The sequence below is a fragment of the Coptis chinensis genome, chromosome 9 (genome assembly GCF_015680905.1).
Source record: "Coptis chinensis isolate HL-2020 chromosome 9, ASM1568090v1, whole genome shotgun sequence".
NCBI lineage: Eukaryota > Viridiplantae > Streptophyta > Magnoliopsida > Ranunculales > Ranunculaceae > Coptis > Coptis chinensis.
The window spans coordinates 3,663,483-3,735,571 of NC_141464.1; the positions used below are offsets into that span (position 1 = coordinate 3,663,483).

General features: G+C 37.3%; 2 protein-coding genes and 2 pseudogenes across 9 annotated transcripts; 2 read left to right on the forward strand and 2 right to left on the reverse strand.

Moving 5' to 3' along the window:
* Positions 1–6,959: 6,959 nt before the first annotated feature.
* Positions 6,960–7,586, reverse strand: LOC147474434 (large ribosomal subunit protein eL6 pseudogene; annotated as a pseudogene).
* Positions 7,587–10,981: 3,395 nt separating this feature from the next.
* Positions 10,982–15,071, forward strand: LOC147474435 (putative amino acid permease 7; annotated as a pseudogene). The gene is made up of 7 exons (XR_015208454.1): positions 10,982–11,131; positions 11,282–11,518; positions 11,644–11,737; positions 13,403–13,617; positions 13,828–13,958; positions 14,039–14,266; positions 14,528–15,071. The product of XR_015208454.1 is annotated as a putative amino acid permease 7 (transcript).
* Positions 15,072–16,918: 1,847 nt separating this feature from the next.
* On the forward strand, positions 16,919–23,657 carry MYB80 (myb domain protein 103). 7 transcript variants are annotated; one of them, XM_086583788.1, is made up of 9 exons: positions 16,922–17,194; positions 17,496–17,650; positions 17,763–17,945; positions 18,033–18,182; positions 18,436–18,469; positions 19,492–19,595; positions 20,382–22,261; positions 22,345–22,474; positions 22,807–23,657. In XM_086583788.1, the coding sequence occupies exons 7-9, from the start codon at positions 22,129–22,131 to the stop codon at positions 23,567–23,569; spliced, it is 1,026 nt and encodes a 341-aa protein (XP_086439914.1). In that variant the 5' UTR covers positions 16,922–17,194; positions 17,496–17,650; positions 17,763–17,945; positions 18,033–18,182; positions 18,436–18,469; positions 19,492–19,595; positions 20,382–22,128; the 3' UTR covers positions 23,570–23,657. The 7 variants fall into 7 exon arrangements, with proteins under 7 accessions (XP_086439917.1, XP_086439916.1, XP_086439914.1 ...); XM_086583786.1 differs by having other exon boundaries at positions 16,923–17,194; positions 17,496–17,654; XM_086583791.1 differs by lacking the exon at positions 18,436–18,469 and having other exon boundaries at positions 16,919–17,194; positions 17,496–17,654.
* PA200 (proteasome activating protein 200) lies at positions 23,584–55,765 on the reverse strand. The gene is given in 37 exon segments (XM_086583792.1): positions 23,584–23,806; positions 23,884–24,037; positions 34,379–34,465; positions 34,728–34,852; positions 37,491–37,572; positions 37,873–38,051; positions 39,918–40,013; positions 40,103–40,381; positions 41,658–42,172; positions 42,175–42,546; positions 42,735–42,829; positions 43,088–43,221; positions 43,304–43,346; positions 43,437–43,480; positions 44,055–44,223; positions 45,429–45,599; positions 45,690–45,807; positions 45,905–45,984; positions 46,087–46,303; positions 46,563–46,714; positions 46,716–46,769; positions 46,847–46,923; positions 47,106–47,261; positions 47,337–47,554; positions 47,638–47,765; positions 47,901–48,028; positions 48,121–48,351; positions 48,580–48,796; positions 48,895–48,996; positions 49,123–49,190; positions 49,956–50,072; positions 52,392–52,557; positions 52,657–52,758; positions 54,637–54,759; positions 55,119–55,231; positions 55,327–55,429; positions 55,505–55,765. Coding segments are annotated over 37 exon segments (5,433 nt in total). The 5' UTR covers positions 55,681–55,765; the 3' UTR covers positions 23,584–23,764.
* Between the last annotated feature and the right edge of the window lie 16,324 nt (positions 55,766–72,089).

Here is a 72,089-nt window from a genome sequence, read left to right on the forward strand (position 1 = left end):
CCTTGAGCACATTTCTCCAACTCCATGAGCAATCATTAGGAATTTTTAGCTGCCAGAAGTTCCTTTCTTTGATTAAGTTCTTGTGAACCCAGACCACCCACAAGTTTTCAGCTTTTGTGACTAACCTCCATATATGCTTCATATTAGCCGCCTGGTTCACCTTGGCTAGATCTCTTATGCCTAATCCCCCTTCCTCATACAGATAACACAAATCCACCCATCCAATCAATGCATGTGATTGAGTACAGTCAGGCCCTATCCATAGAAAGTTTCTACACAGCCTGTTAATGTCATCAATGATCTTTTAAGGCATGACAAAAGAAGCTAACCAATACACGCTCAAGTTGTTGAGGACTGCTTTGATCAACTGTAGTCTCCCTGCGTAGGATAGAGACTTCCCCTTCCAGCTCTGTATCCTCCTTGTGACCTTCGATAGTAATGGGCTACAATCCGTTGATCTCAGCCTTGTGGTTATCAAGGCCAGGTCCAGATATTTCACTGGCAACTCTCCTTGAGGGAACTGTAGTATCCCCTCAATCTCTGCACAAATTCTTTCCTCGACCCCTGCGAAGAAAATCTGACTTTTTTGAGTATTTATTTCCAGTCCAGTACATTCTTTGAAGGTAGTGAGGTTTTTCTTTAGCTTGGTGGGTGTTTGGACATCTCCATGTAAGAAAGCCATCAAATCATCTGCAAAAGACAAATGAGTAATGACGGGATTTATACATTTGGGATGTAGCTTATACTGGATAGTTGTCACACTATGATGCATGATTTCTGAGAATAAATCCATCACCAGCACAAATAGGTAAGGAGACATGGGGTCGCCTTGCCTAATCTCTCTTTTTCCCTTGAAGTATCCATACGATGCTCCATTGATCATGATCGAGTAATGGGTTGTCTCTACACACACTTTCACCCATGTAATAAACCTTCTTGGCATGCCAATTCTTTCCATAGCAAACACAATTGCTTCCCATCTTACAGAGTCATAAGCCTTCCTAAGGTCCACTTTAGCCGCACATCTTGGCGGTTCTGGCGTTAGGTGGTAGTTATCGCGAAGTTCATGCGACAATAATATGTTGTCTTGGATGCTTCTCCCTGTAATGAAGGCTGATTGGTTCATATTAATCACCTTGGGCATGATCTGTTTCATCCTTCTTGTCATGACTTTAGTGATACTCTTATACACCACTCCACAGCATGCTATAGGTCTGTATTCCCCCAAACTAGTTGGGTTCTGAACCTTTGGTATAAGTGTTATACAAGTTGAGTTTACTTCTTGCGATGGCGGCTTGGCGTGAAAAAAATTTTTGTCTTTGCTTTTATATAGTCTTCTCCAATGATTCTCCACGTACACTTGAAGAAGAATGATGAGAAACCATCACTTCCCGGTGCCTTATCATTGCCAATATCTGCCAGTGCCTCTATTATTTCATCTCTTGATATCTGCCTTTGCAATTCCTCATAATCTATGTGATTTATACCTCCTCGGACCAATTTCTTGGAATATATTGAACCTTACATCTTGCATCAGTTCTGGACTATATAAATCCTTATAGAATCGCACACATTCATCCCCAATGTCATTGAAATCTTGCATACTATGACCATCTCTGTCCACAAGGCATGTTATCTTATTGACCACCCTCCGCGCTTGTACAGACTTGAAGAAATAGGTAGTGTTGCTATCTCCCACACTAATGTCTTGATCTCACAATTTCTGTTTAAAAAATCCCTCTTCAGCAATGGCTGCTTGCACATAACTCTTGATAGCTTCTTTTTCCTTTGTAATTATGTCTCTGTTCATGGGCTGTGTTTGCATAACTGTTTGTATAACATCCATTTCTTGCTTGCGTATTTTCACCCTGTTCACCACATTCCCAACTCTCTCTCGGTTCCATGCTATGAGTGCTGCCTTTCTAACCTTTAGCTTCTTCATGAATATAAACCTTGGATTACCCACCACTGAGCAATCCCATGCCTTCTCCACTGTTTTCATAAACCCCTCTTCTTTGTACCAGAAATTGAAGAATTTAAAGGACTTACGCTTTTGATTTCTCTGAATTATTGAAGTGACAATCATTCATGAGTGATCGATCTGACTCACGGGTTTGAAACTCCGGCTTCATAGTCTTCATACTTGTCTATCCACTTTCGGCATTAACCAATACTTTCGATCAAGTTTGCAACCTGACCCTCTCTAGTTGTTTGTTGCTCCAGGTTAAGAAATTCCCTTTAAATTTGATGTCCACTAAACCCGCCGAAGTTACGCAGTGCAAGAAATCTGAGAAATGGCTCGGCACAACTTCTAACCCTCCTACCTTTTCTTGGAGACTCAAAATAGAGTTAAGTCACCAAGAATTATCCATGGTTTCTGTATGATGCATGACAGATCAACTAGAGCCCTCCATAATTGCCTTCTTTCCACCATCTCGACGCTTGCGTACACAATAGTAACTACAAACTCTTCTCTTGATATCGTGGCCACCTCCATGGTTATGTGTTGTTCATCCTTCCTCAACAGTGATGTTGTACATACCCTCGGATCCCAGCAGAACCATATTCTTTCCAATTCATTTTGTGCATAGTTATCCTCCATAGCCCATTGATCGAAAGTTCTATTAAAAACTCGGTCTCTTTTTCCTTCTTTAACTCTTGTTTCCACCAGCCCCATTATACTCAAACTAAACTTCCATACCATATCATTTACCTCTACTTGCTTAAATTCTTTGTTGTACCCCCTCATGTTCTAGCAGCCTAGGTGTAGATTCATTTAACAGTGTTTTTGAGATTATAGTGGCTGTACTTTGCAGCCACTATAGTTTGTCTTCCTCCTTGTGTACTCTGCCCTCCTTCCTTATTCCCATCTTTCTTGGCTCCTTCATCATTCCTTATTCCCATCTGTTTGCTCCTGTTTTCCCCTTGCTTTGAGGGAATTTTCTTTTTTGGGTTCTCTCCAGCACTTGGTAAATCCCCAGCCACCACCTTGTTTAGTGATGTTCTCTTTTCAGTTTCCTTAATTCCCTCAACTTGTGCTGAGCTATGCTCAGTACTGCGATCCTTCATATTCTACTTTTGTGCTCTATCTCGGCCTGTTTTTCCCCCTGCCTCCTTAGTCTCTTCAGCTCTCAGTATCCCTTCTTGTAGCTTAGAGCTTCCTTCCCCTTGTAGAACCCTTGCTTTGCACCTATGTTTCTTGGTGATTCCCAACCATCACTATCCTCAATATTATTCACTTCTACCAGTTCATTATTTTCGCTCACCACAGCTTTGAGTTTCAGCTGCTCCTTCTCCTTTTGCTCGTCTTGTGTTGATTTGTCATTTTCTTTTTGCTCATCAGTTACCTTTTGCACCTTCTCTTCTTCCTTCTTTGAATTGCTTCCCTTCTGCAACCACACTTTCGTAGTACTCGCTGTTTCTACTTTCTCCTTCTTGGGACAGCTTTGCTCCGCGTGTCCAAAGACTTTGCAAGTCGGGCACCGCGGTGGTTTCCAATTGTATTCATATGTCACATTATAAGCTCTTCTTTGATCAAGTATAACTGGGATGCTCTCTGGATACGAACAATCAGTGTCTATCTCAACACAGACTCTTGCATAATTCGTTCTAGTCATATTCTCCGTTAGCCGATCTGTGAACATAGGTATACCCACTGCACTTCCCACTTGGCTAAAGCCATCTTTATTCCACATTTCCATTGGCATACCTTTTGCAATCACCCAAAATGGTATGGTTCGCAGTTCCCTCATCTCTGCTTCAACAAAAGTCTTCCAAGGCTTTACAACAAACAGTTGGCTGGCAATGTGAAAGCAAGCAACGTCCAAAACCGCCTTCCTCTCTTCATCTTTCTCAAACTTGAAAGTAAACATTGCATCCCCATAAGGTTTCATCACAAAGTTTTTTATCCCCCATGTTCTACTAACAACTTCCTTCGCATAAGTATAGTTCAACCTTCTTCCCACAAAGGATCCAACAATAAGATTTTCGAATTTCTTATTGTAGTCTGCGAACTGCCAACTTTTAACATGAATGACAGGTTTGCCATTCACTAAAGAAGGTGGCATATATGTTAGTGTGGCACTTCCCACAGCCTTCTTCCCGATAACCTCTGCCCACGAGCTTGTCTTGCTGACTTGCTCTCGCTGTGTGTGTTCATCCTTCTTCCCCTTTGTACCGCTCTTCTCTGTAGCGTTTCCTCGAGTGTCTACTCGATTCTGTTCTCTCTGTTCATTCAAAACCAGACCTTTAAAGGCCCATTACTGTTTGTCTGTCTGTCTTCTTGCGTATCTTGGGTATCCCATGGTTTCTTGCTGTGCTTCTCACTCGTTTCAGTTCCTCGCAGCTTTTGTTCCAATCCTCTGTTTTCGTTAGGGGCCTTTGGATTGTCCCCTCCACTATTTAGCACTTTCTCCAGTGCTTCTTTTTGATCTTTCGACCGGCCATGCCACTCCCTGTAGATTCATATTTTTCTTGAAGAGCTTGAGCCTTGAAAGCATCCCTCGCTTCCTTTTTCTGTAACTTCAGCGCTTCTTCAACTTTAGTTTCAAACTGGGCACATTCTTGTGGATCTTCTCCAAGCAATGGTCCATCTACATCTAACCTTCTCCGGAGTCTTTCTAAAGAATCGACTCCATATTTCTTTAGTAAGGCAGTCCCGAGTATTTCTATATCTCCCTCCTCATCAGATGAGTCAAGTTCTAGGTCAGAATCATCATTGTTGTCTCCTACCCTAGTTGGTGTGCTAGGGTTCGCGGCTGTTACAAACCTAAAATCTTGTGTTTTTTGCATGTTTTCCTAATTTTTTGGTAAAAAGATGAAAATACCCCTAATGTTTAAAATCACCCCTTACAGGCCACCATTAACAACTAAAGTGTTTTAACAATTGTTCCTTTCTCACGGATTAGGAATCAATACATTGAAATGTTGCTAAAGATTCTCTTGAAAGTAGCTTTTCACCCAAGCTTTCTTTGTCGTCAACACATATTACCATAACCACTTTCTGTTTGCCCTTTCTCTCATTCTTCTTGTTCACTTTTTGTGTAAGCCGGTTTTCTCGTCCTTTTTCCACATTATTTTTGTCACACTTAACCTTTTTGTATGTGATGTAGTACTATGACATTGTTTATCCATGTCTATGGAACAACTCTTAACCGAAAATATAAGAAAATATTTGAGAAGCTGGACATGATAGAGTTAGCTACCCCAGTAGGCTGTCAAGTTATAATCACTACAACACAAAAGGTCATAGATAGCTTCCAAAAAATGCTATGAAATAAGAGAAATAACGTTTTGTCAAACGCTATCTATTAGCATGCTATCCTTTAGATGATTGCGTTTTTCCAAAAAACGCAATTGTTCTATAGCGTTTGTGCGTTTTTGCTATCTTTATTAATAGCGTTGGAAGTGAACGCTAAGGATATTTAATAGCGGCTGTTCTTTAGCGCTATTGTGTTTAATAGCGTTGTTTAGTGAAATGCTATCAATTTTAATTGCATTTTAGTTCCCGCTATTCTTATTTCATTGCGTTAACATCCACCAATGCTATACTTTCAATTGCAATATTGTTATAAATGCCATCATTTAATTTTTTTTTTATTTGGTTTTATTAAAATTTATTTATAATGCACATTAATAGATATTAATCATTTTGTTTCCATACTTTGAATATGTAAAAACACCATGAAAACTTACAAAGTTGTTGATATTGTACTAATCAAACATCTAAGTAACACAAAATATTGACAACAGGATATATAAAACATTACTTGTTTAATTACCAAAAACAAGTTAACACCTTACTTCATTCATATATATAAATGTACATGTGTGCCAAAAGAGAAGCATGTCTTCCAAGACAACCGTGTATCTCCCAAACAAAATATACAAAAGTGCAGTAGTTAAGTTTGCTAAATAATTTCTTTGAACAAGACAATTAAAAGTTAGCTGCCTATAGCTAATGTCTCGGTTTCCTTCTAGCTCCTTATCGACATCAATCCAAAATAGGCTATATATGCATCCACGAGACCCACGCACACAAGCTAACTAGCTTGCTACCACCTGTAAAAAGATTGACCATAGTCAATATATATGATTTAGACATAATGCCATAACAATATCATTATTATCAACTAACTAATATGAAGATGGAGTTCCTGAACTATTTGGATGCAGACAATTGTGCATTCAACAATGGAATCAATAACATACTTAGTAGGTCATTCTATTTTATACAAATTGTTTTGACGATCACGAAAGAAGATAAGAATTAATCGACTACAAAAAAAATTTATAGAAAATTAATCAAACAATGGTTTACCTTAATTGCTTTCATCTGTAAATATGACATGCTTTGTTGGCCATGCAACTATAGACCCTCTAGCATCTCCGACGGTTTCAATTCAGAACTCTCTCTCCAAAGTAGCTTCTCGAGTTCTTAACCACATCTACCCAAACTTTGGAGGCATTGTCTCCAAGTGGCAAACAATGCACCTTTGTGTTAGGATCATTTGTCTCCCAGCCCTTCAAAGAACTAACTCATGTGGCACCAACCAATTCATTAACTTGCAACTCCTATCTATGGTACCTTTACTTCCAAGTGGCTACATTTGCAAGCATAAAAAAATTGAAACAAAAGAACTTGTATTCAAGAAACACTTTACATAAGCGAATAATAGTTTGTATGGACTTTACCTATACAAAAGTAATTGGATTAATTGTATTTGCAGCCTTAGTTGATTCTATCACTTCCACACTCCCTTTACATGGCACCTAAATATGACAAACAAAGTAAATTCCTAGATGGCATCTCACAAAATGTGTTAACCATTCACTATTTACCATGAAAAAGAAATCATGAAACCAAAACCCATATTCATTTTTTGTTTTTAATTTAAAATGAAATTATTACATAATGTAATAAAAATAACAAGTATCAAGGTCTTTAACAACAATGAAATGGCTACAGTACATATACCAATGCAGAATATTAGACAAACTCTAGGCACAAAACTCAGGTCTAACACCTCGACGATATCTATTCTAAAAGACCATCTCAAGTGGTTTCATGCCCGACTTGAGAGAGAATCTAGCGAGCAGCAAGGTATGCCTTTAGTTCAAGTACACTCGATAGATTTTATCAAAGATGAATCTACAACTTTTTTTTATCATCTTTCTTCCCTTGAGGGAGCACATTCTTCTCCTCTTTCTTTGCTTCATAAAACTCGCCCTCTCCTTTCTTCTACTTCCTTGCAACTTCCTTGGCAAAATACTTGTCATCAAATTTAGCAACATCTAAGCCGGTGATGTCGACCTTGGTGGAAGTCGCAATCACGTAGGATTGGTTCACACAACGTAAAGGGAACACCATTGATCTTAAATGGGCGCCAAGTAACAAGAAGCAAGCCGGATGCAAGTTGGTTGAGAAAAACAACTCTCTTCCCCTTAAACCTTCCAGCTAGAATAATCAAAACAGTTCCAGGGGTAATACTTGCCCTGAGCTTGGTGGGTTTGTGTTTGCATTTATTAACGAAAGGTTTCTTGACGTCATCAGCAGGGTAGAACTTGGGAGGTTTTTCAAGAGGTTTTATTGGCCAGGTTTGGCATCATGATGAGAGAAGATGTTGAGGAAAAGCTTGAAACCCTAATTTGTGTTAGAGTGGCGACTTGAGTGTCTTCCAAGTTTCACTTTGTCTAAATTTCTAGCGGTATATTTATGCGTGTTCAACCAAAACCACAAGGTTTAAGAAAACCAAATTAACGCTAAGCGTTAAAGTTTTATGACAAACCAAATCGAATTCAGCAGCAAACACCCTTAATTGATACCATTTTGTAACCAATTACAACTCTTCAAATATCAAATTATTACCAAAGAGAACATGTGACAATGTACATAACAAGTGTCAGTTAAGTGTGCAGAAGTTAATAAGAGCAGAATCGGTGTTCTTCATATGCAATTCTCACCCGTGGAAGTGAAGTAGTTGGAGTGGTAGTATGTATCACTTGCTCACTCGTCATGCATTGATCCTAAATACCCTACATCCCAAAAAAAAAACAAGAATTTTAGAATTCATAAATGCTGACATAAGAAAAAGAAAAGAAAAATTATTTAGTATATATATCGTTCATTTTTACGTGGAAGGCGAAGTAGTTGGAGTACTAGTTGGCTGCTGTACTTGCTCGGATTGACCCTAGAAAAAAATAACAATGCAACTTTAAATATGGACTGAAAAACAATCAAAATTAACTATTGTATAGTGTTGATCATTCACTTGCCTTTAAAGTAGACATTAATGTTCTTATAATTTCATTTTGACTATTCACCAAATTGCTCATCTGAGTCACATCCTTCTTGACCAAAGCAAGCTCCTCTTATAGTTGGGTCACAAATGCCTTGTCTTGTGATACAACTCCTAGTATGGAAGGAGTTACTCCAGATCCCACTCCTCTTAAACGGCCATGATGATCATAACCAAGTACTTGTGAAAGCACATCATCTCGCATAGAGTTGGTAAATGAATATGCTACCGCTGAATCTCTAAGTTCTTGCATCTTTTTCTGTAATTTCATTTGTTATACTACCAAGATTTAGCCTAGCTCGATTGTTGTCCGAATATCTAAGACTGAAACTTACAATAACGATTTATACTTACCATTTTTTTGGCGACATGAGCATTTGATGGTTCACCACTTTTCTTAGTGTGTCCTTTGAACCAAACATCAACTCTAGTTACAAACGAGGGATTAGAACTCTCCTTTCTCTACAAAAAGTTTAATTTCACAAAAAAAAAAAATAATTTAATTTAGTAAGATACTTGATGTAAAAAAGATTTAACAAATTTGATTGACAATGAATTGAATCACCATTTTGTCCTCCAAGCGTGCATAACCTTGTCGGCTGCATGTGTGTGGAAGATCTTGCCTTGCTCTCATTTCCTGAAACTTTCGACTCCTCATTTACAATACAAGAGCATAAACATTTTTATAATAATTATATATCATTCCTAAATCACGGTAATAGCAAAATCCTAAAAACCCTAGTTAATGTGATTATTGATTTCAATCGCAATTGAAAACCCTAGGTTTTCATTCTATCGCAATCTCTTCATATTCTACCCCTTTTCCGTTTTCTCATAATCTTGTCTCGATCGATGCTGTTGAAGTAAAGGAGGCAATATTGTTTGTGACAATCCATTTATCGAAAGGTACCTTCTTTTTTATTTATTTTTTCATTGCTAGATTCCACAATTGTAAATGCTTACTTGAAACTAGTGGTATGCACTTTTAGGATATGACTTTGAGTCGCATATGAAGTGCAGGTTCACTATTTGTCTCTCTTATTTTGAATCCATATCTATCGAATGTCCTTCATTTTTATAGTAACTATGGGTGCTTTGTGTCAGGATTTGACTGTGCTAAATAATTATCTTTATACCTTTTCTTCAGTTTCACTACTACTACTACTAGTCATTTCTACTTTTCTTCTCAACATTCTAAACTACCTCTTGGTGTTTCAGGCTTTCAGCTCTGCTGCTTCTTTGGTATGTATGTTTCATGCTTAAACCAAGTTACTGTTATATGGTGTTCTTTTGTTTTGGTTTTTTGTATGTTTTAAGTGTGCCCATGTTGTTAGTTTGTTGAAATAAGTAGAGAAATGATAAGGGAATGATAATGACAGTGATTTTTTGGGGTGGGTATTGTTTGTGATGTTTAGAATGAGTATGGGAGCACACATATCTAGATCCATACATAAAGATTGGGGTTTTTAGGTTTTGGTCCTCCTAATAATAGCGTAATTAGGCTTTAATTTGGTCCAACAATGATCGTTTATTAGGTTTTGGTCCTCCTAACCGTGATTTGACCGTGAGTTGACTTGGTTGACCAACCCTGGGCGTCCACCCATCTCACATATTTTGCTATTACCCACAATACCCTTCTCTTCCATGGTCTTCATTAAATCAAAGGCTTCTTTCACATGCTTACCTTTTGCTAATGCATAAATGACAGCATTGTAAACCTTTCTATCAATAGAAACACCCAAATGTTTCATTCGATTGAATAGCTTGAGAACTTCATGAAGGTTACTAGCATTTGAGTAGCAAGAAATCATGCATACTCGAGTACGAGACAGTATCACATACAATTCCTTTCTTACCCATTAACCTCCAAAACCTCTTCGCCTGACCCAAGTTAATGAGCATGTTACACCATCCATTGAGAATGATGTTGAAACTCTTGGTGTTGAGTGGGTAAGCCTTCTCATTACAGAAAAGCAAATGTTCAGATCTTGAGCGTTCTTATACCAACAAGAGAGCACTAAGGAGGTCTTGAAATTCCTCAATACCAATCTCAAAGTTAAACCGTTTGTGCACATAAAAGTATTTATCGCCTTCCCAACATCATGAACTACACAATATTTCCTTATCATAATCAAAAGTGTCGAGGATTCACCAAAGATGGTCCTACTTTCCCTCCTCTCATCTCATCAATCAAATTCCAAGTTATACCAAACTTCCTCATTTTCCCAAGTATAGACATCATCGAATGGTATTCGACTTAACGGAATGACTATACCCTTCTTGTTTTCCAGCCCATTAGAAAAGCGTAAATGCGCCATCCAATCATTCCTAACTTCGAGAAAGAACCTATAAAACCAATTCCCTTGATGAGGGTATGCCACATTTCTCAAGCTTACCTTTTGCTTCTGTAGCACTACTCTCAAACTTACTTAAAATACCCACAATTATCTCAACATTCTGAATAAGTTTCTCATCTTTAATACCGAACCCTTCTAACTCGATGAAATGATGTGAGTTTGAAACTCGATGAAATGATGTAAGTTTCTCATCCTGCGCACACTAGCTTTTCGGCAAATATTATTATCCGATTTTGTCGAAATTCGGGGTGGGGTGGGTGTGACAAAAGATTCCACAACAAAGGGTGGGTGAGTTGTTACCACCATCCAGTCAAAGCGCTGCATACATACACACTTTCCATTTGGCCGGTCACCACCATTCTATATTATTTCTTCTACTCTCTCTCTCTCTCTCTCTCTGCAAAGCAAACAAATAAAACATGCGAGAAGAATATCAACAGACTCCATTACTCACACATGCTCACTTGAAAAGAACTGGTAAGGTCCAATGATCCCACGTTTTCATCCTTCATACATGAACTCCTTTTTTTAGTTTACATGAACTCCTTTTTTAGTTTCATACTACACTGTACACGCTTGATATATACCTAATTTATTATGTTACATTTCATTACGTAAAATGTGAAGGTTCAGTGTGGAGTGCGGTTGCACATATAATTACAGCCGTCATAGGGTCTGGTGTTCTATCTCTACCATGGAGCATAGCCCAGCTTGGTTGGATAGTTGGGCCTCTCTCCATGCTGTTTTTCGCGGCAGTGACACTTGTTTCTGCCTTCCTTCTCTCTGACTGCTATATATCTCCTCATTCTGAACATGGACAGATCAGAAACCGCACATACATGGAAGCTGTTAAGCTGAATTTAGGTGAGATCCAACTGCCACCTTAACTCCTACCTATGGATTTCAAAATGTTACGGTTCTTTTATAACAACTTGCTAAATAGCAAGATTGTTTGGACATGATATCATGGCCCTTTTTTATTTTTAAAGGGAGGAAAAGCATATGGATTTGTGGAATGGTTCAACAGATAGGATTGTTTGGGATAGGGATTGCGTACGTCATTACAGCGTCTACCAGCATGAGGTAATTTGTTGATAAACTCCTCCTGGCCTCCTCTGTTTATCTTTCAATCAAACGCATTTTCAGTCGAGCAATAAATTCGTGTTTCGTATAGACATATGTAACATTACTAAGTTTACGACAAAATCAGAAACTTACATTTATTGATTGCTAGAGTGCTCCCCTGTTTGGTATGGACAGACAACTAACAATTTAACAACTAAGGCACTGTTTTTTTTTTTGAATAAGGTGACGGGGTTAAGCCAGACCCCTACCTGTGCATTAAACTTCAAAGAGTTACATACATAGCTCCCTCAGAGTATGATCATTAAGGGGGGTTCCGATCCTTACAACAATGATACTAGGCTATGAACCTTACAAATACGAAATGGATTAAACCACTTGACTACATGCGTCAAAGATAATGACACTGCCTAAACTTCTGTCATTTGCCGCCAAAGAGAAGTTTATCCCTTAAAATGGGATGGTCTTTCCTTAGGTGTTTCTCTGCTTTCTCAAAATCATAGAAAAAACACCCACATTCACAACAGCCATAGGCTAATCCAAGAGTATCATCTGATATCTCCTTAGTGTATCCAACAAGATTTTTACCTTTATATTTTGTCTTAGACAATTGCTTCATCATAGCTATGGTACGATTTGTTATTTCTCCAGGTAAATCGCTCACTTACCACACTTGGAGAAATCTCTTTAGGTTGTTTCTTTTCTCTCTTCTACTTCCTGGAAACTAAGGCACTGTTTATTGATAGCCTGGAAACTTAACATTCTGGTGGGAATCTTCACCAATGGTAATGCATTTATTTGGTATAATTTTCACACCATGACTGTTTGGTAGGTGGGCCTGTTGCAAAGTTTTTGTAGGAATTCTCTTGCAGGTGCTAACAAATCCACACAACTCAAGCCTATGAAACGAGATTGTGGGAAAGGTTGGGAACTTTTCTCTATATCTATTTTCCAGTGCTATCAAAAATAGCCTAAGCCTGCACTTACCCTACGTTTTATAGTCTTCTTTAACATAAGTTAGTATATTTTTTTTTTGGAAAAGATTAGAGGTTATGGGGGACCTCAACCTGTATCTTTGATCAAAAGGAAGGGCAAAATACATATTATACTCATCCTATGACTTACAATTATTTGTAAGGTAATCAGCAGTACCAGTGGGCTGTTCCACTCCTTTCAGCATCTGCACTGCCCAAAGAGAGTCCGACATAACCAAAATATCCTCTTCACTTCTTCAGCTCCAATTTACTGGCACCATTGAGACCAGTAGCTATGGCACTCCGTTCCTGGTATACAAATGATTTAGATGTACAATTTCCATGAAAGGCAATAGAAGCTTGACCAGTCCTACAATACCAATAAGGCTCCATTCACCCATCAGTATATAGAACCACATCATTAGCTTGAGGTATGGTCCATTGTCTACCAAAGATCTCATTTCTGGTGTATCATGTACTTCAGGCAAAGAGTTTTGGAGTTAGAATTTCGTAGATTTTAGACAGCATGTCTTCTTAGATATGAAACGCTGCTCAGCTGCTCAGGTTGCTGAAACTCGTGACCATGGAAGGATCCAAATGTGAAATTCCTTTTGTGTGTGAATTTACCAACTCCAATGTTGTCAGATTACCTTTCTAGCTACTGAGTACTGACACTTCCCTGGAAACGCAGCGCAATCCAAAGATCCAACTGTTTTCACAAAGAAGGCCATAAGGTTCCGTGTGCATATGGACATCTCTCTTTTATGATGTTATTTGGAGTTGTTCAAATTTTGTGTTCCCAAATTCCCAATTTCCATGACATGGAGTGGCTGTCACTAGTCGCAACAATCATGTCCTTCTCCTATTCTTCGATTGGCTTCACACTTGGCCTCGCCAAAGTAATAGGTAATGATTAGTTTTTTTTTTTTTTGTTGTTGTCGTAGTGACCATTACTACCATACCGTGAGAATGTTGGTAATTGTTTGAGAAAATAATTCTCAAGAGTATTTAATCATAGACTGAAATAAAAACATATTTTACGTACTTAATGTTAACCTTTTAAGTGAAAATAGAGATACTGTGAGTAGTTCACAGGACACAGTTGTTGAGTTGCAGAGAACGGATTGATTAAGGGGAGCCTAGGAGGAGTTCCCACAGCAACCATAGCTAAAAAGTGTGGATGGGTCATAAGCACTTGGGGACATAGCTTTTGCCTACCGTACTCCATAATTCTTCTCGAGATACAGGTGATGCATTATATCTGTTTTGATGAATGAGAGAGTTTTTGTCAACCACAGCTAAGAACCTCTGTTTTTTGTCAATGAAGGATACTCTCAAGTCACCACCACCTGAAAGCCAGACCATGAAGAAGGCATCGATGATTGCAGTATCCATTACAACTGTGTTCTATCTCTGCTGTGGATGCTCCGGGTATGCAGCATTTGGGAACCAGACACCAGGAAACCTTTTGACAGGATTTGGATTCTATGAGCCTTACTGGCTTATCGACTTTGCTAATGCTTGTGTTGTTCTTCATCTAGTGGGAGGGTATCAGGTAATCTGTATATGTCAAAACCATGATTTAATCCCACTAAGGGCAGTGAACCATCATAGATTGGGTCTTCCTGGGCTCCTGGCAATCACTGTACTTGGTACAAATTTGCTCATGTCAAAACATAATTCCTTAATCTATGGGAATTTATTTAAATGTCGTTAGTATTCTCTGTTCCTATTTAAAGATCTAGAAGCGTAACTAAACTTACTGTTTGCGTGCTTAAATGTTTGATATCACTTTATATCTTTTTATTTTATATAGGTCTACAGTCAGCCAGTTTTGCATTCCTTGAAGGATGGCTTGTAAAGAAGTACCCCAACAATTGCTTTGTCAGCAAGTCCTACACCATTCCAGTCCTTCCTTTTTTACCAGCTTGTAGTCTGAATCTTCAAAAGCTTTGCTTGAGAACTGCTTATGTTCTGTCCACAACAGGAATTGCAATGCTCTTTCCTTACTTCAACCAAGTCTTGGGGGTACTGGGTGGCTTGATCTTCTGGCCCTTGGCTATATATTTCCCAGTGGAGATGTACTTTGTGCAGAGGAATGTTGGTGCTTGGACAAGAAACTGGGTTATTCTTCAGATTTTTCGCATTATTTGCTTGTTAGTAGCATTGCTTGCGCTAATCGGCTCGATTGAAGGACTTATAAGTGTCAAGTTAAGTTAAGAAGCTATACTGTAATTCTCTTCATGCATGGTGAAACAGGAGGTAGCATATCTTACGCAAAAACCACGTACCAATGTACCATGGTTCATGCCTTAACAGTTATCAAAGATCATCAATATAGTCACATCAAGTTTCATGCATTCTCACTGAAGAAATGAAACTGGTTCCTAGGGTTGAACAGGCTTCTTTACAGCTGTGCATTAAACCCCCACTCACCCACCCTCTCTCTCTCTCTCTTTCCAGCTTGCTTGTTAATACAATAACACCAAAAACCAATTGTGCTGTGCTGCATAAAATTATAACATAAAGCGAAGTCACTTTATGTTTAGGGCCTTTTTCTGATATACAAAAATATACATATATAGAAGAAAGAAATCCGTTTGAATTCTGAAATATGAAGACCGGAAAACAACTCAAGTAATGTTGGACACTTTGATGCTTAAGCAACTTGACAGCGCTCGATGACACTGCACTGATTCCTCCAGTTTATTTCTTTTAACGCCACTAAAGAAGAAGGGAAACACACACTCATACGTGAATTGAATTGAAAATCACCAGGACAGTAAATATTAACATGTAGAAGGCAAGAACTCTGGGCAATGAAATCTCCACAAGACTGTTCTTGGGTCTGACTAAAAATTTTAGAGATGTTCTTGGGTCTTGTGGCTACATCTCCACAAGACTGTTCATGGGACACATCAAAGAAACTTACTACTTGCAACAATTCTAGTGGAATCAAAACCTTACTGTGGTATGATCCTTGGTGTACTCACAAGTTATTCAATAATAGTCCTGGGGCACAGCTGAACGTCCAACTTCAACTGGATCCCTAGGTCAGTACCAAGGTAACTCAATTACCTCAGTGTAAGTTAAAAGACTGTAGAAATTTAAATAAAGAGAATTATCCATTTTTTACATTGAGAAAGCAAATGCTTAAATAATAGATGTGGTTGAATACATCAATATAAAAAGATAGGACAAAGAATTATAAATAAATCTTAAAAATAAAATATTATCATATTAATTTAGATTAAGAAATATAATCTTACCAATACTAATCTAAATCTAGACTATTCCAATCCAATAGATATTATGCACATATTGCATAATATATTTTAATACTCCCCCTTAATCTCATGGTGCTTGAAAAACAGCATGAGATTAACACCATAATAGAATGTCACCAAACTTCAAGTTGAAAAATCTGTCTTAAAGTGTGACAAATGTTGTTTGTAGTAAAGCACCATTCATAAACGATAACACCCGATAAACAAGTTCTGGACACATGACTCGGTAGCATCAAACAAAAGGCTTCTCTTTTTAAGACAACACTAACAACCATGGACTCCTCTTCATAAGATAGTACCATCAACAAAATGACCTCTTCGTGAGGTAGCATAAACAACACTAAATCCACTAAAGAGATAACGACATCAAAGAAAATTCATACAAAAACATATTTTTGGTTCAAACATAATGATGGGGTTGAAGCTACATAGAAATCAATATTATTGCTACTAAACAATTGAACCAAAGAAAAATATCTTATAAAAGTGTGAAAAATAGTCCGGCGGGTAGTGGTAGTATTGTGACGGCCACCTGCCAGAAAAAAGAATTTGCCCTAGGATTGAACTTTAGCTCTTGATACTATGTAGAAATTTAAGTAGAGAGAATTATTTATTGATAGTTGGATCCTTTAAATTGAGACAAAAAAATGTTTAAATAGATGTAGCTGAATACATGACAAAGGATTATAAATAAATCATAGAGATAAAATCTTACCATATTAACTTAGATTAAGAAATATAATCTTACCATACTAATCTAAATCTAATCTAAATCTAGACTATTCCAATCTAATAGATATCATGCACATCTTACTATATTAGAAAAATCTGGGGTATGATGAATAGTGTTTTCACGTACGTCACAGGGGCAATTTAGTCTTTTCGCTCTCTATTAGGGGGTGCATTTTTGTCTTTTCATATATTATCTCTAAAACTCTCGAATATTCCTCTCTCTGCTCTCGGTCTCTCACTTCGTCACCTCCATTATCTCTCTCGTTCGGGTTCTGGGTTCATTGGAATTGTTTTATTGTTGTTCTGAGAAGTGAATTTGAAAAAAATGAAAATAGGATTTGTTGTTGTGAGAACTGGCTTTGACGAGATTCACGCCGAAACATTTTGAAGATGTTGTTTATTTGTTGGTTGAGAAAGAGGGTTGGCCTCCTCTATATGACGTTTCTTTATTGAATAGTGACAAGGTATGTTCCTCAGCTTAATCGTCATGGGTTTTAACAAATGAAACAAGTCCCTCCTATAGATAGCCGTGATTCTTTAATGGATTCATTTTCAGGACTTTTAAGGATTTTACTACAAAACAAGCTATGTTGATGCTTTCAATCGCCCCAATAGTATATTCTATGTAGCTTTAGATAATTACTACTTTGAATTTTTGTCTGAACTTTTATCAAAGATGAAGTGCTCCACTAGCACTGGATTACCACTTTGAAAGGTATAATAGTTAATTTTCAAATCTTTTGTTTATAAATTATGATTTTACAGGGAAAAGTGTCATATATATAACGAGTGGGCAAAGTTGGATTTGAAGACAAAACTGAAACATTTCTGCTAATATTATAAGTTGGATTCTGTCTGTGAAGAAGAAGCTGCAAAGATTAACTAAAGCAGTAGACATTTGAGAAATACATCTTAACTTTGTATGTGAGTATTAGCCTCCTGTTATATATTTGAGGGAATGGTATGATTTACGATTTTTGTTTTACTTATGATTTACGAGTTGTGTGTTCTTTTGACCACCATATAATTCAGTTGCACTCAAAATGGAGAACTCTGCCCGAGGGAGCTCATTAGTACTTAATGACAATGCAATTCATAATCCTCGAGAGCAGCGATAAATGAACGGACTTAAAACATGATTGTATAACAACTTTCCACGTATTGAGAATGTGAACGTCTGCGTCAAATAGTACTTCTTTCTGTCTTCTTTTTATTGTAAGTAGCTTCGAATCTTCTCAATCAAATAGTACTTTAGAAGTGTAAAGACCAATTTCACTAATTTCTCTTTATCACATTTTACAGAGGCTCTTGCATTTTAATGTGTATTGGTTCTATTGGTTTGTTGATGGCCTATTGGCCTGTTCTTTGATCTTGAAGTTTTGTGTTTGACGAAGGCACTTCCAAGTTTCATTCTTAACCTATGGAAAATATCCGAGCATATGATATACTCAGGTCAGTCTTAATTTTTCATGTTACAATAATTGCATTTAGATATTAGAACAAAGTCATATAAATTCTGGCCCGATGGATGACTAGGCGTTCTAACTCTCTTTGGAGTTCGAACGGCGGAATAAGTTATACCCTCCCGGGCTATACCAACATTACATCTCATGTTCTGCTTCTTAATTTGTCCATTTCTTTTTCCATGACATTGAATTGTCATTTTTGTCTCATTAAGTTTTATGTCTTGGGCAATTTGTTGCAGTTGATGTAGCTACACTCTGACCTCCAATTTTCAAGTGAGTGTGATAGGTTGCTACTTTCTTTGACACTATGTTGTTCTTTCCTATATTACGGTGTAATGCACACACGTTTTGCTTCTCCCTATATTCTAGCTTAGTGCTTTTGAATCAATTTTTTTTTTTTTTTTTTTTGAGGTCTGGTTAAACACATTGTCTTCTGTTTGATGCTACTTACTGTCGTGATAATATTAACCTTTTTTTTATGATGCGATAGCCCAATAGGTTTCTGTTGTTCTTATATATGGTCAACAACTGGTGCTTGCTATATAGTTCATTGTATGATATGCAAGTATATTATGTTTTGTGTATTATATACGATGGGGATTTAGCACATAAAAGTTTTACTTCTTATATTTGTCAGTGTTTCTGATTCAATATTTATAAATTTGGGCTTGGTTGAGGCATTTGGGTGCCCTTAACGTTTAAGGCACATTCACATATGCAACACTAATGACTATCGTGTGCCAGCTACTATGAAGTTCATGCTTTCCTCCTGTCAAATTTGCAGCTACCAATTTTAATGTGCACAGTAATCATATATATGTATATGTAAGATACTCTGCATGATCTTTTTTCTAACTTTTCATATATTAAGATCACTTAGGCTATATCTATGATAGTTACACATAACATATGGTAGGAGCAACTAATCTCTGTATATTATACATAGTTTTTTCTAGGTAATTGAGGTTTTCATCCAGCACATATTTATATTATTTGTGCTTGCAGTTGTTAATATTGTTCTATTTGTTGTGATGAAAATGTTGAGTTTTTTTTGTTTCTATCTGTGACCTCTTGAGAGCTCAACATGCTAAAGATCGGGTTCATAACCTACATCTTAATTTTGTGTTTATAAGATATTAAGATGAGATTTTTTAATTATAATGAAACAAATCATAGTACCTAATAATTTGAATTAAGCTCCTATTTCTATTTTTGTCGCTATTTGTTTCCAATAACGTTATGAAAAAGTTGTAATGCAAAGATACATTATATAATCTACTTCCTAATGCAACCAGGTACAATCTTACAAATTGGATGAGGACCTCATTTCTATTGGCTCTCTTCATAAGCTCATTTCTACTAGCTCTCTTTGGAAGATTCAATTTTCATAGGCTTGATGGTAATATCTTTTCTAAACTTCAAAAGCGTATATGAAACCATGTGTTTCGTTATTTCTATGTTTTTTTTTTATACGTTCTTTGAGTTGCCAAACATGCTTCAAATAGAATACAAGAAATTTGAGTGTTAAATTCACCTTTTTGCTCACATCAGTTTTCTCTTTACAGTTTGAGTGCATGAGATGTCAGGTTACTTCCACTAGCAGCTTAATGCTCATATCTATCACTCTTATACAGTCTAAAATCCATTTCCATTAAAATTCATTTCCATATTGTCCAAGTTGTTTATATTAGTTTTTACTTGATATTGCAATGTGAACCATTTAAAAGTGAGGTCTGAATTTTGAAGAAGCTACCTCCCAGTTTTATGTCACATCTCTATCCAGTATCTTATATGAAACCATGTCTTCTATTATTTTCATGCTCTTTTCTTCTGTGTACATTCCTGGACTTCATTCAAAAGAAAGGTGTTATGCTTTTGTATTTTTTCTATAATTTATATTTATCTCGATTTAGATTATTAAAACAAGGATTATCTATACATTTATTTAAAGGAACATATTTAGTTTGAATGTCAAAAAACAAGGGAATCTCTGCCGATTTTTTGAAAAAAAAATAGAATGCTATGTTTTTTGTACTATTTTAGTAGTTTATATTTATCTCAATCACAATATTCTTTTCGATGGGGAATAGTGCATAATAGATTGATTCATAACATGTACAATGACAGATGTGTAGTTTAGATTTTGAATAATTGAATTTTTTACACGCTTTGTTGCATGTGGTAGCAAAAGAGGGAATATGATGCTCTCAATGCCGTTACGTCTGGGCTAGGAACTGCTGCAGTTATTGTGGACGACAAGTCGACATACGCTGTGGATGCAATTGCAAGTCCTTATTTTTATAAACATGAGAGTTGTGGGCAGTGCACTCTTTGTATAGAGGGGACAATATTGCTATGGATGATCATTGAAAAATTGACTAAGCAAATAGTGGTGCACACCATCTGTGCATTAGGCAATACTGCTGATACAGTGTATTATCAGACATTTCAAACCTGATTTTAAGAGGAGGATCAAAGAGCACGCAAACAGATAATTATTACATGTTGATTTATGTTCGGGGGAAAGAGTTGTTTTCATGTTGACTTTCCATGTACTAAATATTCCTTTCAGAACCTGAATGAAAAATAAAATAAAAATCAGTGTTGGTTTTTTTGCGTGTGTTACTTCACTTCCCATTTGTAACTTTGTGATTTCACGATCGTATTGTTAAAACGTGCATAGCACGTGCATAATGCACATATTGCATAATATATTCTAATACAACTACTAGCTACTGAGATAAATGTGTACTGGAATGTATACATCGTAATTTGGACACCCAAAGCTAGTAAGGTATGCCATATACACCTCAAGTTCAGCTTTTTAATGCACTTAGAACTCTTATAAAAAAGATGATAAAAGAAAACATAAGGGACAAAAGTGAGGCAGGGAATCAATGAGAGTAACAAAATTATGTTGTTGCAGTAGCACAGAAGCAGCAGTACGTTTACAACGTCTTTGTTTGTGCTACAGTGAGCAGCTACATCTGAGATGTTGGGTATTGTGAACCTGAAATCTAATAGTCCCACATGGAAAAAGAAATTAGTTCATTGTGGGTTGATAAAGTGAGAAGATCACTAACTAGTACCAAAATCTTTTCGGATAAAATCCCACACCCATGGCCAACTATGACAACTTGTAAAGAACGGGATATTGAACAAGATGATACATGGATCTGTGTGATTATACTTTTTGTTCATTTACACTACGTGTAGCTACCACGTAAGCTGGTTTTTCAGGAATAAAGTAGTTCCATATAAATAATGTCAGCTAGCAGACACCTGGACAAATGGACACCTGTATGAAATGGACTGGTACCAACAACTACCATCACAAGTTCACAACTATATTACAGCCTTGAGCAATCAAAATGATTTGGAAGGGAGGGACAAAGACCCTCGTGTACACATGTTTGCAAGAAACGTGTATGAGCCACACGTGCATTCGAGGAGAGTAGAAAAGCTGCTTCAATTGTGTGAGTGACCGAGTGCAAAAGCCAAACCGGGCCAGTGCATTTGAACTCTCAAGAAGAGAAGTCAAAGCAGAGAGAAAGAGAGAGAGAGAGTTGACCGGGCATCTTGAGAATGAGCTACCGACCCGTCCCTCACGCTCTCAATGGCGTTGAATTCTTTAATCAAATCATGTACCTTCGATGGTTTCCCTCACTTCCTCTTCTCCCATGCAATTTGCAATGCCTCCACGTCAACTTTGTTTATTTAAAACACCACTTCTTCTTTTTACTCATCAATCAACACCTTTTTCTCTCCCTCCTTCCATTCCTTTTCAAACATTATAACAAAAACATAACATCTTCATAAACAACTTAGACAACTCTTTCTTTTTCTTTAACTCTTAAAAATCCTATCTTCATCTTCCTCTTCATTTGTTTGCCAAAGCAACTGAAAAATATTTAAAACAAAGAACACTCAGTATGGGTCGAATTCCATGTTGCGAGAAGGATAATGTAAAGAGAGGGCAGTGGACTCCCGAAGAAGACAATAAGCTCTCGTCCTATATTGCTCAACATGGCACGCGTAACTGGCGCCTCATTCCCAAGAATGCTGGTACTTTGTTTTACCATGCATGCGAAACTCCTTTCCGTTGATCCGTTAACTGTATCTCCTACAACTCCCTTCTCTTCTAACAGGTTTGCAGAGATGCGGGAAGAGCTGTCGCTTGCGTTGGACAAACTATCTCCGTCCAGATCTCAAGCATGGCGAATTTTCAGAATTAGAAGAGCATACAATTGTCAAGCTTCATTCCGTCGTAGGGAACCGGTAAACTATTTCTTTCCTTGCGGCTGCAAAATGCTAAGTTCCAGATAATTGTCATTACCATTTTCTTAACACAAAAAGTTTTAATCACATGAATGATGAATGTTATACCATTAACTCCCACACACCAGGTTTGTAGTTTGTACCCACATCACGTCCTGAATCGACTTTTACGTATTTTCCTCTCTTTTTTCTTTAAGTCAGATTTTAATATTTTATGCATATTTCACTATGTATTTTCCTCTCTTTTTTCTTTAAGTCAGATTTTAATATTTTATGCATATTTCACTATATTCTTACCATTTTCTCAAATGTCTCTACTGATGATGTAAAAGGTGGTCTCTTATCGCCGCTCAATTACCCGGCCGCACTGACAATGATGTCAAGAACCACTGGAACACGAAGCTCAAGAAGAAACTGTCAGGAATGGGAATTGATCCTGTAACACACAAGCCCTTTTCCCACCTCATGGCTGAGATTGCCACCACTCTAGCACCACCTCAGGTGGCCCACCTAACTGAAGCTGCACTTGGCTGCTTCAAAGATGAGATGCTACATCTGCTTACCAAGAAGCGTGTGGACTTCCAGATAGAAAACTCTAATGGGGGACCACTGCATGGTCTAAGCTCGATTCCTGGCAGGAACCTGTCAACAACCTACTCAACTAGGAGACAAAGTGACGAGGATGACACAGTACAAAAGATTAAGCTTAGCGTCTCGAGAGCCATGCAGGACCCTAATACTCTAGCACCTGAACCTAACACAGTACCACCTAACAAGTCCTGGGGCATGGTCTCATTCGGAGAGGCATCTAACACCTTCGCTGAAGCCTACAATACATTTCCGACATCAGTCTCTGGATTTCAGTACGACCCACCATCGTGTGGCAATGAAGGAGATGGCTCTCCATGGAACCAGAGTATCTGCACAGGGAGTACATGCACAGGAGCTGACCGAATGGGGCTGCATGGAAGAGGTGGAGAAGAGGACGGAGATGAAGCTGAAGGCGGGAAAGGCACAAGGAAACAATCCGATGTATTCAATTCGGATTGTGTTTTGTGGGACTTAACCGATGATCTAATGAACCCTGTTGCTTAAAATAGCACATGAAATTTAAAGCTATTATTATGACATTGAAAAATAAGCTAATAGAACATGAAGATAGGGGTTCTTTCTGTAAATAAAATCGTAATATTGACCATAACAAGGCCACTAAACAACCGTGAACCCTTCTCTTTCTCTTAGGTTCTTCTTTTTCTTTCTTCATTTTCTATTAAAAATGTTTAATACAAATCAAGCAAAATATGATGCCGATGAGGATGTATCTGTCAATACCTGCAAGAATAGGGATTCAATTAAGATTCATTAAATTGATGAATATCTAATAATGAGAGACAGCGAGAGAGACGTACTTCGAGTTGTTCTTCACTAAATGAATCTTTTTGGACGTTCCATGTGTCTGCATGAGTCCGTCGGAACTCAGCAACTGCTTTCATTACTGTAGATTTCACTGGTGATGGCTCCCCAACAAAATTGGCCAGTAAAGTTACATGATCCGGCAACCATCTAGACCAAAAGGATAAAAGTTGTGCAATAAGATCATGAAAATGATGTGGAATTAAACATATGATAAAAATCAATGTGAAAACATTTTTTATCAGGTAATGTTCATCGATTTTAAAAAACAGGGTCAGACTTCCACTGTTAAAAAAACAAATGCTTAGAGCACATAGAAAACAAGATCACAAATTACATGCAGTTTCCACTAGCAAAAATGATACTAGGGTCCATCTATATGTTGATCAAGCCAAGTTGCTTGAAATATTTGTACTTTAGATAATTTGTACAGGAGATAACTACAAATGAGTGTTGCTAAGTGGAACCATATATTGTTTCAAAAAAATAAAAAAGTTGCGTAATGTTGTTGTTGATGGGGGGTTTCCACCAAGAAACTTTTATCCACTGAGTTCATTGGAAAATTACAAATTAAGACGGAAACGCATCCAAAACCTTTTTCTATTCAATGTCTTATACGGATAGTATTGAGTGTTTGGTTGTTTCTTTTTTTTTTTTTTTTTTTTTATTGGTGGAGTATCTATATCGAAAAGAACTAGGATGAGATATCTACAGTACATGCACAATGGAGAACGAGAAGAAAACCCATAGAAAAACCATGCCATCAACTCATAATGGACTCCCATCTGCACAAGAAAGCCTCAGAGGGGAAGTCTCGAAACTCATTGTGCACTTTCAACCAAAAAAATAGCCCCACTTTGATGGCCAAAACCACTTTCCCCATAGACATCATAGTAGCTTCAAAATATCTATTATTCCTCTCCAACCATATATCCCATAGGATTGCAAAAAGAAACATGCTCTAAAGACAGCATCCCTTCCGAGAATGGACCTTCAAGTTCCATGAGACTAATACCTTCCTCACCGAACGAGGACACATCCAAGAGACATCGGACTCGAACAATTAAAGAACACCACATTCTCCAAGAGAAAGGACACAACAAAAGAATATGATTCAAAGACTCCCCATCTCTCATACAAGGGACAAAAATGGACAATCACTTCTTTGATGTCTTTTTCTGATGTTGTCCATAGTCAACATCTTACCTAACAACGCACACCAAATAAAAAAGGGAACTTTCAAGGGAACTTTGGATTCCCAAATAATCTAACTCAAAAAACTATGAAGGACTTTCAGACCCCGATGATGAACAAGGGAATGAAGTTTAAAGTAAAAAGATCTACAAGAAAATAATCCGTTCTTGTCAATGTACTGAAATCTTTTATCTTTTGTCGGTCTCACATAAGGGAATAAAGTCTAACTTCATTGTGAATGCAACCACACTTGCTATCAGAGAGAGCAACATGAATCTCAAGGTTCCAAGCAACAGAACTATTATCTTCCCTCGTGAACCAGCGAACCGACTTATTTTTAAAGTTAGACAAGACATATAATCTGGGGAACACCCATTACAGGGGTCTCTCCTCCAACCAAACATCCTTCCAAAACCGAATACTTTTGTTATTGCCCAAAACATATCTAACATTCTTATTCTTGTGAAAAACCTCTCCTACTTTTTGAATGCCTTTTCACACTACACCCATACCAAATAGGGTATGGTAACAGGGCCACTATCCCAACCCAAACCCCTCTTCCTAAACCTAGACACTATAACTTTCCTCCAAAGGCTCTCCTTTTCCGCCCCAAACCTCCATAGTCATTTATCAAACAATGCAAAGTTTAACTCATGCAAGCTCCTGGTACCCAACCCACCTTCCCGTCTTGACACACACACCCTCTCCCAACAAACCAAATGAAACATGTCTTTCTTTGCCATTGTCCCAAAGAAAATCTCTAATAATCGAGTCCAATCTTTTGGCAACACTAGTAGGCATGTAGAAAAGGGACATGTAGTAGTAAGGAAAATTAGAAAAAAATGTTTTTGATAAGGATAACTTAATCACCCGTGGACAAAAAACGACCCTTCCACCCAGCCAATCTACAACTAAAATGCTTGATAACAATATCTTAAATGGATATCGACCTATAAGACCCTCCCAAAGGTAGACCGATGTATCTAGATGGCAAATTGTCAACTGGACAACCAACAGAGAAAGCCATAGAGTCAAGATTCTCCTCAACATTCACACCAAAGATGGAACTCCTAGCCATCTTCACTTTGAGACCCCGAGACTGCCTCAAAATAAAATAGGATGCCTTTAAGATACCTCAATTGCTCTATATCGTGCCCCACAAAAACAACTGTATCATCAACAAATTAAAGGTGTGATATCAAAACCTCCTAATTCCTTCCGACCCGCTCTAAAATCTTCTAAAGCCCCTAATCAATTAGCTCTATCAACCATCTTACCGGAAACCTCATCCATGAGGAAAAGAAGAGGGGATAACGGATCCCCCTGTCTAATATTTCTAGAACTCTTAAAAAACCCTCGCCAGAGAGCCATTAATGAGAATGGAGAACAAAGCTGACCAAACACGTCTCCTAACCCAACCCCTCCACTTAATACTAAAACCCATTATCATAATGATAAAATCCAAGACATCCCAATTCACATTATCATAAACTTTAGCCAAATAAATATACACACCAAACCAGGATTACCACCCCTCCTATCATTTATAGCCTCATTAGCTATCAAAACCCCATCAAAGATTTGACGTCCAAAGACGAAGGCCCCTTGTTCTTGTTCTTGAGCGATCACCGATAGCACCTTTTTCACCTAATAGACAAAACCATTGGAATGATTTTGTAAGCACTGCCTAAAAGGCTAATGGAACGCAAGTCAGATATATCCTCCACACCCTGCTTTTTAGGAATAAGCTTGATGAACGTATTATTAAAACTATGGGTTAAGAAACTCGAATCATGAAAATCTCATACCATATCCATAAAGTCGCCTCTGATTCCCTCCCAAACAATCCTATAAAACTCAATGGGAAAGTCGTATGGTCTAGGATATCTATCATTTCTCATACCCTTCATAGCTCCCACACTTCCTCCTCATCCAAGCTCATCTCTTTCACCTTCCGAAATGCTATCCATGACAAGATTATCGACCTGAGGGCAAATATGATTCGGCTCTCTATACACAGCTCTGAGTAGTAACGAACTACCTAAATCTCTAAGATTATCCTCTCCCTTTACCTCCTCATCCTCTATTATCAATCCATCGAGATAATTCTCTTTGTTCCCAGCTTTTGCACATTGGTGAAAAAATTTAGTATTAGATTGCCCTCCTTGAGGCTACCCCCGATTAAGTTAATGTGGTGGTTCCACTTTTCCCTAGTGAGAGGACCATCCACCTTCAAATCTAAAATCCTTATGTCTCTCAAGAATTGCTCATTCCGAATACCGTCTTATTCCACTCCTTAATCTTACCCTTCACAAACTTTGGCATTTTAGCAAACTTGATGCTAGCTCAATCACCATCCTAATTAACCGCCCACCATTCTCTAAACTTGTACATAAAATTTGGATTTGAAAACCACATAAGCTCAAATTGAAAAGGAGTGGGTCTACCTTTGCCCGTGTCTTTCACTAAGCTAATAGGATGGTGATCCGAGGTCGTACTAGGAACCACACTGCTTGAACCATGCAGGCCAATTCTCCTCCCTCGATACAATAGGGTTCTCTGCTTGTTCGACCAAGTAAACTTGCCTCCGGTGAGTGGGGAGATCAATAAGCTCGCATCTCCTCACCCACTCATCAAAATCTCTCATGTGGAGAAATGCGATAGCTACCTTTCTTCTCATGCTTGAATCTTATCACATTGAAATCACCTCCCACACCAAGAGCCATCTGTACTAAACGCGTAAACATTATCCAGTTCTCTCCAAAAGGACGAGGAATTCTCCTTTTCTGAAGGCCCATAAACTGCAGTCACCAATTTTGAGTCAGTTTCCCAGCTCAACTTACACACTATGTAAACCGAAAACAAGCCGACGGTATTATTGGACACTTCGACCTTATTTTTGTCCCAAAAACGATACCCCTTTGTGTCAGTATCAACCGAATAGCTCAATCCAATATGTGTTACTGATATCTCATATATCACGAGCTTGCATAGCAGAAAAACATTTAAGTTTAGTCTCTTGTAAAAGAACCACACTAGGCTTCTTTCCTAATCACCTCCTTAATACTCCGGCATTTCTTATCATCGCCTAAACCCCTCACATTCCAATTTAGGATTTTGTGATTCATAAAGACACATCTCTTCTCGCCCTTGTACTACTACCTTTTGTAACCTCCTATCCATAATTTATAGAGGACGTGTGTCTAAGCAACTCTTTAGACATTCTCTTCCCATTCTGCGCCCCAGAAGGAGAGACCTCTATGCCCGACTTGGTTCCACTTCTATCTATAAGACTATTAGAACTCGCAGAATTCCCTAAGAATGTTTGAAGTTTGAACCGAAGATAGATTTTGGAAGGTTTATAGCTTCCCGCTCTCTGCCTTCACAAGACAGCCCTGATATCCTAATGAGGTCTTTAGTATGATTAGACAACCAATGGGAGGTAGTATCTTCTAAAAGTACTTGATTAGGATCTACCGTGGTTAAAGGAGGCGGCTCCACTATATCCGCTAACTGACCCTCGTTAACTTGTGACCTCGTTTGGTTGTTTCTATGGATATATGCCATATATTACTTGGTCGACCATGACAGCTTGATCGGGAAACTTCTCATGATGATTCTAGTAACATGCATTCGGTTATGAATGAGGGTTAAAAGGTTGTCCTCAAATCATTAAAGCCTCCAGTTCTGAAATCTACTACAACCCTTCTGGTTAAGTACACTTTCCATACATAAGCTGCAGACTAAGAAGATGTTAACCATTGTGATAAACACTTAGACCAAGATATGGTAGACGGGAAGAAAGTGAATGATTTTTTTTTTTTTTTTTTTCGTCTTTGGATATGAAATTGATGAACTCGCACATATTGGCTTACCCCCTTGTGCATCTCTTGATTAGGGATTAGATGCATCAACAATTTCTAGGTGGCGTCTAAAGAATATGTTGGAGATATTATTAGAGTGTACGAGGGCAATTTTGTATTTACACATCTATTATCTATTATGATAGTAATAATATAAGAGAGAACCGACCACGAGAGAAAGATCTCTCTCTCGACTCTTTCTATTCCTTTGTCTCTCCTCAACTCCTGTATTTTGGTACCTTAATTCTCAACTTGGTATCGGAGCAGGTGATTATCTTCTCTGTTCTTTTTTTTCTTTTTCATCTTCTGTCAGTTTGTGACATAAATCAGTTGGCTGTTTTGGTTAGGGTTTAGGCAAACCAGATTTTTTTTTATTTTTGTTGTTGCTGGTTTTGTGGTGCGTGATTAAACCCTTCATGGTTTAAGGATTTGATATCTAGGGTTTGCGCAGTTTGTTTTCGATCGGTGGCACGTTCTGTATTTGTGGTTGTGCTCACGAATATTTGTGGTTCTGTATTTTTTTTTCCGCAATGGGTGACCCTGCATTGCAAACAGCTGTGAAGTCACCTTTGTATTACGTCAATGATGATTTGGGTAAGCCTATTACTAATACCCGTTTGAATGGGAATAATTATCTGTCATGGAGTTATGCTGTTGAACATTTTATTCGTGCAAAGAAAAAATCTAAGATTCTCACTGGTGATCCTCCCGATTCCACTGATCCCACTTACGAAGATTGGATGGCATCTAATTCCATGGTTTTGACTTGGTTGTGGAATAGTATGGAACCGAAGGTACTTACTAATGTACAATTTTTGCCCACTGCAAAACGAGTTTGGTCCTCCTTAAAGGAGATGTATTCGCAGGAGAATGATATATCTCGTATTTATGATTTGTTTGAATCTTTGTTTAAAACAAAACAAGGCGACCAACCAATTGATGAGTATTATAGTACAATGAAGGGATTGTGGGAAGAACTTTTACTTTATCAGCCCTTTACCAATGACTTGGAAAAACAAAGACAACAACGTGAGCAATTTCAGGTTGCCTTGCTTCTGCATGGATTAAATTCCGAGTACAGTGTTTACAAAGACCAAATTTTAGCAAGTGAGACGGTTCCTTCTGCAGCTCAGGCTTTTTCTCGTCTTAAGCGAAAGCGCCAGGAGCATGGTGAGTCTCTTTCCGTTGCTAAGGAGTCATCAGCCTTACTTTCTACTCCTAGCAATCGTGGTGGACATGGTAATTATACTAGTGGTCGTGGTTCCTATGGTCGTGGAGGTCGTGGTAACTATGGTAATGGTAGAGGTAATCGTGGTCGTGGTCGTGGTCGTGGCGATAGGTATGACGGTTCTGATGAAAGGAAGTGTACTCACTGTGGTAAGGATGGGCATACTGAGCCTTTTTGCTGGAACAAATATGGACGACCTTCTGCTTATGCAAATCAAGTTTCTGATCACACTTTTGGTCCTTCCGCTGCTGCCACCCCATCTGCTCAGTCTGACCCTTCTACTGCTGACATTTTGGGTCAAATTCTTCACCGTTTGAACTCTATTTCAGATCCTTCTGCCACACCCACTGCTACTATGGCTAGTTCTGGTAAGTCTGCCAGTTTGGTGATACCCTCTACATCTTGGATCATTGATTCAGGAGCTAGTGCTCATATGACCGGTAATCCCTCTTTTCTTTCAAAGTTTGTGCCCACTAAGACTAGTATGACTTTAGCTGATGGTTCCTCGCGTCCTGTTCTTGGTACTGGTGTTCTTCATCCTACTAAGTCCTTAGATTTGCAGTTGGGTCTTTATGTTCCTAATCTTTCATTTAATCTTGTCTCCGTTAGTGCACTTACTAAATCTCTACATTGTTCTGTAACCTTCACTCCTACTGGCTGTGTTTTTCAGGACCTCAAGACGAAGATGATGATTGGTTCGGGGTATGAGCGTGATGGGTTATATGTCTTGAATGTTGAAAAGTCAAGTTCTGTTTCTGCTTTGAGCGCTTCTGTGTCTCCACTTCAATGGCATTGTCGTCTTGGTCATCCGTCTTTGGTTAAGTTGCGTCAGTTACTTCCTAAGTTGAGTCCAGTATCTGTTTTAGATTGTGAAGCATGTCAATTGGGAAAACATCATCGTAGTACGTTTTCCAGTAGGGTTGACAAGAGGTCTTTGAGTCCTTTTGATGTAGTCCATACAGATATTTGGGGTCCTTCTAGAAATAAAAGTTTATCTGGATTCCTTTATTTTGTGGTGTTTGTTGATGATTTTTCTCGAATTACATGGCTATATATGTTAAAAGACCGCACTGAACTACCTCGCATTTTGTCCATTTTCTACAATGAAATTTTAACACAGTTTGATAAGAAAGTTAAAATTATTCGTTCTGATAATGCCTTAGAGTATGTTCAAACTTGTGTGAGACTTTTTTGTGAGGATCGAGGTATTATTCATCAAACCACTTGTCCAAGATACCTCTCAATGAACGGAGTTCTTTGAACGAAACTTCGTCACTTACTAGATGTTACTCGTACTATGATGTTTGCCATGAGTGTACCTAAACCATATTGGAGTGATGCTGTTCTTATTGCCAATTATCTAATCAATCGTATGCCGACATCAGTTCTAGATAATCAGTCTCCTTTTGCATTGATGTATCCTAAGCAATCGACTTATGGTTTGCCACCACGAGTGTTTGGCTGTGTTGCATTTGTTCATGTGATGGGTCTTGGTCATGACAAGTTGGACCCTCGTTCTATAAAGTGTGTTTTTGTGGGTTATTCACGTACTCAAAAAGGGTATCGATGTTCTGATCCCTGTTACTCGTAGGTATTATGTCGATCTTTGATGTTACTTTCTTTGAGTCTACATCATATTTCTCCACATCAGGACAGTTGTTTGATCCCGATTTAGTGGCTTGTCGTGAGGGGGAGTTGCTTAATCCTCGTCTTCAACCGGTTGTTCCCTTTCCGGTGGTTCCTTGTGAGGAGGTGCCTCCCTTACCAGTTCCATGTGAAGCGGTGCCTAGTCGTGTTCCTATTACGATGAAAGGCACCATGCCTATTTATGCTCAGTATCATCGTACTTTTCCTAGAAAGCAATTTGCGACTGTTGAATCTGCTACTGTTACTACTATTGCACCAGCCCCAAACCACTCATCATCTTCTACAGAGGCTCTTTCGATTCCTGTTAAACGGATCCAGTCTCAAGTTGAACCCGTTGCTAAACGGACCAGGTCTCAAACTTCTCATCCTATCTCTCATTTTATTTCATTCCACCGTACTGCTCCTGCTTTTCGTACTTTTGCCTTGTCTATGTCTTCTATTTCCATTCCATCTTTGGTTTCCCAAGCACTAGCTTCTCCTGGTTGGAAACTAGCCATGAAAGAGGAAATTTCAGCCCTTCATGAAAACAAAACTTGGGAGCTTACACTTCTTCCACCAGGGAAGAAGACAGTTGGATGCAGATGGGTTTTTACAGTTAAATACTTACCAGATGGTTCTGTTGAGCGTTTGAAAGCGCGTTTAGTTGCTAAAGGGTATACCCAAACTTATGGAGTTGATTATATGGAGACGTTTTCTCCTGTTGCTCGACTTAATTCTGTTAGGATATTGCTTTCGGTTGCTGTGTGTAAAGGTTGGCCCCTTCATCAGTTGGACATTAAAAATGCTTTCTTGCATGGTGTGTTAATGGAGGAGGTGTATATGGATCAGCCACCTGGGTTTGTTAGTCTTGGTCAGGAAAATATGGTGTGTAAGTTAAAAAAGGCTATTTATGGTTTGAAGCAATCACCACGTGCTTGGTTTGATCGGTTTAGTTCAGTGGTTATCCAGTTTGGTTTTCATCAATCTGTTTCTGATCATTCTGTATTTGTTCGGCATTCCGCTTCTGGCACTATTGTTCTTATTGTGTATGTGGATGATATTATTATTTCTGGTTGTGATGCAGTTGGTATTTCTGATTTGAAACGGTATTTGGGGCAGCGTTTTCATACGAAGGACTTAGGTCTCCTTCGATACTTTCTCGGGATTGAGGTTGCTCGTTCCAGTGAAGGTATTTCTTTGTCTCAGCGTAAGTATGTTCTCGACCTTCTTAGTGAGACAGGGCTTCTTGGTTCGAGACCCATTGATACTCCTATGGATCCTACTGTGAAGCTCACTGCCGAACAGGGGGAGGTATTCTCTGATTTTGGTCGGTATCGTCGCCTTGTGGGCCGTCTAATTTACCTTACAGTGACTCGTCCAGATATTACTTATGCAGTTGGTGTTGTTAGTAAGTTTATGCATGCTCCACGTACTTCTCATTGGGATGCTGTCATTCGAATTTTGAGGTATTTGAAGGGTTCTCCAAGTAATGGCCTTCTTTATCGCCCTTCACAGACACTAGATATTTGTGGGTTTTCTTCGATGCCGACAAGGCAGGTGATCCTATAGACCGTCGGTCTACTTCGGGGTATTGTACTTTTGTTGGTGGCAACTTAGTCACCTGGCGTAGTAAGAAGCAGAACGTTGTGGCTCGGTCTAGTGCTGAGGCTGAGTATCGTGCTATGGCTCACACAGCTTCTGAGATGTTGTGGGTTCAATCTCTTTTGTCAGAAATGGGTGTTCATGCTCCGTCTCCTATGTCTATGTTTTGTGACAATCAAGCTGCGATCTATATAGCTAGTAACCCAGTGTTTCATGAGCGTACTAAACACATCGAGGTTGATTGTCACTTCATTCGTGATTTAATGATGTCCAAGAAGATTGTTACTCCTTATGTGAAGTCTGGAGATCAGTTGGGTGATATTCTTACCAAACCGTTAGCTCGTAGTAGTTTTTCATCTATGTGTTCCAAGCTGGGCATGTTTGATTTGTATGCTCCAGCTTGAGGGGGAGTGTTGGAGATATTATTAGAGTGTACGAGGGCAATTTTGTATTTACACATCTATTATCTATTATGATAGTAATAATATAAGAGAGAACCGACCACGAGAGAAAGATCTCTCTCTCGACTCTTTCTATTCCTTTGTCTCTCCTCAACTCCTGTATTTTGGTACCTTAATTCTCAACTGAATATATTACAAACAATCAGATTTTGAGATGTTGCACTTGCAGAACAAGAGTGAATTTGTCAAAAGACTATGAGGGTCATCAATTGCAGCTCTGAATGAAGTTAGTTCTGATTGAGTGCTAATTCCATGGGTCGTGGTTATCTGAATCCTCTTAATTGTTTGATTATGCATTGTTATAGGAATAAGTTATCCAATATCTTATTATTTATTGCTGATGTAAGACATATACTTGGTTCTATTTCAATGATAAACTATTTCTTTTTTTTTAATATACCAGTAAAAACACTCTATATGATAAGGATCTTCAAGATATTTTTATATAGCATTATGATTCTGTCTAACACAGATGAACTAACCACTCACATAAATTTGCTTGAATATGTGTTGTTACCTGGGCATGTCGTAAGGAACTGACAATACCGAAGCTGCTAAAGCAAGGACTGCCCCATGTACCATAGGGATAGAATCACTTGACCTTCTGCAAGAATATGCCATTTACCATTAAGTATGATTGGAGCAATTTGTGCGGATAAGAGAAAAATAATCTAAGGTTCTACTTGCAAATGTATAAGAAGTTTGCACTTGTCAAAACCAGGAAGCTATACAAATTTGTGCAAACCAGAGATGAAAACAAACATCGGATGCATGACACAGAATCTGTCCATATTCTACAGAAAACAGCCAGATAAATCTATAACCACCCAAGACTGACAAGAGACTGGAAAAGCATACAAACCAACCTCTTTGTTCGCTTCTTTTGAATGGAAAGCGCCTCTGTGAATGCTCTATCCCGGAAGTCCGCTGCTGACACCTCATCTCCACCCTTCATCAATCCAGCAAGAACAGCAGCAGCATGCTCCCTTACCTGATTAAACAAAGACATCTAGTAAGTATCAATCACCCTTTACTACACTCATAAAATATAGAACCAACTAAATAGTATTATTTTAATATAGAAGTAATAGGGAACAGTATGGTTTTAGTCCCACATCGAGTTGGTAGGAGTTGGAGATGTGGTGTCCCCTTATGTATGGAGTTAGTGTCCCAATTATATTATGTACACATAATATTTTAAATTTCTCCCAAAAATTAAAAATTAAAATCATTGACAAAAGTACAAAACAACATGCAATGGTGCCACTATGCCATGTAACATGAAGTATCTTTATGATCTCAATATACCATGTTCCCAAATTTACACAATATTAGGACAAGAACCATGCATGAGACAGCCTACAAGTCTAGGACAGGGATCCAAATGTTTTCCAAAAACGTCCCTGCTTTTTGGTCATTTTACTAGGTGTTCGACAAATTTATAATAAGTGCTGCCCCATGTTCACAGGAATAGGCACAGGTCTTGCAAGTTGATCAAGATCCTTGGATTTCCTTCTGGTCATGTTACATAGTTTTCATAACTTTAACACAGGTTCCGAAATGTGGCTATGTCCTTAACATGGCGTGCATTTTCCTTGGTAAGGCCGAGTCCAAGGTTTTGAGGTTGTCATCCTCAAAACTTTAAACAGCAGTTGTATGAGGACATGGGGTAGAAGTATGTGTCCAATAGTCATCTACTTTCGATGTCACTTCAACTGGCGTAGAAAATTTTAGGTTGAAATTTTCTGAGCCACTTTAACTGGAGTGGTTTGAAAAGGAAAAGAAAAAAATAATAAAATAATATATATATATATACAGCCCGGCTCCTAAAAGGACTTTAAATAAGGTCCAAATCTAAAATAACCACAACTTCACCTACAAAATGATTTAAAACCTAATCTTTTGTGCATATGATCTACTAACTATAAAGAACATCTCTACAAAAATTCAACTCGTTTGACAATTTTTAACATTGGCAAAAGATGATTGCAAAAACTAGACATTTCTGGACCATTAGATATTTTTTCAAAAGTGGACAACAATTTTTATCTAAGTTAGAGGATATCAAACGAGTTGAATTTTTGTAGAGATGTTTTTTATGGTTAGTAGATCATATGCACAAAAGATTAGGTTTTAAATCATTTTGTAAGTGAAGTTGTTGGTTATTTTAGATTTGGTCCTTTTAGGAGACGGGCCATATATATATATATATATATATATATATATATATATATATATATATATATAGTCTTGCTCTTAGACGGATGCACGTTTGCAGAGACTGAAACAAAAAATAGAAAGTCACGTGTTTAGATATTTGAGATTCTTTGCCAACTCTAAAAGTGGAAGAATATTGGGTCCCACATATAACACGCACCTCATAATAAAAGAGACAATAATAACTAGCACTAGTATGGTCATGAGAGAGAAACTACTCATTTTATTTTTGGTATCTTCTTCTCTGCAATCTCCTTCCTCCCTTCAACAGTTCAACTTGAATTGATTTTCTTCTACTTCATTCTTTCGTTAGAAGACCAATAAACATAACCAATTTTATAAAACAAAATTTCCCCCTCTTTAGGAGTGTTTAATTATAGACTTCGAAAGTTAATTTACTTAGACTCTCTCTTAATGGATTTAAGTGGGTATTTCATTTGTGTGAATTACAAATTTTATTTTCTTGATTCATAAAATCAATAACTGATTATACTTAGAGAAAGTGTGAATCAATTTATAAAACATAAATGGACCCAAATTTAAAGTCAGTCTGTCTAACTCCAATTATTCGCTTCACCGTAAAATCACGAATGTTAACAAACAATGGATCACCAAGTCTGCTACCAAAGCAACAAGCAACCATTATGTGCTGGTTTGAGATTGAAAATATTATGTTGGGTTTTTTTTTCTATTGATTTGATGGCAACGGGAAACTATACTTTGGTTGATCTTTTTTACTTAGTTTTCATCAAGTTCTATAGCCAATAGAACAATCTCTTTACAAGGACCTATATTTGGTTGTTTTATTTTTTTCCATCCTGAAAAATAATGGGTGTAAAGAGCAAAGAGAAGTAAAAGAGAGAGGAGACTTACAAACGTGCGAGGAGAGAGAGAGAGAAACACGTGAAATTGAAGAAGTCCGTTTGCGGACATACGTATGTGAGCCTAGCTATATATATATATATAATTCTACGCAACTTGAAGTGGCGTACCATTAGAGGGCAGATCTAGTCATTATGAGGGAATGAGGGACCATTGGACTACGAATAAGCAAATCTATTCTGCATAGCAGCTTTACTCTGCAAACTAATTTTATACTATGCAAATTACTTTACAAAGTAGATATGCTATGCAAACTGACACCTCTCAATCAAAATGAGCATGGAATGAGGTGCTTAGATTTAAAATCAGAAATTAAATCAGTGTGGAAGTGCACCTTTTTGTGGGGGTGGCAATTTGGGGTGTCATTTAGGGGTGTAATTTCATGCTCATCTAAATCTAAGCACCTCTCAATCAAGAACTAATGTGCAATAAGATTGCACTTATATCAGCAACAACGAAACTACACAAATGTTGAGACAGAGAAGAAAGCAATACAATACCTAGTTTAGTCTTTTAATTCTGATATTTACCTCAACTTGATTGTCCACAAGTAGCTTCTCCATGGTTTCCCATATCTGTAGTTTTTCTTCTCTTGAAAAAATGAATGTGTGCCTACACAATGATATATTAAACAAACAGTATGAAAAACTGGAGGTTCATTAACCAAGTTATCCTTTTTACTTATTGTCATATGTGTTTGTACCTACCTCATTAAGGAAGATCTTTTCATCTACATTTTCTATATGTTTTATTTATTTGCATAGGCGTCTAGTGGCCAGCCGTTCAAGCTGGGCCCAAGGTCTTGGGTTTGATTCCCACCGTCATCGAGGAAAAGGGATTTAAGGGATAAGAGTATAATGAAGTTCTGACTATCAAGTAAATTAAAAAGAAATCTTAATACAAATATCATACCTGTAAACAAAAGTTCGAAGATATGTCAAAGTTGCGAATCTAGTTCGCCAGTTGGAATCATTTGCCAAAGAAAGGAGCACTGATACAGCCTTACGAAGATGTGGCTCCGGGAATATCTTCCACTTCAACAATTCAAAAGCTGCTTTGGCTAATGTCGACAAATCTTTATTTGATGTTTCCTTCAAGGAGTTGATGTGAATACTTCAGATACAAGGGTATTTAACATATTTGTGCATAACAAACTTTCCCAATATATTCTTTGAACTCGATAACCATACAACTAAAGTGGTTTACATAGATTACAAAATGAGCGATTCAGTCTTTTTAGGGGGAAAAGAAAAAAAAATAATGATCCATAAAAATTGAGTAGAGAAAAAATATTGTAAACCATAACACAGTTCTTCATATAGTTATAATTACATTTTGACACGAAAAGTATAAACTTTCCTATTACCTTAATTTACTTATTCAACATAAATACCAATTTTAAAAAGAGAAAATTAAATTGTTGTTGAGATGTATGATATAGTCCCACTTGGGATGTGTGAAGCCTCTAAAAATATAGTACAAATGTTCCTATACCTCTCAAATTATCACCAATTGGTTTTAAATTGGATGCTCATATAATTGACATGGTATAAGAGTGGTTTGTTTATAAAATGGCATGGGTTAAGTCTGTGCAACAACAATATTAAAAAAAAATATACATGTTTCCACAGCAATGTTGCTGAGGAGAAGCGTTGTCGTATGTCTGTGATCACAATCCCATTGTGGGAGTGTTAATTAGTCGACTTCATTTTTTGTGGTATGGTATGTGTCTATCATGTGTTGGACCCTTTGTATACAATGTCGAAGCCTCCCTCTACATGTTTGAGCTTTTAGAGCAAGTACTTCTCAATATGGTGTTAGAGTTGGCTATTGTGTTTAGCCCAAAGGCTCATTAACTCCACGTCGCCCAAGTGTGTTGTCCACATGCTAGACTCAAGTAATGCCACACATGAGAGTGTCTGTCGAGGTGTTTGTTATAGTCCCACATGAGATGTGTGAAGCCATGAAGACATGAAATATAGTATAAATGTTTTTGGGCCTCTCCACTTATCACCAATTGGTTTTAAGTTGGATGCTCATAATGTTTAACAATGACTGCTACAAAAAATTTGTAATTAACTTAATGCATAAAGAACTACTGTGATACGTATTTTTTTAAGGCGTATGGGTAGAGCACAGCTGACTGTTATGTTAAGTGAATGTTGATGTTAAACAAGTCTTTTGCAAACATCAAAAAATATCACCGCCAACCATTGAGCAAATCACTAACTTTATGCATGGTTCGTGCTATATGCAGTAGTCGGTTTGCTGGTATAGCAACAAGGCCATACGCCACTTCAATTGTCGTACATTCATGTACGCGAAGCTGATTTGCATATATCTTACAAGCAATGGGAACTGGTGTATGAGAGTTGTGCCAGACGAAATTAGTACGTGTTGTAGGGTACGGCTTGTGTGTCGCGTCTGACACAAGTAACAGTGTGTGCGATTGCGATACAGAAACTTACAAAACCTAATAGTCTAGGAACTCACAAATTGTATTAAATTACATAAAAAATTATATCCTTGTTAATGGAGAATAAACTTTGGAATGAAAAGAGAGAAAAAGAGGATACGGCCTTAGTTTGTTTTCGCCCCGTAACACTTCAATATACATAAGAAAATAACAGGGTTTTACATAATATTAAGGAATGTGTCAAGGAGCTATTGTATAATTGGTCAAGGAATGCGTCCAGCTTTAGGGAGTTGAGATTTCTTGAGTTTATTTGTAATTGGGATACACTAGTGATGTAATTTTTCTTTTGGGAGTCCTGTGGGGATGTGATTAGCTACTCTTAATTTCTCACCAAGGGTTAGCTATCTTGTTTGTAACACTCTTATTATTATTGGGAATGAAATTTAACTTTTACCGATCAAAAAAAGAACTTTCAAACCAGGATAAAAGAGAGAATTTCACAATAATTTTAAGGAAGCAGAGAGCCAAAGTATTAACATACCTTCAATGAAATAACTGGATAAAGAAGACCCACAATAATGTCCAGCAAAAATTGTGATCTTCCAGATTTTAAAGATGAAATAACAAAATGGAACATCTGCGCACAAAGAGGGCAAGCAAATCAGTCAAGAAATTCCGGGTACGGAAAATGTAAAATCAGTTGAAATAAATTGAAAAACAACGTACTGTTTCCATCCACTTAACGTCTTCTTGTGTTTCATCAGACAAAAGTCCATTTTGTGTTCTCTCTCCTTGAAGCTCCGAACTCTCTGAGGCACACATCTTCTGTATACTTTTAGCCAGTTCACAAGCTTGGTCAGTTAGCAACTGGTCCCACCTTCCTCTTCCAAGTGTGTTGTCAACTTTATAAGCTAACTCTTCATCAGAATGATCATGGGTAAAGGATTCATAAAGTCGAATGTTTGAACATAACACAGTAAGAGAAACACCAACAGCTTCCCTAACCTGCATTACATATGATGTGCATTAGAAAAGCAGGATCGGAATAGAGTGAATTATGGAACATCTAGATTCTAGCCAAATCCATGTAGGAAGATCATTTAGTAAAGAATTTCAGTTTGTACAGGTTAAATTATAGTAATGGGATTCCCACTTGCAAATATCTTTTTAAGAAAAGAAATGGCATCCAGAGCAAGATCGAAGGTTTGTTCAAGGCAATGCTCTCCATACAATGTGAGAGTCTACGTAATTGTTACCCTAAGCTATTTTTAAAACTTGGGAAAATAGGAACTCTAAATTACTTTAAATGCTTCAGGCTGAGTAACAGTTATTTACGGCCGGTTTCTTTTCTACCATTTTTTTTGCAAATTCTCCAATGATTATGTCAGTTTTACTATTTCTGCCACTCCCAATTCTTCTCTTTTTACAGCTCCTTTCTCTTGAAAGCAAAAGCGTGTGCTAGGCTAAGTTTAGGCGGTCCCTATTAACCAAACAAAGCTTGGTTATAATCCTTTAGACCAACATAAACATTACATGTATTAAACTGCTCAATTCCACCACAAATTATATTTTTTTTTCGATAATCTGATTATTCAATATAAACTAATATCCCTATTATCATTCTAACTTTTGTGATGTGTGATCTAATAATTAGACTACTTAATTGATCTCTTTTAAAAATGCGCACGCACATACACGCCCCTAGTTAGTAACAACAGTTATTGCAGGATAGAAAAGAGATGCCTGTCATCTGATCTTTGTTTCTTGTTCGTGTTTGTTAGTATTACGGGCAGCATAAGTTTGACTAGTTTTAAGGTAGTTGGCATTCCATCATGTAGTAGGAAAGTAGCTGCAGTGTTGAATTTCCCATTTTCCTTTTTGAGCAGTTAATAAGGATACTCACCCAGCTCGTTACTGGATTTTTTTCCTTGTCATGCACAAATTACTGTGTTTATCTGTGAAAAATTGAAAAAAAAAAATCTCAAGGATGGAGCAGATAGTCATTTCGATCAGAGGGTATTGATCTGGGAGGAGTGGAGGGATACTCCTTTTGCTAGTTCTGTGTTTAGGTAGGAGTCACTTTTGGGCCTTTCTGATGTGGACATTTGATGTACGCCTTTACTTCTTTTTGTTGTTTGTTTTACTTTCTCTTATTTATCTTGATGTATATATGATACCCTTTTTTTGGTCATTTATATAGGATACCTCATCCTTTAACTTTCCATATAAAGAAAAAAAAAAAAAAGTTAAGTCAACAAAGAAAAAATTATTGGCTGCTTACTTGAGCAGAAGTATGGCGCATGTTATCAAGCACCTCCTTCAAAAGTCTATCATGAAATTGGACCTCCAACAGTGGCATCCTTGGTGAAGAGATTTCCAGGAGTGCAGCTGAAAGGAAAGCATACCGCTTGGAAACCACATTGGTAGCCACCGTTTGCGGCAAAGGTGTTGCCAGGCACTCCATGATCCTTTGTCTAAGGAGAGGAACTTTGGTTCCATATTTTCCTTTACCAGTAACCGCATAACGTATGCAAGCAATCCACTCAGGGGTGGACTCCACCAATGGAGCTTGAATAATATTCTGCAGCTGTGCACATATCCAACTGTCCCAAGCTCCTGAAAGACCATTAATATCAGAATGCATCACTCCAGCCAGTGCCTCTGCTGCAACACACTGCTTTGACCTCTCTTTAGCATTTGAGAACTCTTCCAATGAGCTTTGCAATTCTAGTAGAACCGTCAATCCACACTCTTGAACCAACCGCTAAAAAATCCGTGCAAAGTTTGAGTAAAAGTATCGTTCCCCAACATAGATATCCAACTCGGAGTGCGTGGCCATGAAGAAGAGAAATCGAAATAGAAACGGGTGATTGATTTATCTGCTAAACTTTGGAAAGATGCTGCCCCATGACTGCCTCTGGAAGATGTGCCATCAGTATCATTTATTACATGGACATGAGAAAGACAAGTCAGTGTCTCGTGAAAAAAGTAATCTTCCTGAAATATTTGGCTCAAAGTCTCTTGAAGGGTTGATTTTGTGTGGTCTTTGCTTTCTCCTTGATCCTGAGCTGAGATTTTGTGAGGCGATTCTTTCAGTAAGGTATTTAGAGCTGAGATTGCGAGTATCCTTGTCTGAGGGAGCTGACTTTTCAAGTTTTTCAAGAAATGACCTGCAAAAAGTAATAATATGTGCATCAAATTATTAAAGTGGCATGCAACTCTATGAATCCAACTAGATAAGAGTGAAACACGTTATAATTCTTATAAAAGAGCAGTCAGTGATTAAAATAGAGCAAGGCTATAGAAAAAAAAATGATAACTCAAAGTTAATGCATCCCTCAATAAATTAGGCACTGACCAGCTGCTTCACTTAAAATTTTCGAAGATGAATCCGGGTCATTCCTAGAAGCCATTGTTAATAATAACAGTATCCTATTAGCCATCAAATTATACCTGAGCAAGAAAAACAAAGATTATTTTCCTACACAAAGAGTATCAATTCCAAGAGAAAGATATTGATTTACATGTCTGGAAAAGCTCAAACTTTGTTGGAATACTATTATATTTCCACCGCAAGAGGTTTAATAAGTCGATGATTAATAGTCGTGCACTCTACTCCTTTAAACGAACAAGACAAGTTCAGAAACCTGTGCACATGTACACCTAATACATGAACCTATCAAAATAAGCAAATCAGGAGAAACACATTACCGCCAATGTAAGCCAGTTCTATCGACACTCATTGAACCAATCTGAGAAACCAACTCCACAAAATCTGGTCCATCTGACATCCTGAAAATATTCCTGGATACTCCCGCAAAGTGAATATTGTATTTGACAAAGAGCTGGGGATATTAAAGTTGTAAAGCATTAGACAATACAAATTTAACAATAGCCTCAATTTCTTCTACATAGTAAAAATGTTACCTCGGTGATGGCTTTCTGGGATTTCAGTGATTCATGATGGGAGCTTCAAATATTGCACAACAAAAGTGAAGCTATGATTAAATGGGTGCCTTATCTATATCAGCGCTCATAAATGTACAAGAAATTTAACTACCTTGCCAGGACTCCAAGGAGAAAAGAAGACAAGGCCTTCAGATCCTGTCACAAGAGTCAAAAAGGAACATACATCAGCAAATTCCATTCTCATTAAGCTTTTCTTTAACCAGTCTCGTCGTGCTTTTATTTGCGTTCTGTAACATCCTTTATTTTCCTGTGAAATATTTCAATTTCCTGGGAAAATGCATCCTTTTTGTGTTTGACTTATTATAATCAGACAGGAAAGTTTTCCAATGGAAAAGTACATTTTGTCCGCCATCGTTATAAAACATTTTTCCACCTTTCAACCTAAAGAAAAACTACTATTGGGAAATTGAAAGTTTATTCTTGTTAACCGTGTGACTTTCCAGGACAATGACAACAGATGTGAAAAAAACTGAAATGGAAAACTCTTGCTATCGAACAGCGGAAATTTAAAAAAGAAAACAATTTTTCTAGCATGCAATCAAACATGCTACAAGAGCATTTTCTCATAAAACTCCTGGAAAGTCAATATTTTTTACCATGTAATATTTTCTTCAATCAAACAAGGCTTAAATTAAAACAATGTGTGTGGGTGTGTCTGTGTTTGTGTCAACTTATATATATGAACTGTCTTATTGTCATGGAAAACTACCGTTGTCAAACGTTTAATCACAGTCTGTGTAGCAAGGATTGCACAAGAACCCAGAAGTGCATGTTCTGCCGAATCTTGATTTTGTAGGTTATCAGTAAGGGTAAGAACACATTTTGATATCATACAAGGCCAGCGCTTGAGCATCTTCAGGAGAGATTTCCCAGCAAGCCTGGAGATCAATTCAGAAATAAGATAACGCGGGCATTAAGAACATCTATGACAAAGAACATGAAGTACAATTCACCAACCAATCAGGAAAATTACTTCCACTAGAAAAAGGATACCTAAAAGAGATTTATTATACTTGAAAAAACAAAACAATAATAGTCATAATAATAATAATAATAATAATAATAATAATAATAATAATAATAATAACAATAAATAATAGTAGTAGTAGTATTTGTACTAATGGTAATAATGATATGATAAAATTCACAATAATTACTGAATCATATTGTTTTGAGATGTAAAAGTAAAATAAACAAAGCTTCTATCTACAAAGAGAGAACTAGGTAACTGATGGAGTCTTGGATTCACATGGGTAAAATTTCCCATGGGAACTCATTTAAAAAATAAAGTTTCATAAGATATGAGCATGCATGGGCATTTCCCCCAACCTTCGAGAGCTTTCATGAAGAATGTACGATAAAAGTTTCCTATGTTTTCGACAGTAGAGAAAATTTTCCAAGTAATATCATTTATTAATGATTAAAATTATAAATAGATTATTTCGTTGTTTCCCAAGTAAAGAGATAACAAACAACTTAAAAAATATCAGATGTATCCAGTAACACCAAATAGATTAAAGAAACACAACAAAACACAATGTTCCATATGCACTAAACGTCTAAAAGTATGATACAAAAAGAAAGTAAAAAACACCAATTGCGGTATTTTCATACGCACGGTTTTTTTATTGGTAAAATATTTGATACAACCAAAAATTCAATCAACACTTGCAAAGATTAGTCAGATCATGCTACGATACCACATACACCCATACATCAAAACTGCACCATGCCTAATACCATATTATCATACTAAGCAGATACAACGTTCGCCAAAAAAAAAAAAAAGTACCAGGTATCACTTTCAAGCCAAAACCATTCACCCATTTCCCACGACAAGATAAGGATGTCCAAACATCCCTCCTCCACCACTTCCACGAGACTGACTGCTTCCTAAGCATTCCTTTTCAACCCACTCTCCCCCTAGCATTCCTCTATTATATCAAACTATGCAACCCTACCCAAAGTACCAACTAAACAAAATCTTGGTGGAATATAGTATGTGTATTTGAACATAAACTTAAGACTCGAGACGCAACCATTCTTTGTCATTTTAGCAAGTCTAATGAAGAGTAAAACTCACGCTCGAACAGTTTCATATCTATGCAAAGATAGATTAAGCAGATCGTCCATCAATACATGTACACGGTTCGATGGAGATATATTCCCACTTGAACGAAATAGATGATATGATGACTGTGATGATCTCCACGTATTATGCATGTATGCCTTGTCAATAAGTGCCCACCTGGGCCTGCAAAATAGTTACATGGAATATCAGACTTTAGACACGATTTAAAATTTTAGCACACAATGAAATCTCAAGAGTGTAAGAGTGTATCACCTCTTTTTCCCTCGAGAGTGAGATTGAACAACATAATTTATAGGAGGCTCTATAATGGCAGGAGATTCTAATTTCCAAGCCTGCTTGTGATTTGACCACTCGTCATATTCCAAGCTTCCTATAGAACAGATAAAAGAACCACAAGAAAAAGAAGGATGACTCCAATGCGACAGCATGTACAATACAACAGAACAGACAAGATGAAAACTTCATACCAAAGTTTGCTAAAGAATCAATAATGCGGATTATTAGTATCAAAAGGATGCTATCATCTGATCTTTCCTCCAACAGATACCTATCCAACAACTCACATATCAATGACATTCAGAGAACCCAATTCAACTATAAGAGGGAAGAAACAAAACCTCAAATGAAAAACTTATACTTGGAGCATTACTTGCAAGCCTCATGTATGACGTCAGCAGCCTTTTCCCTCATTTCAGAGCTACCAACCCTTGAACCAGTCGCTCCAGCAATGAAGAAAGCATTTTGAACAAGATTTTCCATACTCCCATCCCTAAATGAAGGACGAAAGTCAGGCAAACAAGACAGAACACCCTGAAGTGAAGAATCAATGCGCAGCAGAGTAACTTTCAAGTGCTCTTTCTCACTTCCTGGTCCAAAAAATTTCCATATAGTTGTCAGGTCAAACAATCCCATACAAAGAGTAAAGATACATTAGAGTAAAATCCAATGAAATAAAGAATATGAACACTATAATATTTAGCTAAACTGCAGATGATTATATTAAATAGAACTTGCCTGTACATAGCTCCAAACATAAGAAATTCATCTTATACAGACTCAACCTATTATTCTCTGAGGTGCACAAAGTTCACAAGACAAGTTTCTACTAGAGAAAAAGGACTGTACCCGGGTCAGAAGAATTTCTAGTCTGGCAAATTCTGAGAAGATCATCTAAAGCTGAACAAAGATGAAGGCTTAAAAGCTCATTTGCAAAAGATAATTCTTCCTCATTAGGGATGTGCCACTTTGAATAAGCATAGGCTCTCCATTCGGCAATACTTTGTGCTGAGCCATTCTTCTATTAGTGCAGCATCTGGATGACATGAAATGCACCTACACAGAAGAAAAATTGTTGTATAACTTGAAGTTAAAAACAAAAATAAAATAACAAAATAATATGTCTCTCGTACTTATACTGATCGACAGGGTAATAGAAGACCAAACTTCCAAGAAGGGAACGAAGCATATGATCACCAGCTCCATTGACCTATTACAGGTAACATATATTTAAATAACAGGAAAAAAAGAAACAAAACAAAAGCAACAAGACATGGGAATGACTACGGCATATATATATGCCAACTCTATATCCTACAGCAACTCCATTTAGGAATAAAGCAAGATACTGCATAGAACAACACCCTGTAAAAACTCAGAAGCTAAGAAAACCTTCCAGGATGGAGCATCAAAGGCTGAAATGATTGCTTCCTTCAATTGATCCCTATAGTGTAGTAACACAGGACCTCCGTAACTGATTGCAACTGATAATATCTTCAACTGATAATCAACAGCCGCTTCTAGTGCCGGAGAAATTGTTGGCTTTGACTGCAACAAAACTAACTTGTGTGAAGATATCCAGGTATGTTGTTATAGAAGAGAAATCAACTGTATGAAGCAAACCTTAGTAGAGATTGAGTCGTCAAAAGTTCCACTTCCCCCAAAGCCAGTTACAGGTAATCCCTTCAGGGAGGATATGATAGAAATCAAGATTGGTTCAACAAGGTGAACAGCTGCCTCTTCAGGATTTGAGTGAACACATGCACAGCAAAGAAGTCCGACCTCTGCAATAGCTCCAGGAAGTATGTTTGACTTTACAAACTTGGATATTTTTTCAAAGCCTGCAAAAATATAGAAGGACAATATCTGTATCTAAAGTACATGGTTTAATGTCTAAACAGCTTGAGTCCACTGTGTTAAGCACATATTCGAACCTGGCTATATAAAGGTCTGGACAACTTTCCAAGTAAGATTTCCAGCATGCAGAAATAATATGGACCGTCTTCAACCAAAAACGTTCCTGATGTTGCTGATGAATGAAGGCCTTCACTCCTTTAGTCCAAAAAAAAAAATCATAAGTAAATGCAAGTGGTGATACAAAATAGGAAACTAACATAGTTGCATAGTAAAACAATAGGAAAAAACCAGGACATAGGAAAACGACGATTGCGTGATGAAATTTCTTACAAAACACTGCTAGATTCCAAGTGTTGAAGCAACGAAAATAGGCGGCATAAGAACTCATCGAGCCATTCGGAGAATCTGATGCCATGCAATAGTGATTGTCCATCAACATCCTCATCCAATGCACTCATCTGCAATCACAAAGACCATAGACTATATAAAACATAACACTTCCGTACACTAGGAGTTAAACAACCAGGTTTTCAAAGAGGACGGTACTTACATTAGAAAATATGGAACCAATCAACTGCATGGTTGCCAGCGTCTTGGGAGGATCATTAGCATCCATCCCAAGTAATGCATTGGATAATGCTATCATTAGTAGATCGATGAATCCATTGGCACTCCCCAGATTTTCCGTTTCAAATGAAGATGAGACAGATGCAAGAAAGAATACCCTTCCAGAAAAAGCCACCGACATGACAGCAGTCGTTAATTGATGAGTGGCTGTCGTCTGAGCAGACAGATAGAAAGGTTAATAGAAAAAAGTGAAGTTATGGACACTTTTCAAAGGAACTAGCCTCATGAAATATTTAATTTCTGTCGCACGTGACATTTGAAAGAGAGAGCTTCAAACATCACAACCAAAAATTCCAAACAAACCAAGGATGAAAGACTAGATTCTATTAAGGCATTCTATTAAGGCTAAGATAGGAGTAAAAGTGCAGGAAGCAGTACTCACTGTCTCTAAGGCCATGTGGAACCGTGATTCTACAAATGGAAGCACTAAAGAAGGCTCCACATATGATAAGATGGACGTTGCAGTAGCAACAGTCTCAGCAAGAGAATCATTTTTACTATACTGACCACGATTGATCAACTTCAGCACCACTTCCACAAAAGAAGTTCTTTCTGACTTTCCTAGAAATAGTTCAGCACATTTTTTGTCATCAATGTTCCTGATATAAACAAGTATTTTCAGTAGGGAAAATAGACAATCGTCAAAAATATAATCCTGGGGGAACAATTGTACATCATTTACAAATACGTTTCTTACAGCTGCTCGTGCTGCAGGCGTTTTTGGAATGTAATAACCAAATACCGCAGGAACCGCTCCAATGAGTAAGTCCACCGACCACCGTTTGATGGATGGTAAAATCTGAAAAATGAATAAAGACAAATAAAAAAAACAGGGGGAAAAAAAGAGTTAAAAGCGTTGAAGCGCCAATTAACATCTCAATCATTATAAAGTAAGAATATGAACATTGAATGTCAGAAAACAAACTGTTCTAAAAGGTTGACCAATTTCTCAAAGTACTCTTGAGATGAACTCCCTGGCTTTAACAGATATACCTGCAATAGTTCCCATTTATGACATAACAGCATGATTATCTGAGAAACTATCAAACTTTCATATGATAAAACCTACTACCTAGCGCCTTTGCATATCCACTAATTCACAAAAGAACAAAAGCGAAATAAGAAAGTGTTTGATTTGTGGGAAGTATTCCAACGCTCAAATAAAGGTAAATATAGACTAAAATCTGATTAGTTAGTTGACTTTCCCACACAATTATAACTATTTAGTTGTGAAAAGTTCCAACAACATGAAGAGTTGGACCAAAAATTACCTATTAAACAGAAACAAGTAAAACACATGAAAATAAACTATTAAGCTGAGTTTGAATGAAAAAAGTGTACTTATAGAAGTAGTTTATCTTTTCCTTTATTTGGACCATGTAACATTAGAGTTCTCCTCAAGAATGCCTCACAACTCCATCATATAGAAATTGGTACTTCTCACTAAGGTGTTATGCTCCTACGACACTCCAAAATTGTTGAAGAATAACATAAGAGCGATCCATTGTGCTTTTTTTTTTTTTTTTGTTACTTGTAGACCTACAACTTGTAGTTGTTGGATATCTCATCCTTCTTGTAATTGTTTTTCCATTATCAATATATAATTATATATCCTGACTTTACCGATCAAAAAAAATATAAATATATATTAATAGATTACGATTTACGAGTTCAAAAGAAATGGAAACTTTCAGAGTTACAACATCTGGCTCCAAACACAGCCTTAAGACGATAATGGAAACATTTAATATAGCTTACTATGGATTTGGCAATTGACTTTTCTGGTGTAACCGCTTTGTTGGAAAACAAGAACCGTGTATTTCCTGGAACATCAACAGTAAATGGGTATGATGCATGGCTGTTTGCAACAGGCACCTGAAATAGCATGCAAACATCAAACATATAAATTATAGAAATGTCGGACCTTTAAATACTGGTTACAGACAAAACACTGAATAGTACATAAAGTATACAGGACATTGAATAATCCATTCTGACGCATGTGTAAATAAAGACCAGTGACATCATTTCTTTTAATGAAATTCTCTAACATAAGGATATAAAGAACAAGCTCTGCTGCATCCTTTTACATAACCTCGTTAAGTTTCCAACGGTGACTGTTCAAAACCATCCAAACTCTACTTATGCTAATTGACACATTCAATAACCGTATTCTGTACCAAAATATTTCTATCAATCTCCTTTTCTTTTCATTTCTTATTTCTGCCAAAGGATCTTGCTATACATGTCTGATGTTAGTCCTATGAGAACCAGTATATGGAATTTTAGAAATTCGACACAAATGACCTAATTCAATTTGTACTCCTCTACTCAAAGTCAGATGATTTACTGTTGGTCACCATTTCTACATACTGGTAATTCTCCTATGATGAGTTGAGCGTCATTCTCCACAATCAAAAAGAACTCAACCATATTCCACTGCACAGCAATCCAATTGCACAACAGTAACAGGAACTCGTCTTCGAGTCTTGCCTTCACACTGACTTGTTAGAGTGAAGCATAACAAAATAGTGTTTATAAAAACGCATCAAGGCTTATGCCTTGAGGCTCTCTCATAGCCTCACTAAAAGCCGCACTGAGGCTATAGCCTCACAAATAGTGCAACTGGCTTAAGTTTTTCTACAAGTACTTGAGTCTTTAATTCATATCACATGTGTATCTCATATTAACTTCCAAGTTTGATTTCATGGCTATCATGGTATCACCCTACTTGGTCAGATACGAATTAAGTTCTGCAATCAAAAAAGTGAAAGAGGAGAAAGACAGATCACTCCAACATGAACTGTTCTTGATCTAACCCACTATTTATTAAGTCTGAACGTATATTTACACCCACAGATTCACCACTTAATAGACCACACACAGTGGTATTCATACCCACTACTGAATAAACCCACAACAATAAAGACAATACCATCGCACATTTATCAATATGACATACCGTATCTCCAAATCTTTTTTGTTTAAATATATATTTCTAGATTTCTTCAGTGTGTATTCTAGGGCAATGAGGCTTACACCTCATACGCCTTTGAGGCTGGCCTTATGCCTCTAAGAGGCTATTCGCCTCATAGCTTTTATGCTTTATTCTAAACGCATAAAGCATCATTGTAACATACAGATGAGGCTTTGGAGGATAAGGTTGCAAGACATAAAAAGGCTCGTGATCAGCCAGATAGAGACATCCAATGCCAGATAGCATTCGTTTATTACTTTATTTGACCATCAAGTCAACCCTATCTGCCATTCCCCCAATAAACACAAACTTTCACGATTTTCCACTATGAAAAATCTGTTGTGAATGGATCCATATAAGCATTGATGACCACAGAAAACGAAAATTTTATGAAAATTTCATGAAATTATGGAAATTTAGTTCCTTGGTCCTACTTTATGAAACAGGTAATCAGCTAGGTTACATTGACACAGGTAGGTGTGTCCGTATCAGACACGGATACAAATTGTCGGACACGGCAAAATATCAAAATTCGAGGTAAACTACATACAATATGTGTCCGACATGGACACGTTGATACGTATCCGACACGGATTTTTTTTTCAAAATATGGTGTGCCCATGTAACCTAGGTAATTAGACATTGAGGTCCAACTAATTGGAATTCGACGGTCTTCTATTAATTGACCAGGCTGTTCGTAAGATCACAGTTAGTATATGATTTACCGTCCGGCCATCCCAAAGTACCCTTGCACGTGAAGACCAACCCTAAGTTCATATTTGACAATAAAGTCAAACCCTAATTTCAAGTTTGGAAATTGGGTGTTTTTCCCCTTAAATAAATCTCTACTTAAATGGTTACTACTACTTCAAAAGTAACTTAAAAATTAATTAAACGCATAAGGGTATCCAATGATGTAGTGACTAAGGTAAGTTCGCTTACTTCTGCGTTGTTATTATACATTCACTATGTTTTTCACTTTTTCTTGAGATCCATAGATTTCAATAAAACTACTGCCAAAAATTTGAAAGTCTCATAGACTTTGGAATATCAAAGTCCTTTCTTCATCAAAATATTAGCACATGATCAGTAAATCACTAAAATAAACAAAAAGGATAAGAGAGGAAACAAGAATGCAGTTATGAATATTATATTATCACAAATGTACAAGGATGACATACATAACCATGCATTTCTTTTAGAACTTTAGCACTCACCTCAAACATGTTTAGGTATCGAGTAAATAGCACTGGCAAAAAGGTCTCCCAGTCAATAAAATGGTAGTTCTTAATACAACGTGAGATAACAGCTGCCCATTGACTGTCCCAAAACTGGCAATTAGGAATCAAATTCCACTGATCAATGCATTGCCTAATCCAATCACTGCCAATTGAAAATATATATATATATATTATCTAAGACATTAACAGTCATGTAAGCAGAAGACAAAAGCTGTTGAATGATTATAATCGATATCATTACTGTGAAAAGAAGTCTCTGTTATCCAAATTTGTAGGAAGAAACAATCTCACAAACCCAGCGCCTTCAAATGAAGAATTGTGCCATGGATTTTCCAATAAAGATCTGCAAATATGTCATTTAAAGAATGTGTAAAGCAATAATACCGATAAAGTGAGAATATACAAGGAAAGTGTTATCATTCAAACTTTTTTTTTTTTTTTTGATGGGTAAGCCTGTTTTAAATGAGATCAGTAACTCTTTGATGCTGGCGGGGTTCGAGCCCCAGACCTTTGGTATCATCACCCAAAGGTTTTACCGACTTTGCTAGTCGGCACTTGCATTTGCTTAAGGTTAAAAATTGGCAGAAACAATCACCGTTATGCACAAAGCCACAAACCAAACTGTAAAGTTTTGTTAGCGCATACAACGAAAGAAAATAATGGAGCTAGACAATACATAATAAAAAGCGGTTTTGAAGAAACAAAATGTGGAGCAAAATAGCAACAACTGGAATTCCATAACAGCATTTCTAGCACGGTGTGGAGGTGGAGGTGGAGGTGTGGTGGCAGAGGTGGTGGTGGGATGAAAGATGAAGAAGATGATTGAAATTTGGTTTACTCTATTTAGTTGGAATTTTGAAACTTCGAAATTTCAAAACGTTGGTGATAGTTGCCTCACAAAATTTTTGTGAAGGGAGATTTGGGTTTTTTTGACAGTATACATAAGCATTCCGTCCAATTAATTTGACGGAATGTATCAACTGAAACAAGCTGAAAGTTCGCTGTAAAAAAGGTATGTTGTATTTTTTGAAACAACATGCAAAGTTTGTTGTATTTTTTGCTCATTATCTCTATAAAAAAAGGAAACGTATATAGGTTGCTCTAGTTTTCATAATCCAAAGACCTGCCGCTAATAGAACATGTCCTTTAATATTAAATTATTTCTTCTCTCACTCAGTTTGCTTTTTGCTCAATATAGTTATTATGAAAAAGCAAATTAATATCTATTAGTGGTGATGCTAGGAGAGTTGTGATAGGCGCTCGCTTGCATACTCCTTAACAGTATCCTAGTCACATACGTAAGCATATCACATTATATACTCATGTCGACTTTACTTTTCGTTTTTTGATTGGTAAAGTTAAAGAGCTTATTAAATATAAAGAAGTGGGTCAAGAAAACCTACAATTACAATAAGAGAAAGAGAGGGGGAAAAAAACGAGGAAGACATTCTCAAATACTACATCCCACAACTCCACCAATCATGAATCTCTATACATAATATCCCCCCAACTCGCCACAAAGTGTTAGAAGTAAATGCTTCTCTAATCTACAAACGCTTTATAAAGCTACATTCTACGAACAGTTTTCTCAATTTTCTTATCGTTAAATTATGTGTCACTCATGTCATATTTTATTCTTAATAACTAGAAGCCAATTTAAACACGCATATATTTGTAGCCATTTTGATATATTTGTATACCTCCGCATATTCCCATAAATTTTACCAAATCTAACACTTGCACAATGTTTGCCTCTTCTGACCTTGTAATAATGGGACCAGCTAAAGTACCAAACAGAAAAGGCATAAAATGCTTGACCTTATTAGGAAACTGTCACTGAAAAATGCACTCATAAATTAAGAAGGCTTTCTTTCTGTATGTTGATTGTTTTTAACACCCCGTCAGCCTGTACAGCCAAAATCTAACACCCACCTTTTTGTAAAAAGAAAAAATTTCAAACTCAAATGTTAAGACAATGAGAATAGACCTCACTTCTCACCAAAAATATAAAATAATAATCACATAACAAAAGTACATAGGAGAAAGCACACATCATTTGTTAGACTTTTCACAAATATTAATCGAAAACTCGAAGACTCTTGTTAACTGTAGAAAAAAACTGGTGTTTTCATATCCAGTATTCCAGTATAGTTTGTAGCTCCATAAACGTATACATATGCCTACAAAAATCTTTTAGACAGAACTGAGGATGAATAATCACCTGAACTCGGACCATATCTCAAAGGCAGACCCTGTTGAGAAAAACTTCCGGCAAGATCGAACAAGAGATGTCAGAGTCTCAAAATGTCGTTGTCTCAGTCTCCATCCCTCTGGGCCTGTATTTCTGTGCAATAAAAATCTTGATGAGATCACAACATCCTTATTATTTTGTGCATAGGAGCCTTCACCAAACCATCTTCAGAAAGACATGCTTGCAGTCATATTTTAAGCATTATAACATCAAATAGAAACTTTGCCTTATCAAGATAGACAAGAAACTTGGCTAACTGTCTTGTTTTGTATTTCAAATATCCATGTGAGACAGACACTCATGTCAACCAAGAAGGTTAAGTAGTTAAATGTGAGAAAAGAAACGCAATGCCAAAATCACTAGAGTAGTATTTGCGGTGTAACTGTGATAAGCTGGTTGTGAGATTGAAGGTTGGGACTAAATTGTAACCTCTAAAACAACAGAAAACTTACCGTGTAAAATGAGTATTCACCAAACAGTCATAGAATGGTCGCCACTGAAGTTTCAAAGACAGCTTTTTCCCATACTTGTTGAGTAGTTTGACTAGAATATTCCCCCATCTAACCTACCCATCACAGAGAGGAAATTTTGTCCACTTAATTAATCGTAGCTGTTTTTTTTGTTCGTTCTAAAAAAAGTGTTGTAAATGATATACCACACCTGAGCATACAATCTGTTATGTGACGCGTGAAACACTTCCAGCCCAAATTCCACAAGTTCCCCCACATCCTCCAAACCAATTTCACTTTTCGCCTTTATAAAACTGCGGGCATTCTATCACGATTGAAAACATCTATATGAATTGACCTAAGAAGAAGAAAACAAAATTATTACTCACAGGTCGATAACAGAAATCCACTTGAGAGTGTGATAGACAGATTCATGACCCTCCACGTCATCAGATGGAGGAGTCCACGAATTCTTGACGGACTTAACCACGCCAGTAAATGATTCCTTCTCTCTCTTCGTTTCTTCACCAACTGGTGCTGGAAGCCACGCATTATACATATGCATCCTTTTTTCTGAATGAATCAAAATACTCTCTCTGTCTACTGCCTATTTATGGTTATCGTTTCTTTCTGGGCAAGAAAATTTGTTTACCGTTCTCACTCGCCCAATCACAGTGCGACTATTGGCACACCGTATGGGCCTTTTTTAGTGGGCTGGGCTTAAAAATGATAAAATACTAGTGTCTACTGATATTGTTATCGTGTCATATTTCCCTTTGCAATTTTCATATTTTCTTTTTTTTTTTTTTTTTTTTTCTTTCTTTCTTTCTTTCTTTCTTTCTGGGCAAGAAAAGAAAGTTATTATGTTGACCTTAGGCACACCACACTGGTTACTGGTCCAGGTTTCACCAATTGCAATTGGACTATTATTGGCCACTCGTATGGGCTTTTTTGTAGTGAGTTGGGCTTGAATTAGTGGAAGTTGTTAAGGGATAAATTTCCAAGAAATGGGCTCACACCCCTGCTTCCTACTAAACCTCCCTCATGGCGTCCCAACCCACGTAACCCCCATTAAATAAACTATCTGTTTTTGTGAAACTAATGAATCTCGGTCTATTTTTTATTTCGAAACAAAATTTATTTCTTTTTTTACCTTTTCTCTTTTCAGCCAGACCACTCGTTCGTTTTTGGGTTTGTTCTCAATATTTTTTACCGACAACAATAGTGAAGAACACACCGATTTCAACTTTAAATTTTTCGATGCCTTATGCATCAATACTGTACTCAAAGCATACTCTTCTTCTTCGCATTCCCACCTTTACTCATTTCTTGTGCCAACTCACTTTCTACCCACGTCGGACTCATCTGTCATTCTCAAGCCATTAAATTTGGTTACCACAATGTTGTTCATGTTCACAATTCTTTGATTCATATGTATGCTTCTTTCGGTCTTTGTAAAGACTCAAATTCTTGTTAAGGGTATTTTAGTAAATTACATAGCAAATCTAGGGACATTTATGTAATTGGTCGGTCGGGATTACATTTCGAACTTACATAACTTAATGAAACTTATTTCCGACTCATAAACCACATTAGGTAAGCATCTCACCTACGAAAAATTGACAAAAATGTCGGTTATCGGCTTTTCTGCATTCAAAGCTGGCACGAGTTAACAGCTTACATGCATGAGTGTGCTATCGTTATAGCCTGCGGTGGGATAAAATATAGGAGATTAAATTAAGCTGAATGGGCCGAAAAATAATTACGGTGCTAAGTCAAATTAGTTAGTGGTTAGGAGTTTAAGTATAACTTTAAGCCTAATTTAGATAATTGGGCTTGGGCCTTAATTAGCTAACAAGTAAAGAAAATAAAACAAAATTGCACGAAACAAAATCCCCCAAATCAAATCGCACCCATTTCTCTCAATTTTGCCCACTCTTAAACCCTAGGAGAGAGAGAAACCCCAAATTCACCCAAAATTCAGTGATTAAACCTCAAATCAAACACCCAATTCTTAAAAAAACACTAAGCGCGGGTGTGGGGATTTGAAATTTCTTGGAGTTGCGTCGTATTTCCGCGAAAGGTGAGTTAATTTCGTTTCAAATTAATAGTTTAAACTCGATTTTGATGGAGTTGGTTGTATTGATGAAAGATAATTGAAATGGGGTGGTTTTTAATGTCGGCAGTAGCTAATTGGAGGGATATGGCTTAGCGAATTTGTGGAGAAGAAAGCTAAAGGAGTGATTCTTATTGACTTGGTAAGAATTTTTTATTATCCACTCTATTTTTGAGCAGTTCATGTCGGTTTATAATTGTTTAAGAGTAGATTGAGTAATGAACGATTGATAAGGAATACAACAATAAATATTGCTAGAATTAATGTAAATAGAAGGGTGTGGAATTTGTGGTAGTTGTAAATTGGAAGTGATATGATTGGTGTTGACGTGAGGTACAGTGCTAGAAATGGCGTGTAGCTTTGTTAATGGTAGTTAGAGGAAAAATTTCCTGAGACCAAATTCGTAGCGTCGAGATTCTTCTCGACTTATGTTAGATAAAAAGTTCTCATTCGTTCGATAAATTCTAATAACCTACGGGTATATGATGTTATAGGAGGAATTACGAGTGGATTCGGTTAAGTGGGCTTGAGGAGAACGGAGCTTGCTAAGGTAGGAACCTACATACCAATATATAGCCTGCTTATTTTTATGTATGATTTGAGTTGTTTAAATTGGAAGGGATAGTTTATGTATCAACCATGCATGTATATATGGTATTCATGTTTTGCATTTGTATTTTTCCGCGATATAAACTAAATATACGGATAGCTTTCGTGTGAAATGGTTTTGCGAAATCTGGGTAGTGGAGATTGTTTTCTTTGTTAAAAAAGTAAAATTTGGTTTTGGGAAGGGTTCTTGTCTTTTGTCTTAGTAAGGAGATAGAGAGATGGATTTTGAAATGCGGGTAAGGATTACCCGGTTGTTTGTAACTATGTGTGAGGTTCTAGATTGTTCCACGGATGGTTCGTTGTTATTTACGATGATTCGTTGTTTGGGAATCATCGGCTGTCATTTACTATGACTGGCCCGTTTGGGAGTCATAGGTTGCATTACTCGATTGTTGGAAATCTAAGAACTCACACATACAGAACCAACAGTTTTAAAAGAAAAACTAAATATGTAACTATAGTATTTGGAAATAATCGGTAATACGAGTATATATATTACTATGCTTATCACGAGGGGATTTGGAAAAGAATTGGTGAATTCCTATAAAGAAGGAACTGTTGTCACATTTCGGAGGCGGGGTCATTTAGAATTCAACTGTGGTGTACACCTTTTGAGGTGGTGGGCCACCTTTAAAGGGATGCATCACAGGATGTAGTCTGGGAATTCCCTTTCTACTTTTCTAGATAACCATGCTTGTACGTGTCACGCTGTATGGTGCTTAGCTTGTGTGAGGTTACTGTTGTTTAGAAAGTTAGTTTATATAGATTTGGTTGTTGGAAGTTTGTATTATGCGATGTCCAGGTTATGACAGGTTTTGGAGTATACGAAACGTTGATTAAACAAAGAAAACTCCACCAAATTTACGTAGAATTGGGATAGTGACCACCGAGATTTATCTTTGCGTCCTCGGGATGTGTGTTGGATCTCGGGGTGTGACAGAACGTGGTATCAGAGCGTCCACTATTAGATCCGTCTGGGAGCTGTAGTAGGGGACTCGGTCGCGACGCATTTCAGAAGTTTTAGTCGGAACCCGATAAAACCCTAAGTAGTGTTTACGTTACATTAAGCGTTAATACTAGCTTAGCAATGTCGAGACGTCGCACGGGTAGTTGTGTTGTCACAGCGGAAAGCACGGACACGTGTCGGAAAATTTGATGAATCGGACACTGATAGGAAATTAAACCGTCTATTTAATTAGACTAATCTAACCCTAGTTAAACCGCAAGCGCACATCTATCGTTGAAAATAGTTGCGACGGCAAACGGGTCGATCCCACAGGGATTGCTATTTAGGACAAACGAGTATTAAAATTATACTTAACTAATTCAGACAATATTCTTTTTATGGAAAATTGAAATTAACTACTCACTAAACTATTTAAACTACAAAAACTATAACTCAAATAATTTGGTTTTATCAAATGGAGAGAACTCTAGGACTATAGAATCCACCGTAGACTTCTGTTTATATTTCTAAGAGTAATTTTAATGTTCCAGATTTAATACGAGTAGCATGAGGGAAAGGTAACCCTTGCTTTCTCGATGATATGATCGTGATAATCTTAACTAAACATGTATCTTCTAAAGTTTCGGCACTACAGATCAAACTTAAAAGATTACTCGTCTTTTACGGCACGAATAATATCTAAATTTGACGTCAACAGTTAAAACATGCTTAACTAATAGCAACGAATATCGAACTATAAAGCATGCGTGACATACTATATGAAAGATATAAGCTAGCTATCAATACATGAAACTAGAAGAATATAACAATTTAAACTAACTGGAAATCATCGAAATTAATCCCAAAAAACATTAGCCTAAGGTTTCATCTGCCCTAGACTTGGAGTTTAGCTATATATAACAATGAACAGAAAAACGAAATTAATAGAAGAATTAATCATTGCAAAAACCGTAGTCTCGCGTTGAAGTCTTCTCCTCCAATTCGTTCTGTCCCTAAGCTTTAATCCGCGTACTAACTCGAACTCCACTTTTCTGTCTTTCCTGTTCTGTGTTTCGGTCTTCTGGAGTGTTGTTCCGCATTTTCTTTGGTTTTTACTGGTATATATAGAGATTTGGTTAGGGCCGTGTTTGATTTGGAATGGAATTAGAAGTTTCTAATTCGGCCGCAAGTGTTTCGAATTCGATATGATTGCCAGAATTAAAGGGGAATGATAAACGTAAAAAGAATAAAGTTTACCTACGAAATGAATGATAAAACTCAAAACGTAAGTAAACTAAAACTTATTACGTGCTTAATTTATCAATTTTTCTACTCTCAATTCTATCGAAATAGAGTGGAGTAACAAATTCGTTCCACTCCTAGTTCTTTCACAAAGTAATGTTCTCTACGTATAAATAATCTTAACTAAAGTCTAATGAGAGATTTACGAAATGATAACTAGACTACGATGCAACTACCCACAAGATGCAACTAGTCGACTATTTAAAGAACTATGGGAATACTACGTCGATTCTATGATAAGGAGTTAGAGGGGGATTGATTCCACCTTAGCTCAACTTAATCCACTAACCATCTAATCGTAAGAATCTGAATGAACCGCTTCCGCGAGAACAACACGGTTATTCCTAATCCCTAATTACACATGGAATTTCTACCAATTCATAACTAGCATGTGAACGATTACACCCATTCTCATGGTGAACTAATCATTTCTAGAGTGGAAAGGAAATTACGACGACTCTACGATAATCGGAATCAAGCTTTCATCAAGGCTTCTCAACCCCCTCTAATGGAGGTTTAGCCGAGAATCATCACGCTATCATTCCCAATCAAATTCGAACAAGACATGATATAAAGATTTGAACTTTACTTGTTTAAACTCAATTCAAACTACTCATGCAATAATTGAATTAAACTAATAATGACAAATAAGTAAATCTAAGAATTTAACTAAATAAGTAAATGGAAAATGAAACTAGATTACCAAGAACACTATTTTATTAATCTAATGAATAATAAAACAATGATTCAAATACTAAATTAATAATCTACTTTGTTCTAAAGTAATTAATTAAACATGAAACTAGATCTAAAACAAGATATGAAAAACTAATTAATTAACTAATTGAAATTCTAAAACTAAGTTCTAAAACTAATTAATAGAGGCTAACTAATCCAATTCTTAATCTAGGTCTAACTATCTACCATTAACAAAGAGCTAAGCTTTTGTTTTTATATGTTTCAGATCCAAAAATCGTGCATGGGCTTGGAGCCATGTTTTGGGCCAGAGAATCAGGCCCAAAACCCAATTCTTTCAGTCCAAAAAGGCTTCTTCAGCTGTAGTTGGCTTCAACAGACTTTTCGTCCACTTTTGCTCCTCTGATTGGGTCAAGGCTTAGACCATTGGAAAGCTCTTTCCGAGCCAGTCGTTTTGACATAAGGTATGTCTAATTCTGAGGTCTGAGTCCAAAGATACGACCCCGGGAAGTTCTCACGACTTTGTGTCTTTGTTTTTACGCGCGTCGACTTTTTCAAGCTTTTGAGCGGGCTTACAAAGGCTTTGTCTTCTTGAATCTTGGCCTTTAATCACAGAACTCCTTAGCAACCAACCATTGCTCCTTTATCTCATCAAAGTGGCACATTTCTACACATAATTGACTTTTAAGCCCGAAGCGATAAAAACACGTGAATCATTATTAACTCTTAATTATTACTCACATAATGGTCTAAAAGTATGGATCACGGGGTTAAAACTACAGTTTTGGGCTCTTATGAAACCACCCCAAACAGCATTTTGCTTGTCCTCAAGCAAAGATGAGAAATTAGAATAAGTGTCCAAAAATGGAGTTCTATCTACTCTCGTTTATTTGAGTCGCGATTGCATTGACCATCATGTAACAAGGCCTTAAACCACTAGGAATTCCCTAGTGGACGAAGTTATAGCCTCGTGAGAGTTTTCCAATGAAGGTACTCACAAACTTCATCTATACTACAACGACTTAGAAATAAAACTATTGTTTTCTTATTCATGCTCTAAATTAACTATACCTCTCACTAGCAATGAATATAGAGTAATCAAGGAAACCTAAGCTAATATATGCATAATAATCAATCATCTACAATAAACATATATACAATGAGTAATACTATGAAATGCCTAGCGAGGTTAAGTTTTCAAACTTCGAATAAGCGTCCTTAAGTAGGTTTTCACAATAATAGTTAAGATACAACACTGATTTTTCCACTCAAGTTTATTTACTCGAGGTGTGTGGGTACACACTTTACCTTACAATCTCAATGATAACAAGAAAACCGAGTCAATCAAACACATCTGCCACTTACTATCACACTAACCTATTCATAATTGAGCTAGAGGTCTTTATTAGGTGTTCATGGGGATTAGGAGATGGTTTAAGAAGGAAGGAAATGGATATTCAAAAGGACGAGTCCGAGATAATAGAGTCTTCATATTATGTAACTAGAGAAAACCTTGTTATTTACTTTTGCTTCTACACTTTGTTTCCATCCTTAGCCATATATATTTTTTTTTTTTTTTTTGGCTTTTGACTCATTTTTATTTTTTTTTTTGGAGTTTTTATTTTATTTCTATTTTATTTTTTTTCTTTTCTTTGGATGGAAACTTCTTTTATTTATTTTTGAAGCAATTAACTAACTTTTTTTGTTTACCACGGTTTTTCTCTTATTCTTTCTTCCTCATTCTATTCTCAGACTTATCTAAATTGGGTAGGTTGATTTTTATTTTTTTTTTTTTTAATTTATTTTTATTTATTTTGTTTTGTTTTGTAACATGATAAAGGATTTGTGGTTTATGAAAGGCTAAAGAAAGGCTCAGAGGGGCGACTAGCGGAAAATAATTCATAGGTTTGAATTTCTGGCTATATCGATCCAAAGAGAGCCTAAATTCTCGCTTAGGATATGGCATAGTGATCAAGCAAGTGGACGTGTGATTTCTCTATTCGGATTTTACTTCTCCCTTGTGTCATTTCTCAAATGTTCCACTCATATAAGGCTTTAGGTTATATTCTTACAGGATTTGTAGAATAAGTACTCTAGCCTAGATTTCAGAAACTTACCGCTAACAATCATAGATACTCATATAATATATTTATAGATAGATGCAAAGATTATTACCTACATATTAACCTAAGTTTCTAAAAATTATTCTAATGCAAAAGCTACGTGAGACTTCTAGATTATTAAAAGCATAGAGAAAGAAAACAATACCAATATTCCTAAGGGTATAACATAACTTATTTATTTATATTTTTGAATTTTTGAAATATTAACTAGAAAACAAATGCATATTATAAATATTTATATCCTAACAGATGCCTTAATTACACGTGTTTCTATGCCCCCCCTCCCCCCAAACAAGAAGCATGCTTTGTCCTCAAAACATTTAAATAAAGAGGGTAGAAAAATACCATGGAAACGCGTGAAATTTCGGAACATCTGCAAAACAAGGTTAAAACATACTAATAATATAAAACATCTGAAACTCTATAAGAGTTCCACCCATTATGGGGTTAACAAGAATCAAATTGCTTGGGACATAAGCAGACACTAACTAGAATGAAAACTTACCTTATCTCCCGCTTTATTCATCATCCTCCTCACCCTCTTCTTCTATAAAGAAGTGAGGTTCCTTCAAGGCGATCTGCCATACCATGATAATTTGCGGGCTTCCCGCCATTTATCATCTATTATTGCTAACCTATTAAAGCGCCACTTGGTCCGGCCGGGTGTAGGGTGCAACTCGATGAGGTTGTATTCTCCAACCTTGCCAAGTCATTACGCGGAAAGATCGAATAATACTATTGGTGGGTCGCATACGGTGTTGACCGTAATCCAATCCGTGAAGCGTGTACAAAAACAAGAAAGAAACATAGCATAATACGAGAAATTAGAGAGCATAAGAAGGTATTTATGCCTCATGCTATGGGCTCGAGCTAAACTAGACATCAAGGTTACGGGAAGGTCATGGCACATCGTCCCGTGGCTAAAGCAAGGAAGGCGGCGCAAGTGGCATCATTCACGTAAGAAAAACGCCATTCCCCTAAAATGTTTAGCATGATCCAAAACATAACAGGTTCCTATGTTCATGGACAAAGGGCTACCAAAGGCGACGTTATAGTCCGTTGGTCCTTGATCTGGAAAATGCCTACCCTATCGACTCATGCAAAACTTATAAGTGTAGACATACATATTATCTACCCAATAGCACCATGGGTCTTGTATTTCAATTGGGCATAACAAGTCCAAGAACAAATGCTAGCAAGAACACGGTAATTTCCATTGGTTCATCATCAATGTTGATGGAGAACACTCCATCCGGTCTCTCAAAGAAAATGCAGTTATCGTAAAAATAAGATGCTAGTGTTGGAGAATAAAGTTCAAAGACGTCTTACCATAAGCGGTTCCGACCTTACATTATGTGATCGCTTCATGAAACCAAGCCCACCATAAGTAGTGCTTTGGAACAAATCTTGAAAAGACTGTTCGGTATTATTGTAGGAGATGTCATCTCAAAACGATGCTCTGGAACAGCTGCAAATGACCCGGAAACAACCCACAGAAAACTGGAAATTTTTGCATTTACGGAGGTCAGGGCGTAGGTGCGCTTTGATAATTTTCGAGTTCCAGTGTTTGAGCGCGAGTCGCGCTCACCTTGGGTGTAGGTGCACTCTGTGCAAAATTTCAGAAAATTGAGTAGGGCGCGAGTGCGCTCCTCTGGGGCGCAGGTGCGCTCCATTGGGCTGACGGTTGAAAAATGAGACGAAACGTGGGAGTGAAAGGTGAGTGATGGAAATTAGGTGTAGTGTGGGTTGTGAGTTTAGAATAAATGAAGTTTATATAGGTTTTAAGTTGCTAAAACGGATCGAGAAGTTGCCAAAAAGTTTTTACGGCAGTTTCCGGAAATACTAAAATATCCAAACCCGAAAACATAAACAACTCATATTCTTGATTCTTAAACAACCCTAGTATCTTTTAGGTTGAATTTAGGATAGAACCTACCTATTTTATCGAGATTTCATCCTACCATGATATTTATTCATAGATATACCTTATCGGCCATATTCTCACCCTGACTCCGAAATAACTTCTAAAAACGAGGGTCATATAAAAATCATGCTGGAATAGATAACACCACCCCCAAACAATTTGGGAAGGTGGGATCAATATTAAACAACCACGCATAATGAAAATAACCGCATTATATTAAAGTTTTCATTCAAAGTACATTTCACTACAAAATTCAAATTACGGAATTAAAACTTACATTAAAATAACTAACAATAATAAAACTACAAATAAAAATCATCAAGCTATACTATCCCTAAACACGTCGGTACTTGTAGTGGAGGGCACACGCTCAGGAGATGGCTCCTGAGCTCCCGATGGGCCAACAACATTCGTCTTTCGGCGACGACGCTCGTGCCTCGATGATGTATCCTCAGAAGGAGAATCCCCGTAAGGTGGGAAGCGTGCAAGCATATCGGCTAGGAACTGGCGCTGAGCTTCTAGCTCAACCCTCATCTGTTCCCACCGCTCATCCTCTCGCTGGGTACGGATCTCGAAGTTATGGTGGATAGTAGCCTGTCGAGTCCAGAGGTCTTCGCAGATAGTATTGAGTGAACGCATGCCACGATGAATCACAGCCATGCGTTCTGCATCTGACCAACACCTCTCCAAGGCATCAGCATCAAAACAAGTCAAGTCCTCCTCATCCTCCAAGTCATTCTCATTTTCGACGTCCTCCTTATCCTCTTCCCTATCCTCAAGCAACCTCCAAACTCGTTGGACACAATCCTTATAAATACGAGGATTTCGGTGTAGGGTGAGGTAAATCCTATCAGACGTCGGAGTTAAGCTCTCAACTTCAAAGATGATCTTGGTTATCAAAATAGGGAGAGGTGCAATAGACTTCCCTACTCCCCTAATCATGTTAAGCAAAAACTCCAAGATACGTAACTTCGTGACTTACGCTCCTGGAGTATCCATAGAATGTGGAGGCAGATTCGGACGATGTCGCCGACCTTCTCCTTCCCTAGGGCGTTCAGACCAATCCATCGAGCCGCTGCCGGAAATTTGGTTGGTTCGAGGGATGCTGGCGAACACAATGCGAAGCTTGTATTGTAGTTCCGCCGGTAGCAGAATCGCGTTCATCAACGGCTCGACCCCATTATATTGGGACTCCTGTAATGTGGCATCCAGATGGATTCTAGGCGGAATGCCTAGAATCTCAACCAACAACCCAACAATTACTTCCTTCCTCCTCTTTGCCACCGTAACAAAAATTCTACTCCCCTCCAACTCCCTCGTGTTGTAAAACTGTCGGACTAACTCTTCGTGGTAAAAGGCGTCAGTCGAGTACCACAAGCTATTCCAATCTCTACTAATCATTTCGTCACCGTAAAACGGCGCGAAGTGGTCGCCAGTAAATGCTTGCTCCGGCAAAATTCGACGTTGTTGAGCCATTGGAGTTTGAACTGATTTGGGGTTTGTAGAAGGTGTAGGAAGCAATGAGGAACAACCTCACTGGAACAACAATGGTGGTGGTGCGGTGGTGGCGCGGCAGCTTGATTTTTTATTTTTATTTTTCGGTGGTTTTTTATGATTTAAATTGGTGGAGGTGGTGGTGGTACGGTTTTGAGAAGATTTGGAGTGGGTTTGGATATTTGGCGTGGGTGTATTGGTTTTTTTTTTTTTTTTTTTTTTAGTTAGGGTTTGAAGCTTTGTTGGTCGTTAATGGCGGTTTGGAGAAGTGAAGAACGCGACTGTTGGTGTGAAGGTAAGGGGCGCAGGTGCGCGCAGGTTGGGCCCAAGCCCAATTCGAATTTTGTCGATTTTTAGCGCGACTTCAAACTAATATCGCCGCTTCTGGTTACGGGTCCGATTTTTGCGAATGAGATATGGAAATGATTAGGAGAGAATTTCCAATCCAATGATCCATAAAACACTCTATTCCGACCGTGGATGACATATAAGATAGTGGAAAATGCCTCGAAGTGCGTGCATGACGTACGTTATGCGAACGAATGAACTCTAAATTCATAGATAATGTCAACCCGAATCGAAATACAATTAAACGGCCTAAACAACTCTAATGGGACATAAAACATTCTAGGACGGAAACATAAACACCCCACCCCCAAACAATTTTTTTTACAACAGAGTTTAGAAAATTTGTTTTTTTTATTTGAAAAGTGGGTCTTTTAAAGTCAGATTCCCGAGACTCCCTAGATTACTATGTTTATTATTTAATGTTTTTTTTACTTTTATAAGGAAAAACAATAAGCAATAAAGACATAATTCACCCCATAGAGAAACATGACTCAAAAATCCGAGAAAACATGCAAGAGTGGAAAACGTGGACTTAGGATCCGGTACTTACAGCCACACATTCCATAGGGAGGGCTCGGTTACCTTAATGGTGCACTCACAAATATCTGGAAATGAAAGGAAATGCACCAAACACAAAAACTGAGTCGTTTATAGTCAGATACTCGAAACTTTATCTAAACATATGTATGAACATGCAATTTATCATATATCAACAACCGAAATAGTTGTGGATCATTCCATAAATAAATATCACAGAAAACATATCCAAACACAATCAAGCACAAAGATTTCCTATGATGCAACCTAGTGAACTGCAAGCGAAGTCGGATAGACCTATAACATAACCTAGCATGCACCTTCTTTTTCATTTTTTGAACGAGAGGGTGTCCTAGTGAATAAGTGTGGAAAAGTGAATGGTTGTGGAAGATATGGTGGATATGGATATGTTGTAGAAGGAAAATATGTAAACAATGAGGATGTGGGTTTAGCACAAAACTCATTCATTGTGTAGGTAGGGACTGTCTCAATTCTGAAAATGAAGGTATCAAATGGTTTGTCCTTCTGAAATATTTGTTTGCTAGGAGGATTTAAAAAATTATGAAGCACAGGAGAAACAAAAGGATCGAGTGCAAACTCGAGATTCCTTTGAAAGGGTGGAAGGAGGGGAGTCGAGGTGGATGTTGTGTGATAAGTACCCAAAACTGTATTTTAAACCCTGTAGAGACATTAAATTTGGGTCAATTATGTGTTTAATAAATATAAATTAATTGTATTTTCATGTTTTTCACGAGGGTTTCAACAGGACAACAATAAAAATACAATGAGAACACCGGTTTTAGCATGAAATACATCTGAATAAAGCTTGGACTTGAAATCTTGAAGATGTCGGCTCATTTAAAGCTCAATCTGCCAAACAAAGCTCATGGACTCAGAAAACCATGAAACAAGTTGAAGAATCCAAACTTGAGTTCTTGAGCTAGCCAAAGGAGTCATGTTCGGTCAAGACTTGGTCAAACCGACTTGTAACAATCAGAAAAAATTAGAAAGTTCAAATGGTGACATCTTTCGTCTCCTAACTCCGATTGAAGCATATGACTGTCAAAATGATCGGTACGGAAAACTCTACACAACGGTATATTGCTTTTACAAAATGGACATATGGTTTGAAATCGAGATAAAGCCAAGCACGTTACTATTCATCAAGACGGCGTAGATATTTTAGATTTTTATTATTTAACTTTTTGTAAAGTCAAAAGATGAATAGTTTGAATAGTGTCAAATAATGTTGAATAGTGTCAAATAGTGATTACTATTCCTTAAAGTCAAAAGTTGAATAGTGATCAAATCTCGGTCGTTGGATCAGATTTACGAGATTCGATCACGACCGGTCCATTCAACTATAAATAGAAGGGTCTAGTTTTAGTTTTTCTCATGGAATGGTTAGCATTCCATCAGTAGGAGTAGAGTAGTTTACTGCTTTCCTAGTGTAATGAAGAATTTAATTTTTAGTTTTTAATTAAAATGTTTTTAATTCAGTTTTATTTTCTGTTAAGTAGAATAAAACTTTAGTTATGTGATCTCAGAGCAGAAACTCTGCCCGAGTGAGAATTATATCCGTTTGGGGAGTTAATAAAACTCATGTGAGGGAAAATCTTCGTTGTTGGTTTGGTAAGTTGTTTAAGAAGAACAACTAGACCTACATCATATCCCAAAATGATAGTTGGTGTAGTGTCTAGTTAGGGATCAAAGTGATGAGCTTAGAGATAAGTCATTGCTTTGGTTCCACTTGCTAGCATGTATGAGCTTAGAGATGAGCCATACATGTTAGGGATCAAGTTTTTTTCTTCTATTAGACTTGTCTATGAGTTCTAGGAAGAATAAAATAAACTTATCAAACAACAAAACTTATTAAAATCATTGAGATAAAATATTTTGCAATTTTATTGAAATGTGAGCGAAAATGACAAACCCGACCCATTTTTTTTCTGAAAGATCAATGGATTGCCCATTGGAGAGTAAAATTAGCAAAATAATTAATTTGATCATATACATCAATCAAATTCATTTCTTCTTCCTCTCCATATTTTTTTATTTTCCAGACTTAAAAAAAAAAAAAAAAAAAAAAACCCCCACAAAATCAACCATTTTGTGGTTATGGGCCTGTTTTTGGGCCTTAAAAAAAACGCACCCATCTTCTTCTCTTTCTCTTCTTCTTCAACTCACTTTTCTGTCACCATTCATTTTTTTTCCCACTCCTTCCCTCATCTTTCTCTTCTAATCATATAACTTCTTCACGATTTCCTCTTAGGTCTTGTGCCGCCGCTACACTTGCAAGCCGAGGAGATGTTCTTCTTGATGAAGGGCCGTGTTGTTGTTGTTACGTCTTTGATGGGTGTTGATGATGTTGTTTTGCGGGTCAAGCTGAACAATGGTGGGGTGTTGTTGATTTGGCTAATGGCGGAGTTCGGTCTTGATTAGGGGGTGATTCACGGCGTGGTATGATCTTTGATGGTTGTTGGTGACAAAGAAGGTCTTTGTTTTGGTGGTTGTTGAAGTTGAAAGTGAGAAGTCGACGGTGGTGGTGTCTTTGTTGTGGTCTTGAAAGTTGGAGGTGATCGATGGTGGTAATTTGTTGGTTTTGGTTCTTTGGGATGCCGTGATGGAAAGTCTTTGTCGGTGTTCGCGATCGTGATGAAAAAAGGCGGTGGTTGTTGTTGCCATTGTTGGTTGTGATCGCGGTGTTGGTGTTCTTTGTAAAAGTGTAGTGGTCTTTGATGAAGGGTGATGATGGATGTTTCGGTGGTGGTTGGAAGCGCTAGTATGGTGGCAAGTCGAGGTAATGTTACATTTGTGGCGTTCGTAAAAGGGAGGAGGTGGTGGTGATGATAACGGTAGGTCGATGAAGAAGGTGATGTCTTTGTATTGGTGGTCTTTGGGTTGGTTGTGTCTAGGTTGTCTTTGATTGCTTGGTTGTGTTGGTGGTGTTATCATCTCTTATTGCTTGCTGCTACTCCCTTTGTTTGTGGTGTTGTTTGTGAGGATACGTGTGTGTGGTACTTGCATGACCTGTGAAGGATTGCAAGTATGTACAAAACTGAGGTAGTAGACTAGATATTGGTGGATGAAGTGAACTGCTTGATGCTAGTGCATTGTGTGAGAGTGCTAAGTTAGTGTAATGTGTGTGCTGATTTTTTAGGATTTAGTTTAGTGCGAGTATGCTGTGTAGGGGGTTCAAAGTGAGGAGTTCAGTATATATGACTTTGTCATTCACAGGGTAGCGCTGTATAAAAATAAGTCCTCTTAATTAGCTGCTATAGTGTTGGATAAGGCAGTAGAGTCTGCCCTTATGCTGGGATTGAGATATAGAGTGGGAAGGTAAAATTGTGGGGAACATAAAGGGTCCACAACATAGGGCACTAAAGAAAGCAGTAATTGCACTTGACTATTTTCAAATGGACGGTGGATGTATAGTTAATGTCCACTTTCTTTCCAAATCCAAGTTATGTTCACAAGTGTAGTCAAAGTGGTTGACACAAAAAAAAGAAAAAGAAAAAATGGAGGCACCTATTCAGATTTCAGACACCCTATCAAAGTCAATTAGGCATATGCTAAGTGGTCCAAGTGCGGATACATCAAGCCAATTTAATATCTTCATTGGTGCTCTTGTCCCTCACTCCCTCAGGTTACCCAGCTTGATCTCCAAATGTTTTTTTTTTCATATACCTGGTGCTGCTGTGATTGAAGAGGTTTTAAGATGATGCCCAATAAAAAAAAATAATAATAATAAAAATAAAAATAATAAAAATAATAAAATATATATAAATAACTATTTAGTTATCATTTTTTTAATCACGGTATCGTGTTGTTTTTGTTTTTATATTCGTGTAATCAAAGCCCAAGAAGGCACAAATTGTAACTTATTGGCCTTGTGCCCCATTTCAGTCTGGTTTGTGGGCTTCTATATGTTTGTAATAATTTTCTGAATAACAGGTGAGTGGCATTGACCCCGAACTGTCAACAGGTCAATGGCCACTTAAGTCATCTTCGACCCAAGTGTGTGTAAGCACAACTTGGGAAGGTACGTTTTCTTTTATCTCTCTCTTGAATCTCCTGTCAAAGGATTATATGCAGTTTCTAAGTATTATTAGGCTACTTAAACGAAACTCAATCTTAACCTTTTGGAAATAATATAATAGCATGTTTAGAATTGTGATTTAACGTTAATGCATGTTTACAATGTATGATTAGCAAACATGATTAGAATTCAAATTTTATGAATGCTTTATAATTTTGCAAACATGATCAACTTTAAACACATGCTTTTATATCGGGTATATGAACCAGACTTTTAGGGAATCTACCACATGCAAAATTTTCTACCATCACGGTAAATCAAAATGTAGACCACCCTGAGAGTAACAAACCTTTACCCTTGCATACAAGAGATAAATCAATCATTTCCGTTGTTGAGACCAATCTCTTGAATGAGTATCTAAAAAAATGTTAATTTGTCCTATTTTACATATCTAAGCTTCACAAAGGACAATTTCTGATGAATTTTTTTATTTTCTATCTCGACACAGGTATGTAAAATTACCATTTTGTGAGGTACTCGCTACACCCCCAAATCTTTCAACTATTACCTAATAGTTGATCTAGAAACATGCCACCCCGTTTTCATCTTGTTTGGGGGTGTGCATAGTCTAGGGGAGGTGTGCATAGTCTAGGGGAATCTGACGTAAAAAGACTCCACATACCTCGCTCGGGAATCGACTTAAAAGACCCAACATAAAGTCTTGAGTATCTAACTTTAAACGACTCATTTTCTGTTACATTCAAGTAATGTCATAATAAGGTAACTGCGCTCTTCTATTTGGAGAGATAGTTGTAAGCGTCGGTTCCTTCGTCCAAATAA

Coding starts and splice junctions, on each gene's coding strand:
- MYB80 (XM_086583791.1), top strand. CDS start 22,129: ATGGGTCGAATTCCATGTTGCGAGAAGGATAATGTAAAGAGAGGGCAG. Junction 22,262..22,344: donor CCTCATTCCCAAGAATGCTG/GTACTTTGTTTT, acceptor CTCTTCTAACAG/GTTTGCAGAGATGCGGGAAG. Junction 22,475..22,806: donor CATTCCGTCGTAGGGAACCG/GTAAACTATTTC, acceptor ATGATGTAAAAG/GTGGTCTCTTATCGCCGCTC.